The sequence below is a fragment of the Artemia franciscana genome, chromosome 10 (assembly GCF_032884065.1).
Source record: "Artemia franciscana chromosome 10, ASM3288406v1, whole genome shotgun sequence".
NCBI lineage: Eukaryota > Metazoa > Arthropoda > Branchiopoda > Anostraca > Artemiidae > Artemia > Artemia franciscana.
Genome location: NC_088872.1, coordinates 48,908,132 through 48,980,220, shown reverse-complemented (window position 1 = coordinate 48,980,220; position 72,089 = coordinate 48,908,132). Strand labels below are relative to the sequence as shown.

General features: G+C 34.7%; 3 protein-coding genes across 4 annotated transcripts; 2 read left to right on the top strand and 1 right to left on the bottom strand.

The window, feature by feature from the left end:
- Positions 1–16,568: 16,568 nt before the first annotated feature.
- On the bottom strand, positions 16,569–35,921 carry LOC136032305 (phosphopantothenate--cysteine ligase-like). 2 transcript variants are annotated; one of them, XM_065712592.1, is made up of 2 exons: positions 35,704–35,921; positions 16,569–17,586 (listed from the first exon to the last, which is right to left on the bottom strand). In XM_065712592.1, exon 2 carries the CDS (start codon positions 17,582–17,584, stop codon positions 16,661–16,663), a length of 924 nt encoding a protein of 307 aa, XP_065568664.1. In that variant the 5' UTR covers positions 17,585–17,586; positions 35,704–35,921; the 3' UTR covers positions 16,569–16,660. The 2 variants fall into 2 exon arrangements, with proteins under 2 accessions (XP_065568664.1, XP_065568665.1); XM_065712593.1 differs by having other exon boundaries at positions 16,569–17,574; positions 35,704–35,920.
- LOC136032488 (uncharacterized) lies at positions 33,611–33,997 on the top strand. The gene has a single exon (XM_065712799.1). The coding sequence runs from the start codon at positions 33,611–33,613 to the stop codon at positions 33,995–33,997; it is 387 nt and encodes a 128-aa protein (XP_065568871.1).
- A 6,437-nt stretch (positions 35,922–42,358) lies between the features above and the next one.
- Positions 42,359–58,904, top strand: LOC136032306 (mediator of RNA polymerase II transcription subunit 7-like). Its single transcript, XM_065712594.1, has 3 exons — positions 42,359–43,082; positions 49,240–49,443; positions 58,381–58,904. The coding sequence occupies exons 1-3, from the start codon at positions 42,879–42,881 to the stop codon at positions 58,648–58,650; spliced, it is 678 nt and encodes a 225-aa protein (XP_065568666.1). The 5' UTR covers positions 42,359–42,878; the 3' UTR covers positions 58,651–58,904.
- Positions 58,905–72,089: the final 13,185 nt, after the last annotated feature.

The window sequence follows — 72,089 nt, the reverse complement described above, 5'->3', positions numbered from 1 at the left end:
AACTTCTTTTCTTCAATGGTTCAAAAAATGAGCTTTCAATTAACCTCTCCGTTAAAATTGGCGACACTCTGATTAAGCCTTGTGAGCCCCTTACGTATCTTGGCCTTCCTATTTCTTCTACACTGAAGGACACACGCTCAGCACTGACAAACCACCTCTGTTCCCGTCTACGAGCGTCTTACGGATTACTTGTTGCCAATAAGTATCGTTTCAACCGTCCTCTCCTTGCCCGACTGTACAATGCTTTTACTACCCCCCATCTGCTTGCTCTGGTTCCCTTCTGGAAAATATTCAGCTACCGAAAAGAAAGCCATTTGCAGCACATTTTACAGATATGCTAAGTTTCTCCTGCGTCTCCCTTTGTGGCACAGCAATGGCGACATCTCCAGGAAATATAAGGTCACCAACCCTTCCATGGTCATAGAGAGAAGAATCTCCAAATTCAGTAACAATGTTTTAAGACCCAACCACCGCTGGACTATATATATATATATATATATATATATATATATATATATATATATATATATATATATATATATATATATATATATATGTTTTTAACTACGTAAAACATGCGAATATACAACATTCTTTGCTGTCCCATTGTCTGTGCATATAAATAGATTGTCAGGTTTACCGACTCTTGAACATGCAACATATAATGGTCCATGGGAAAACAATCCGTATGCTTGGAAAATTGTTTGACTTGATTTTCACTTTTTCTTGGCTTAATGAAGCTTTTTCCTGTTCTTTGAAAAACTTGTCTTGTAAAAAAAGTTTTCTTTTTAATTAACTTATGTTCGTTTTTGTTGGCATAGCCTTTTCCATGGGAAAAAAAAATATTGTGTATCTTTTCAGTTTTCTATATGAATTCTTAGCTTGGGTATATTGACTCCTTAGCTATATGTATGTTGGAAGAATTTTAATCCTATTTAAATTATAATTTACTAGCTGTTGGGGTGGCGCTTCGCGCCACCCCAACACCTAGTTGGTGGGGGCGCTTCGCGCCCCCCAAGCCCCCCCGCACGCGTAAGTCCTTACGCGCCATATTAGTTACGCGCCATTGTAGTTGTGTCCCTATGTCCCACCTGTGAATATAGATATATATATATATATATATATATATATATATATATATATATATATATATATATATATATATATATATATATATATATATATATATATATACACACATATATATATATATATATATATATATATATATATATATATATATATATATATATATATATATATATATATATACATATATATATATATATATATATATATATATATATATATATATATATATATATATATATATATATATATATATATATGTATATATGTATATATGTATATATATATATATATATATATATATATATATATATATATATATATATATATATATATATATATATATATATATATATATATATAAATAAGTTGTCTGTGTGTGTGGATCTGTGGATGGATCAGGTGACGTCATGTTTCGGTTGACGTCATGAAATTAGTTGCCATCATTTTTGCTTTGAAGGTGACGTCATTCAAGTTATATAAGACATATGTTCGCCGTCATGTTTCGGCTGACGTCATGAAATTAGTTGCCATCATTTTTGCTTTGAAGGCGTGACGTCATTCAAGTTATATAAGACGTATGTTCGCGTAGAATTCTATTAATGCTTAAGTTTATAATGACTGATGAAGATGCTCAAAGAGTCTATGCCAAAAAACTTGCTGCTGATAGAGAAAGTCAGAAAAGAAAGCGTGCCGAGGAACTACCAGAGCAACGCGAAAGCAGACTTGCTGCTAAAAGAGAAAGTGAAAAAAGAAGGCGTGCCGAGGAACTACTAGAGCAACGCAGAAGCAGACTTGCTGCTAAAAGAGAAAGTGAAAAAAGAAGGCGTGCCGAGGAATCAAAAGACCAGCAGGGAAACAGGCTTGAGGCTGATAGAGAAAGAAAGAACAGAAAGCATGCCGAGGAACTACCAGAGCAACGCAGAAGCAGACTTGCTGCTAAAAGAGAAAGTGAAAAAAGAAGGCGTGCCGAGGAACTACTAGAGCAACGCAGAAGCAGACTTGCTGCTAAAAGAGAAAGTGAAAAAAGAAGGCGTGCCGAGGAATCAAAAGACCAGCAGGGAAACAGGCTTGCTGCTGATAGAGAAAGTAAGAAAAGAAAGCGTGCCGAGGAATCAGAGCAATCTGAAAGTTATCGCCTGGCATTCAGGTACAACCCAGTTGATGATTATAGCTTGAGTAGATGTGTTCAAATCGGGACAATGTCTAAAATTTGTCCCTATTGCAAGGCCTTGAAATTCAATGGTGAAACAATGGGAATGTGTTGCGCCTCAGGAAAAGTTAAACTTCCTCTATTGGCTGCACCACCAGAGCCATTGAAGACTTTCCTTACTGGAACTACGTCAGAATCTAAGCGTTTTTTGTCAAAAATCAGACAATACAACTCATGTTTCCAAATGACGTCGTTTGGAGCCCAAATCGAAAATCCAGATCAATTTATGTCTACTTTCAAAGTAAAAGGGCAAATTTATCATAAAGCAGGGTCCCTTCTACCAATTTCAGGCGAGAATCATAAATTTTTACAATTGTACTTCATCAGTGATAGAAATTCTGAATTGAATGCACGTTGCGAAATTTCTCCCAACGTTGAAAGGACAATCGTTTCCCAATTGCAACATCTTTTCATAAAAATAATAAATGGCTAAGTGAAAGAGCGATTCTCGCACCCAAAAATATAGACGTCCACGAAATCAACAATATTGTTTTGACCAAGATTCAAGACCAGGCAGTCCTTTACAAGTCAGTCGACACAGTTTTGGAACCAAATGAAGCGGTTAATTATCCATCTGAATTTTTAAATTCCATAGATCTTTCAGGGTTTCTACCACACGTGCTACAACTAAAAATAGGCGTACCAATAATATTGTTACGTAACATAAACCCACCAAAGCTTTGCAATGGCACTCGACTTGCCGTAAAAAAAACAATGGAAAACCTAATAGAGGCCACAATCCTGACAGGGCCTTTTGAGGGTGAGGCTGTTCTTATTCCTCGCATTCCCATGATTCCAACAGATCTGCCTTTTCAATTTAAAAGATTGCAATTCCCAATTCGATTAGCATTTGCAATCACCATTAACAAAGCTCAAGGTCAATCATTAGAAAAATGTGGTATTGATCTTAATACTGATTGTTTTTCCCATGGACAATTGTACGTTGCATGTTCAAGGGTCGGTAAACCTGACAATCTATTTATATGCAGCGAGAATTGGACAGCGAAGAATGTTGTATATTCGCAAGTTTTACGCAGTTAATTTGTATTTCGGAACCAAATGAAGCGGTTAATTATCCATCTGAATTTTTAAATTCCATAGATCCTTCAGGGTGTCCACCACACCTGCTACAACTAAAAATAGGCGTACCAATAATACTTTTAAGAAATATCAACCCACCAAAGCTTTGCAATGGCACGCGACTTGCCGTAAATAAAAAACAATGGAAAACCTAATAGATGCCACAATCTTGACAGGGCCTTATGAGGGTGAGGCTGTTCTTATTCCTCGCATTCCCATGATTCCAACGGATCTGCTTTTTCAATTTAAAAGATTGCAATTCCCAATTCGATTAGCATTTGCAACCACCATCAACAAAGCTCAAGGGCAATCACTAGAAAAATGCGGTATAGATCTTAATACAGATTGCTTTACCAATGTACAATTGTATGTTGCATCTTTGAGGGTCGGTAAACCTGACAATCTATTTATACGCACAGACAATGGGACAGCGAAGACTGTTGTATATTCACAAGTTTTACGTAGTTAATTTGTATTGTATCTATCTATCTATCTATCTATATAAAAACGAGTTGTGTGTATGCATGTTTGTTTGTTTGTAAAAAGAGCGTTTGCATATGACGTCATTATTAGTACATACGGCTTTGTATATGGACAGACAATGGGAAAGCCAAGAATGTTGTATATTCGCAATTTTTACGTAGTTTGAAACACATATATAAATCTATCTATATTCACAGGTGGGACACAGGGACACAACTACAATGGCGCGTAACTAATATGGCGCGTAACTAATATGGCGCGTAACGACTTACGCGCGCGGGGGGGCTTGGGGGGGGCGCGAAGCGCCCTCACCAACTAGGTGTTGGGGTGGCGCGAAGCGCCACCCCAACAGCTAGTATATATATATATATATGTTCTTAACTACGTAAAACTTGCGAATATACAACATTCTTTGCTGTCCCTGTTGTAGTTGTGTCCCTGTGTCCCGGTCGTCATGTCCCGGTGTCCCGGTCGTCATTTGTGTCCCGGTCTGTATATACATTCGTTTTTGAATTGGTCTTTTTTTAGTTTTTAGTTTTTTACCTTTTTTTAGTTTTTTTTCGTTTTTTTAGTTTTGTTTTTCTTCTTTATTTTTCATTTTTTTTTTTTCTTTTTCATTTTATTTTCTTTTTTAGTTTTTTTAGCTTTTTAGCTTTTTCGGTTTTTTATTAGTTTTTAGTTTATTTTCTTTTTAGTTTTTTGTAGTTTTTACCTTTTTTTAGTTTTTGATTTTTTTTACTTATGTCCTGGTCGTCATATAATAGATATATATATATATAAATATATATATTTTTTCTTTTTAGTTTTTTTGTAGTTTTTACCTTTTTTAGTTTTTTTCTTCTTTTGTATTAATGCTAAAGCCAAGGTTCAAACCTGGAGCCTCTCGGACCTAGAACCTGAAACATAACGCTTTACCAACTCAGCTACTTCGGCTTGAATACATTCGTTTTGAGCAGCTTCCTCGGGTGTTGCCATTGTAGGTTCTTCAGTCATTTTACAATTAGAAATTTCTCTTTCAACGGTCTTCTTACAATTAAAAATTTGTCTTTGAACGATATTCTTAAATACCTGTGTTCTGGTCGTCATTTATATTCCCTGTGTCCCGGTCGTCATTTGTGTCCTGGTATCCCAGTCTGCAATTTCTCTTTGAGTGTCCCGGTCGTTATTTATATTCCCTCTGTCCCGGTCGTCATTTATGTCCCGGTCTGTAATTTCTCTTTGAGTGTTTTTTCTTTTTGAGTGTCAAAATCCCAAGCCCAATCATCATCGCTATCATTTTCAGTTTTGATATGTTTTGACTCTCGCTGTCCAGGTGGATCTTCATCTAACTGCGCGGTTTTGCGTTCTTTAGCCTCAAGCCTGTTTCCTTGCTATTCTTTTGATTCCTCGGCACGCTTTCTTTTCTAACTTTTTTTCGATCAGCAGCAAGTTTTTTGGCATAGACTCTTTGAGCATCTTCATCGGCTTTTGCCATTGTAAGTTCATCAGTCATTTTAAACTCAAACATTAATAGATTTCTACGTGAATATATATGTCTTAAATATCTTTAATGACGTCACCGTCATAGCAAAAATGACGACAACTAACTTCATGACGTCAGTCGACACAGAAACATGACGTCACCTGACAGACAGACACACAGACAGACAACTTATTTTTATATATATAGATTAATTACAAATTACTAATTATAATCTAATTATCTATCAAATTATAATCTAATCTAATTTATCTAATCTAACTTATAATCTAATTATATTTTACTAATTTATAATCCTGACACAAAGAGTGTTATTTATTTAAATTTTATAGCTTCTGAAGTTAACATGCAAAATAATTCTTAATATCATTCTCAATGGGTTTTATCTATGCTTTTTAACAACTTTTATACTCTTACAAATTTTAAAGTTTTGTTAATTTAAAAGGCAAAAGAATACTTTTATCCGTTAGTAGTTTTAAGTTCAGCCAAAAATTACCAGCTATGCTACTCTGACAATTTCCGTAGTTCATAAATGTATGACGATATTATACTGGATATTCGTATAGATTTTGGAAAGGAAAGAATTCACTTCTTTGGAAGGAAAGGAAAGAATAGAACCAGATTGCTACAAGAAGAAAACTATGGAAACTGTTAAGAAAAAAATAGCTTCTGTTAGTTCTCAGTCTGCATGTTCAGTATGTAAGATACTGATATACAATATACTCATTCTCATTTGGGGTTCCCATCTAGCCCATGTCTACTCGACTTTTTGTAGTCAATTACAGACAGTTGAAATTTTTGTTTCTCGCCCAAATCCCTTGGCTTATAAATGCAAGTTCACTTGCATAAGAGTCGAGGCAGATTGCAGGAGGCCCTTGTAGGCCTTGAATTGGACTCGTTATTTCCATTCATATTCATTTCTTTGGCGGGGTAATCAGTTGTAAATAGATTGCCAAATTTGTCAATATGCTGCTTCCCCCTTTCTGCGACCGTGAATTAACCTGAGAGAGAACCTCCAACAGGTTGAACCCAACCCACCGTGAATTAGCATGAGAGGGTTGACTCTAGTTCAGCGTTGTCGAATGATAGCCATGAGAGGAAAATTTTCAAGTAATTTAACCCGTAGTCAACCTGCGTGTGTTCCCCAGCGAGAACCTCCAACAGGTACGACTCTAGTTTAGCATTTGTGAAGGGACACACATGCACGGAAAGGTGTAGCATAAACGGCAGACAGTAACAACGGCAATCAAAGGGATAAAATTTACCCTTGACTGGGCTGCCCACTTAATTCAACAATCTGTCTTGGCTTTTTTCTACAATTGGCCATGACTTCCACTTTTCTCCACAACTATTCCCTCTTTTTTAAATTCAAATTTAAAAAATAAATAAATTCGCTAATAAATATCAGACAGTCAGACAGTCATCCCATCTAGCTTATGCCCACCGCTTAGAGTACGGATGCTTAAAGCCGTTGAATGGTTAGACTGTTTCCTTAGCGGCAATCAATTGCTAAACATATACCAACAATGTAGTTCCTTTCTTTTGCCCATGTTCACCGCTTGAGGTACGGATGCCTTCAAGCCGAGGCTAGTTAGACCCGTTGTTCTAGCGCTAGGCCATTCTAGCTATAGGCACATACCAACACCATATACCTCTTTCATAGGGTATTTCATTGAGCCTATGTTTGCCGCGCTTAAAGCACGAATCCTTAAAGCCGTCAATGGTTAGACCATTGCTCAAGTGGTAGTAACCATCCGCTTCACACATACCAACAATATACTCAGTCTCATTTGGGGTTCCCATCTAGCTCATGTCTACTCGACTTTTTGTAGTCAATTACAGACAGTTGAAATTTTTGTGAGAGGGTTGACTCTAGTTCAGCGTTGTCGAGTGATAGCCATGAGAGGAAAATTTTCAAGTAATTTAACCCGTAGTCAACCTGCGTTTGTTCCCAAGCGAGAACCTCCAACAGGTACGACTCTAGTTTGGCATTTGTGAAGGGACACACATGCACGGAAAGGTGTAGCATAAATGGCAGACAGTAACAACGGCAATCAAAGGGATAAAATTTACCCTTGACTGGGCCGCCCACTTAATTCAACAATCTGTCTTGGCTTTTTTCTACAATTGGCCCATGACTTTCACTTTTCTCCACAACTATTCCCTCTTTTTTAAATTCAAAAATCAACGGTATACCAACAATATACTCATTCTCATTTGGGGTTCCCATCTAGCCCATGTCTACTCGACTTTTTGTAGTCAATTACAGACAGTTGAAATTTTTGTGAGAGGGTTGACTCTAGTTCAGCGTTGTCGAGTGATAGCCATGAGAGGAAAATTTTCAAGTAATTTAACCCGTAGTCAACCTGCGTTTGTTCCCCAGCGAGAACCTCCAACAGGTACGACTCTAGTTTGGCATTTGTGAAGGGACACACATGCACGGAAAGGTGTGGCATAAATGGCAGACAGTAACAACGGCAATCAAAGGGATAAAATTTACCCTTGACTGGGCTGCCCACTTAATTCAACAATCTGTCTTGGCTTTTTTCTACAATTGGCCCATGACTTTCACTTTTCTCCACAACTATTCCCTCTTTTTTAAATTCAAAAATCAACGCTTCACGCTTCAAGCGGTTATCTATCAGGGTAAGAAATTTTGCCAATGGTCAAGCATATATCATATTAAGCAGAATGTGATATTTAGAAGGATTGCAAACTGAAGAATGGGACTGTGACAACCTCCAAGAAAAAATACTTTGCAACAAAGAACCAAAAATGAAATGTAAACAATCTGGAGTTACACAACTTTTCTCTCTTGTTTCACGCTCTAGTTTTCTTCATTTTTTCTTTGATTCAGTATTATTTCTGTTTCTTTACTTTTTTCAATGTTTGTTAATTGTTTTTTTTTTCAATCTGTTTTTCCTGGACGGTCATATAGCCTTACGGCCAATAGCTGCAACCTAGTAAAAAATAAACCACGGTCAATAATAACCAATAGTTAGAACATGAGTTTAAAGAACTGTCAAGTGGTAAATACTGTCATTTGTATCTGATTCAGGAATGGCTACTATTATCTTGATTGGTCATAAAAACAAAATGTTATTTTTGAAACAAATCTGTAGGAATTTCGAAAAACCCTCTGAAATTCTTCGACAATGGTGCCAGACCATCTTGAAAATTACACCATTAAGACTCTCATTACGCGCAATAGCAATTGTACAATTAATGCTTGCGAAATGTCATTACAATACTGAATTTTGAAAAATAGAACTGTGTTTAATTTAACAATAATTCTTATCTCTTAAAAACAATATCGTAATACAGAAAATATATCGCCAATAAAAATTCAACAAAACCAGTATTTGAAAGAAATTAGCTCCACTTAGCTTTTTTTTACAAGGAATTAAAAAAAGAGGCATTAGAATAAACTCTTGTTGTAGAAATAGTTAATTTTGTTAAGTAAAAATGAAATATACATGTGTAGCTCTATTATCTTCTGCGGCATCTATCACAGCCGTTTATTACTTTGAACGGAAGAAAGGCTACGCCATTCTAGATTCTATTGAAGTTCTTTGGAATAAAGTCCAAGAAGGTTTAAAGGCTGCTGGGGCTGTTTTATTACAGCCGTCACTGGATAAATGCAATTCTCCAAAAGAGGATACAGCTCTAGGAGAAAACGGAGTTGAAGAAGACTTAAACCTAGAAATTCCTGACGAAGAAAAAGGAAAAAGGAAGCAGCTGATCATAGACGAAACGACAGATGCTGAAACTTTGGTCAAAGTGGCAATTAGTGACAATAAGGGTTACAAAACTGATGAATCTTCGAAGTTTGAAAAAGTCAAAGAAAAAAGCAAGCAAGAAGTGCAAAACAACGCTAAAAAAGATTTGGACCAACAAAATATTGATCCAAGTGGTTTCAATACCAAGCAAACAAAGGAAAATGAAACTTTTAATGCTTCAAAGCTACAAAAAACGGACAAACCCTCACCATCTCTTTTAGTTACACAATCTCCTACTGGTCTTCTAATACCACCTCCTCCTCCTTTACCTGATATTAATTCAACCTCTTCTCCTGCACTCACTCTGTCATATTCTCCGTGTCCTCCTGTTCCTCCTCCCAGTACCATTAATACTCCTACTTCACCCTATTCTCGACTTTCTGCTTCTCAAGCTCCACATGAGGAGTCATACTCAAAGGCCGAAAAATTTTTTCAACGTTGGCTACAAATTATCAGAGGTAAAAAAGGTAAACGGTGGTGGAGGAAATTTATAATCAAAAATATCTTCAAAAAAAAGAAGTCAGTTCATACTCAGGATAACAAACCAGCTTGTCTACCAGATGAACCTCCAACTAAACCTCCCCGAACATATGCTCCAAAGGAACCGCCAAACGTCCCCCTTTCTGGGCGTACTCCCACTATTTCAAATACAAGGAAAATATATGATTATAATCCCAAAAAAGGCATGGATGCTGTCATTGAAGAATTGAAAAGGAGACAAAATATGAAAAAAAGAAACAGTAAAGACATGGAGATTTGGGTCCAAAATCTGGAAAAAGGTCGGAAAAAAGTCAGTTCCTAATAACTAATTGTTGAATTGTAACAGTTTTGGTTGTACTGTTCTAGTTTTGGTTGTTTCTAGTGCCTAGTTGTAATATTTGTTTTATTAGTTGTCTTAATTGTATTGTTTGTCGTCTATATTAATTGTATTGTTTGTAATATTGATGTATTGTATTATTTGTAATGTTGCTGAAATAGTGCCTAGTTGCAATATTTATTGTATTAGTTGTCTTAATTGTATTGTTTGTTGTCTTATTTGTAATGTTGTTGTATTGAGTTATTAATAATGTTGTTGTTTTTTTTTTGTAATATTGCTGTATTGTCTTATTTGTAATGTTGCTGTAATATTGCCTAGTTGCAATATTTCTTGTATTAGTTGTCTTAATTGTATTGTTTGTAGTCTTATTTGTAATGTTGTTGTATTGAGTTATTAATAATGTTGTTTTTTTGTAATATTGCTGTATTGTCTTATTTGTAATGTTGCTGTAATGGTGCTTAGTTGCACTATTTGTTTTCTTAATAGCCTTAGTTGTATTGTTTGTTGTCTTAGTTGTCTTATTTGTAATGTTTATGTATTGAGTTGTTTGTAATTTTATTTTTAATGTTGCTTTATTGTCTATATTTGTAACATTGCGATAATAGTGTTTAGTTGCATTATTTGTTTGTGTTTTTTTTTTCAAAGAGACCCAGTACCCTTACTTCAGCGAAGTTCAGCCAAGACTAATAAACAAAGTGAGATGAAACGAGGCAATTCAGCAGCCATGTGCTTGTACATCCTAGCCACTAAATACCTTTTGAAGAATCTGCCCTTGTTAGCAATACCTGGGTATAAAGTAGACAGTTCTAGAAGCAATTGAAATCAAACTAAGATTAATAATATTTCCTTAAATAGGGGCTTGGGAGAAATTTCACTAAATGTTCTTTACACAAATTCAATTAGAATTGATCTTACAAAATATTAAAAAAAACGGTAGATATTAACAAAGAACCAGTCACAAATAGACCTTTGAGACTATTGTTTGTTGTCTTATTTGTGTTGTTGTTGTATTGAGTTATTAATAATGTTGTTTTTTTTTGTAATATTGCTGTATTGTCTTATTTGTAATGTTGCTGTAATAGTGCCTAGTCGCAATATTTGTTGTATTAGTTGTCTTAATTGCATTGCTTGTTGTCTTATTTGTAATGTTGTTGTATTGAGTTATTAATAATGTTGTTTTTTTTTGTAATATTGCTGTATTGTCTTATTTTTAATGTTTCTATAATGGTGCTTAGTTGCACTATTTGTTTTCTTAATAGCCTTAGTTGTATTGTTTGTTGTCTTAGTTATCTTATTTGTAATGTTTATGTATTGAGTTGTTTGTAATTTTATTTTTAATGTTGCTTTATTGTCTATATTTGTAACATTGCGACAATAGTGTTTAGTTGCATTATTTGTTTGTGTTTTTTTTTCAAAGAGACCCAGTACCCTTACTTCAGCGAAATTCAGCCAAGACTAATAAACAAAGTGAGATGAAACGAGGCAATTCAGCAGCCATGTGCTTGTACATCCTAGCCACTAAATACCTTTTGAAGAATCTGCCCTTGTTAGCAATACCTGGGTATAAAGTAGACAGTTCTAGAAGCAATTGAAATCAGACTAAGATTAATAATATTTCCTTAAATAGGGGCTTGGGAGAAATTTCACTAAATGTTCTTTACACAAATTCAATTAGAATTGATCTTACAAAATATTAAAAAAAAAACGGTAGATATTAACAAAGAACCAGTCACAAATAGACCTTTGAGACTATTGTTTGTTGTCTTATTTGTGTTGTTGTTGTATTGAGTTATTAATAATGTTGTTTTTTTTTGTAATATTGCTGTATTGTCTTATTTGTAATGTTGCTGTAATAGTGCCTAGTCGCAATATTTGTTGTATTAGTTGTATTAATTGCATTGCTTGTTGTCTTATTTGTAATGTTGTTGTATTGAGTTATTAATAATGTTTTTTTTTTTGTAATATTGCTGTATTGTCTTATTTTTAATGTTGCTGTAATGGTGCTTAGTTGCACTATTTGTTTTCTTAATAGCCTTAGTTGTATTGTTTGTTGTCTTATTTGTCATATTTGTAATGTTTATGTATTGAGTTGTTTGTAATTTTATTTTTAATGTTGCTTTATTGTCTATATTTGTAACATTGCGATAATAGTGTTTAGTTGCATTATTTGTTTGTGCTTTTTTTTTCAAAGAGACCCAGTACCCTTACTTCAGCGAAGTTCCGCCAAGACTAATAAACAAAGTGAGATGAAACGAGGCAATTCAGCAGCCATGTGCTTGTACATCCTAGCCACTAAATACCTTTTGAAGAATCTGCCCTTGTTAGCAATACCTGGGTATAAAGTAGACAGTTTTAGAAGCAATTGAAATCAGACTAAGATTAATAATATTTCCTTAAATAGGGGCTTGAGAGAATTTTCACTAAATGTTCTATACACAAATTCAATTAAAAATGATCTTACAAAACATTAAAAAGAAACAGTAGTTATTAACAAAGAAATAGACTTTTGAGACTATTGTTTGTTGTCTTATTTGTGGTGTTGTTGTATTGAGTTACTAATAATGTTGTTTTTTTTGTAATATTGCTGTATTGTCTTATTTGTAATGTTGCTGTGGTGCTTAGTTGCACTATTTGTTTTCTTAATAGACTTAGTTGTATTGTTTGTTGTCTTAGTTGTCTTATTTGTAATGTTTATGCATTGAGTTGTTCGTAATTTTATTTTTAATTGTTGCTTTATTGTGTATATTTCTAACATTGCGATAAAAGTGTTTAGTTGCATTATTTGTTTGTGTTTTTTTTTTTCCAAAGAGACCCAGTACCCTTACTTCAGCGAAGTTCAGCCAAGACTAATAAACAAAGTGAGACGAAACGAGGCAATTCAGCAGCCATGTGCTTCTACATCCTAGCCACTAAATACCTTTTGAAGAATCTGCCCTTGTTAGCAATACCTGGGTATAAAGTAGACAGTTCTAGAAGCAATTGAAATCAGACTAAGATTAATAATATTTCCTAACTAGGGGCTTGAGAGAATTTTCACTAAATGATCTATACACAAATTCAATTAAAATTGATCTTACAAAAAATAAAAAAAAAACAAAAACGGTAGATATTAACAAAGAACCAGTCAGACCTTTTAGACTATTGTTTGTTGTCTTATTTGTGTTGTTGTTGTATTGAGTTATTAATAATTTTGTTTTTTTTGTAATATTGCTGTATTGTCTTATTTATAATGTTGCTGTAATAGTGCCTAGTTGCACTATTTGATGTATTAGTTGTCCTGGTTGTATTTTTTGTTGTATTATTTGTAATTTTTTTTCTTGAATTATTCGTAATATTAATTTTAATGTTGCTTGATTGTCTATTTTGTAACATTGCGATAATAATGTTAAGCTGCATTATTTGTTGTCTGAGTTGTCTTATTTGTAATGTTGCTGTATTGAGCCGTAATTAATAATGTTTTTAATGTTATTTGTAATATTGAGTTATTGTCTTATTTTTAATGCTGTTTTAACAGTGCTTAGTTGCACTATTTGTTTTCTTAATAGCCTTAGTTGTATTGTTTGTTGTCTTATTTGTAATGTTTATGTATTGAGTTGTTGGTAATTTTATTTTTAATGTTGCTTTATTGTCTATATTTGTAACATTGCGATAATTAGTGTTTAGTTGCATTATTTGTTTGTGTTTTTTTTTCAAAGAGACCCAGTACCCTTGCTTCAACGAGGTTCAGCCAAGACTAATAAACAAAGTGAGATGAAACGAGGCAATTCAGCAGCCATGTGTTTGTACATCCTAGCCACAAAATACTTTTTGAATAATCCGCCCTTATTAGCAATACCTGGGTATAAAGTAGACAGCTCTAGAAGCAATTGAAATCAGACTAAGATTAATAATATTTCCATGAATAGGGGCTTGGGAGAATTTTCACTAAATGTTCTATACACAAATTAAATTAAAAATGATCTAAAAAAAAAAAAACAGTAGATATTAACAAAGAACCAGTCACCAATAGATCTCTGAGATCAGCTGCCAACAAAGCAAGACTAGCACTAAAAACGTGTTTATAATCAAACAAATCAAAACTCCTTTCATTTCATTGAATTGCCTCAGTCCTGGCTGAACTTTCTGAAGCATGGCGACTGGGACTGTTTGAAAAAAAGAAATCATTTTAGTTATATTGGTTAGTAGCTGGTGGGGGTGCTTCGTGCCCCCCCAAGCCCCCCCCCCCCGCGCGTAAGTCGTTACGCGCCATGTTACACGCCATTGTAGTTGTGTCCCTGTGTCCCACCTGTGAATATAGATAGATGTGTCCTCGTCGTCATTTATATATCCCCTTTTCAAAACCAGGACATGTAGAGACCAACTGTCCAGGTTATTAAATTTTGTGATCTTTGTGAACTAGCCCTGCAGAGTGTTCGTGAAAAAAGTGATTCAAAGAATCACTAATCACGTAAAAAGGGGTATTCAAAAGGTTTTAGCGATTGATGATAGATTATTGAATCACAAAATTGTGGGAGCATTTCGAATAATCGACTAAAAACGCAAAACATGCATCTCCTCTAATGGAGAATTATGTCATCTGTAGCGTAGGCGTCATTAGCTTCTGTTCTGCCAAATTCAAAGAAGCAAAAGCTCCTTTGCTTTTGTGAAAAATGATTGGTTGAAAAGCATGATAGTATTTTCACATCTCTGGAGATTTTCCCTGCTGTTGTTGGGGTGCTGGAGAGCTTTGTTGACAACCAGTTCAATTCAGGTTTAATGGCAAATGCCAATTCCTTAGTAGCAGCCATAACTGAGTTCAGTTTCATTTCCCCTCTATTTTTTGTTGAAAATATGAAAATAATTGACAAAATGACGATTTTACAGAATATTCAATGAATGAACCATAGCCAGTTATAAATTTACTGTTGCGTTTAATTGTTTTTGTGTTTTTATCCTTTTTTTTCTTCCAAAAATCGGGTTCGACCCTTCGGAGCTTGCGATAGTACTTTTGAGAAAAAAATATCTTACTAGATTAAGCTGATACACTAAATACTTCTATTGAAACGGTTATTTCGGCTATCAAGCAACCAAAATAGCGTATCTGCAGCATTTCAAGAACAGCTTGAGGGGGTAGAGTTCAAATTCTCAAGGAGTGTTGAAGAAGCCAAATGAACCTCATATTACAACCTGGAGAGAGCTGACAATATAGACACGGTGAACTATCCAAGTAAATCGTAATACATTATGTGAACCCACATTATAAAACAATCTTATCTACAGTATCTCAGAAATAGGTTGCGGTTTCAGCAGAAACTTCAGGAAGTGTTGGGTGGAATAGAAGGAATTCAAATCTTTTGTTTGAGGAAGGGGTAAAGGGAGTTAGTTCAAAAAGTTTTATGTCTTATCTACCTCAAAGTTATTTTCTATAAGCCTCTTGAAGTTTTTTTTTTTTATGGCGGGGAGCAAAATAGACACATTACGTGCACCAAGGCTATCAAAACAGCGTATTTGCAAAATCTGGGTTTAGGGATCAATCTGAGACTTTTAGAGAATGTTGGGGGAGGGCAAAGCCAAAAGGACTTTGACAAACTCTGAACTTTATAGGATTTAGAGATGGTAGCCTAACTCTTACTTGTGGCTATATCTGTCAAATTTAGCTCGATTGTTCATGTAAATTTCTATCTGTTTAAGGTATATGTTTATTCATAGTGACTTCTGTGCATTTAAGTTGGATATTCTCCTTTGATTTGAGAAGCCTCTTCTTAGGAACATATTTTTTTAACTAATGAAAAGAAAAACCGAAATAAATTAAACCTATATATGCTAAATCTTCAGAGAAAAATTCAACAAAAATAATGAAAGGCAAGCAATGTATCTAAAATTCAAAGGAAAAAAGACAGAAGACGACACTAGATATAAGAACATAGAATAAAAAGAAGAGAACCCTTCATAAACACATTTAGAGACTGAAAAAACCTTTCTGAGGAAAAAAGACAGAAGACGACACTAGATATAAGAATATAGAATAAAATGAATAAAAAAGAGTCTATGGTAACTGTAGGTCCTCCAAAACATGCAATTCTGGGAACTGGTATCAGCTCTGTAGGGAGATAAAAATAAGAGACTAAATACAGAAGAGAACCCTTCATAAACACATTTAGAGACTGAAAAAACCTTTCTTAATAGCCGCAAGTTATCTGACAGTAGTGTAAATGTTAAATAATGAATAAATTAATAATGAATTAATGAAACAAATAAATTAAATAATTTCATCTTTAGCTTTACTTATCCTGTCAATACATTCTTGATAATTTGAAGCTTTTCTTTTTAGACAGAATTCAAGTCAGATTTTCTTCGTCCATAGTAGTATCTGTGAATTTTAAATTTTACATTATTGTTCTGGTTAATTTCTGTTCGTTTAAGGTATATGTTCATTCATAGCAATTTCTTTTCATTTTAAGTTTGACATTTTTCTTTTCTTTGAAAAACCTCTTTTTTTTAACTAATAAAAGGGACAATCAAAATAAATGAAGGTTATTTATGATGAATTTTCAAAGAAAATTTAACAAAAATGCAAAAGAAAGATGACACTTCTTCGCAAAAGAAGATGACACTAGATATACAAATATAAAGTAAAATTAATAAATATGAATCTATGGTAACATTTAATAGACTTTTAATAGACTATAAAAAAAATTAACATGAATATTATAAAAAAATCACTAAAAGAAATAAAAACATTACATGTCAATAAATTGCTGATGTTTATCACACAGCTCTTTTACTATTTTTTCTTCAATCTCTTCCTCTTCTCTGGCAGTGATTTCATTTACCGAAGAACAATCCACAAGAACAACCTTATGTCTTCTAGTCTGTAACATATTACCAATAACCATTTTATGACTATAATTTTTTATAGCAGCTTTACATTTATCAATCAGACGGCTAACGTCAGTTTCTAGTTTGAACGAAACAACATAGGCGTCTGGAGCCCACAGATTTACAAGTGGTTTCAGCATTTTAGGAACAATCTCTAGGGTTATTGTGGGAGGACCACCAGAAGATTCAATTTTGTGAACTGGCATCAGCTCTGTAGGGAGATAAAAATCAGATACAGCAGCAGCTAAATATAGAAGAGCATCTTTCCCAAACACACTTAGACACTGAGAAACCTCTCTTAACAACCACAAGTAATCTGACAGTGTTGTAAACGTTAAATAATGAAGTTTATTCTCACCTTTTGCTTTACTGTATCCTGTCAATGCATTCTTGACAACTTGAAGTTTCTCTTTTTTGACACAAATCAAGTCAGATTTCTCTTCAAGCGTATCAAGCAAAGACAGTGTAGAAAAATGCCTAGCAAATGGTTCCAATGTTTTAGGTCTGTACATAAACACAACAGCATACCCATGCTTTAAAAAATATTCAGCTGAGATTGATCCTCTAGTTCCAGCACTAAAATTATCCACAAATCTAACCGTGTTTCTTTCAAGGGGGACTATGGTCCCTCCAGACGTGACAAGAGCAATTCTTGAATTTTTGTGCTTATGTTCAGTAGTAAAGCTTTTGAGACTCTCAAGCTGTACAACAGCCTCTTTTGACGGAGTATTTTTAAGAAAGAAATCTTCCCAGAACTTGAGCATCTCATGAATTTCTAATTCCATTGCTAAACATCCAGAAAAAAGAAAACATAATTAGATATCATTGGGGACAAAGTAGTTAGTTGGCAACATGACTGAATAATTGTTTACATAATGTTCAAGAAACTGTCCACCATTTTTGTTAAATTTTAGACTCACTTTAAATAAACAGGAATTCAATAAAAAAAAATATGAATTCAAAAATAAACCTAAATTTTATTTTTAAAAAAATTCCAGTTCAAACTTAGATATTTTCCCTACCCACAATATTCTTTATACATTGGCTAAGTAGTCTTATCAAGCTGGTTTACTCAAGATGCATAAAACGGTAAATCTTGTTCTGACTGGTGGATTATTTTTAGCTGACATATCATAGATTTTGTATTCTTAAGTTATGCATCATACGCTACTATATGGCAATGGCTCAAACAGTCACTAAATGGCTGCGCAAAGAAGGCGGGCGTTGCAGAAAAATTTGCAAAAAAAAATTATAAGAAAATATAGCAAGCCATTTTTTGTTACTGTATTCAGTTGTCTTTAAGTTTTTTAATGTAAGTTATGGTTACTTTTAGCTGAACAGGTTGCTTCAAGGTTTAAAACCAGTAAAACCTTTTTTCAATTCAATTATATATAAAGTTCGAGTTTCAGAACTGTAATTTTTGTGTAAAACCATGCACAACATATTTCATTTGCTATAGAATAAAATCACAAATTTCCTAAGATCATCTAAAATTTTGATTACTTTTGGAAGATTATGAATTACAAATGTAGAATCTTAAGAAACTATAATCTTTATCAGCCTTATCTAATTGACTGGAAGAAGTCAAATTGCCTTTTAGACATGATTGTTTATCATTTCTTTTAGGTGAGTTTTCTTATGTAGGTTTTAATTCTCAGTAAAGAAACTGAGTGCCTAGTCAGAACGATTTGACAAGATGCCACTAGGCATCTAGTTTCTCCAATCCATGACAACAGAATTGGCATAACTAATCAGCTTTGTTGAGGGGCTGGGGAAAACCCCAGCCTTGGCATTAAACGATGGTTTGTTTTTTTTAGTTTTTTTTTTTTATTGCAAAAATTTATCTCGTAAGTCCAATTATCTTTTTCTTTTCTTTTTATCCAGGCACTTCTTTTCACATGATTAAATAAAAAAAACTAGTTTTTTTAACTGAAAGTAAGGAGCGACATTAAAACTTAAAACGAACAGAAATTACTCCGTATATGAAATGGGTTGTCCCCTCCGCAGTCCCACGCTCTTTACGCTAAAGTTTGACTCTTTGCCACAATTCTACTTTTTAAAACAATGAAAAACTTTAGCGTAAAGAGCGTGGGACTGCGGAGGGGACAACCCATTTCATATACGGAGTAATTTCTGTTCGTTTTAAGTTTTAATGTCGCTCCTTACTTTCAGTTAAAAAAACTAGTTTTTTTTATTTAATTTCTGAACGTTTTTGAATTAATGCATGTTTGATTTTGGCTCTCCGCACATAAATTATTGAAATGAAATTAGTATATTAATTTTCTTTGGCTAAATGGCTTTCTCTTAGTTTTGATCAGACGATTTTGAGAAATAAGGGGTGGGGAAGGAGGCCTTGCTGCCCTCCAATTTTTCGGTTACTTAAAAAGGCTACTAGAACTTTTAATATTCAACGAACGTTTTTATTAGTAAAAAATATACGTAACTTAAGAATTAACTTACGTAACAAACTTTTATATTCTTATATTTTTATTATGTGTACGAGGGGGTTTGTACCCTCGTTAATACCTCGCTCTTTACACTAAATCGTAAGTTTTGTCCCAATTCTTTAAGAATGACCCCTGAATCAAAAAGGCCGTAGAATAAATAGTTGAAATCACTAAAAATATTTTAGCATCAAGAGCGAGGTATCTATCTCCTCCTAAATACCTCGCTCTTTATTCTAAAGTATTTTTAGAACCCCTCATATGCGTAATAATCTCTGTTCGTTTTAAATTTCAATGCTATTCCTTACTTTCATTTGAAAAAACGTTTTCATGTTTATTTTTTCACTGTTTTTTTTATAGTAATGCTAGAAAATCCTGCGCCCTTTTCATTGAATTTTTCTTCCCCCGTGACATATTCCTCAAAGGAAAGATCCTCCCACAAAGCCCTCTCCCATCAACCCCACCCCCCAAACCAAAAAATCCCCATGAAAACGTCTGTACACTTCCCAATAACCATTACTACATGTAAACACTGGTCAAAGTTTGTAACTTGCAGCCCCTCCCTCAGGGATTGTGGGGGAGTAAGTCATTCCCAAAGACATAGTTATTATGGTTTTCGACTATGCTGAACAAAATGGCTATCTTAAAATTTTAATCTGTTGACTTTTGGAAAAAAATGAGCATGGGAGGGGGCCTATTTGCCCTCCAATTTTTTGGTCACTTAAAAAGGGCACTAGAACTTTTCCTTTCCGTTAGAATGAGCCCTCTCGCGACATCCTAGGACCACTTGGTCGATAAGATGACCCCTGGGAAAAAACAAAAAAAAAACAAACAAATAAATAAACACGCACCCGTGATTTGTCTTCTGGCAAAAAATACAAAATTCCACATTTTTTAGATAGGAGCTTGAAATTTTTGCTATAGAGTTCTCTGATATACCGAATGCGATAGTGTGATTTTCGTTAAGATTCTATGACTTTTAATGGATGTTTCCCCCTTTTTTCCAAAAGAGGGCAAATTTTCTCAGGCTCGTAACTTTTGATGACAAAGACTAAATTAATTGAAACTTAATATTTAGAATCAGCGTAAAAATTCGAATCTTTTGATGTATCTTTTAGTATCAAAATTCCGTTTTTTAGAGTTTCGTTTACTATTGAGCCGGGTCGCCCCTTACAACAGTTCCTTACCACGAACTGTTTGAAAAGAAAATAATTCGGTATTTCGGGGCTTCTGACATTATTACTCCTTTGCGGAAGTTAGGCTCAAAATTGAAAAAGGATTATAGTTTTTCTCTGGGCCCCTTCCACCTCTTAGTTCGTTTATTTTCCCGTTAGTTTTCACCTGTTTTCGCTTTATAGTCGTGTTATCTCTTAGCAGTAGTTATGGTTGTGGTATATATGTTTTATCGCTCGTATAGTTGTGTTATTTTCAAATTATACTCCATAATAGAGAGGCTCCGAACACCCAGCATTGTATATTAAGCTCTTAATTTGACGTTTTTTCTAACGTGACCAGATTCGTCCTGCGCCCTTTTCATTGAATTTTTCCCCCATGGCATATTTCTCCAAGGAAAGATCCTCCCACATAGCCCCCTCCCTCAACCCTACCCCCAAAACCAAAAAAATCCCCCTGAAAACGTCTGTACACTTTCCAATAACCATTATTATATGTAAAGACTGGTTGAAGTTTGTAACTTGCAACCCCTCCCCCAGGGACTGTGGGGGAGTAAGTCATCCCCAAAAACATAGTTATTATGATTTTCGACTATGCTAAACAAAATGGCTATCTCAAAATTTTGATCCGTTGACTTTGGGAAAAAATGAGCGTGGGAGGGGGCCTAGATGCCCTCCAATTTTTTTGGTCACTTAAAAAGGGCACTAGAACTTTTCATTTCCGTTAGAATGAGCCCTCTTGCGACATTCTAGGACCACTTGGTCGATACGATGACCCCTGGGGAAAAAAAAAAAAAACAAAAAAAAAACAAACAAATAAACACGCACCCGTGATTTGTCTTCGGGCAAAAAATGCAAAATTCCACATTTTTGTAGATAGGAGCTTGAAACTTCTACAGTAGGGTTCTCTGATACGCTGAATCTGATGGTTTCATTTTCGTCAAGATCCTATGACTTTTAGGGGGTGTTTCCCCCTATTTTCCTAAATAAAGCAAATTTTCTCAGGCTCGTAACTTTTGATGGCTAAGACTAAACTTGATGAAACTTATATATTTAAAATCAGCATTAAAATGCGATTCTTTTGATGTAGCTATTGATATCAAAATTCAATTTTTTAGAGTTTTGGTTACTATTGAGCCGGATCGCTCCTTACTACAGTTCGTTACCACGAACTGTTTGATTAGTGGACTTAATAATCCTAAAAACACATAAAGTTGACGATTTTAAGAAGCTTTTGGAGTCAAACTAAAAGCAACATAGTAAAAAAAACAGGGTTCAAGTACCCACCCCTAGTAAAAATCATTCAGTTATAATTTAATTAAAATTTATGGAAACTCAAGGATACTTCAGAGGAGCAGCATTGCTTGTTTAAGAAAATGTAAAACATAAGCCGTGATTCATTTTTTGGACAGAAAAATTACTTGGAATTGAAGGTGATAAGATTGGGACATGTCTTAAAATATTAATATTATAAACATTTTAGAAACATGCCATTTTTACATGCCTTTTCAGAAATACCCTTCAGTATCTCAAGTGCGCCAATTTTAGTGTTCCTTGTACTAAGATCATGGGTAGTGGAATGGTCAATTAAGTATCATTTTCGGTAATACCATTAGCCTATATACAGAAAAGTAAGGCCTGGGGGACTTCATTATAGCATAGATGTCTTTTTTATTGTAATTTAAATAGGTCAAATGCTTTTACTCTTTTTTAAGAAATTTAGAAGTAAGATTCTGGAAATTTAGAAATATCTGTTCTAAAAGAGGGTGCATTTGAACGGAAATTAAAAGTTCTTCTAGCTTTCCACTATCACAGAAAATGGTTGGGTGAGATAATGGAACTTTCAGGATTGGATTTACCAGCCCAAATTTGAGCTCGAAAATTTTTCCATGTGAGCTGGAAAGGAAAAATTCCATACAATTAAACAAGCATTATTCAATCCAATATTTAGGTAAAAAAAAAAAGGCCGCAATGGTTGTCCAATTAGTAAGCTATAGAAAAGAAATAGGAAAGATTTCAATACCCCTTACTACTAAAGGCCAAAATTTCTACTTAACAGGGTTCAAATTTAATCTCCAACATTTTCAAAAAATGTAACCATTAAGGTTTAATTTAACAGTACTTTACAAATAATTTTGTTCCTAGTGTGCACTGCATAACCAAACCGATGAAAATAATAATTCTATAGAAGATTTACAGATTTAGAATAGATTTGACAATTCTGTACTGGCTAAATAGACTTGAGGCATATTTCATTAATAAAGTGTATGTCCAAGTTGTTCCTTGCTTTCTATGTTTTATCAAGGAATAATGCTAACTTCAGTTAACTAGAGAGGAATAAGCAAACTTGTCTTGCTTTATTAAGGAATGTATCCTCTACTGCCCAGTCAAATCAAGGAATGATAAGCACTTGCTAGAGTAAAAGTCCTTATCACTCCTTGACTTTGTCAAATATTTCATGGTAAAAAATTGTAAGTAAGGAGCAACTCCGTTCAACAGCGACCAAAACTCTAGAGACATCAAAAGAATCAGCTTATTATGTTGATTCCAAATATATATGGTTCATCAAGTTTAGTGTTACTCATCAAAAGTTACAAGCCTGGGAAAACTTTCTTGATTTTTGAAATAGGGGAACCTTAATGAGAATTCAATGAATCTTCATGAAAATCATACCATCAGCTTCAGCCTACCAGAGAACCCTACTTTAGAAATTTAAAGTTCCTATGTACGAAAATGTGAAATTCTGTTATTTTTCCCTGAAGAAAGATCATAGATGCATGCTTATTTGTTTGTTTTTTCTTTCCCATGGGTGATAGAATCAAAATATTTGTTCTAAAAGAGGGTGTACTTGAATGGAAAATAAAAGTTCTGGTGCCCTTTTTAAGCGACCAAAAAAGATTGGAGAGCAACTGGCCCGCTACCAAACCCCTCTTCTCCCCAAAGTTACCTGATCAAAATTTCGAGATAGCTGTTTCATTCAGTATAGTTGAAAGACCAAATAACTATTTCTTTAGGGGTAAAATGACCCCCACAATCTGTTGGGAGAGGCCTGTAAGTTATGAAATTTGTTTGTTGTTCATGTATAGCATTTGTTATTGGGAAGTATACAAACATTTTTTGGAGGGGTGATTTTCGCTTGGAGTGAAATTCCATAGGGAGAATCTTCCTTAGGGAGGGCAATTTCCAGGGGGGAAATATTACACACTGGGGGGGGACAGAATTATTATACAAAATTCTTTTGAATTACATTCTGTTTTCAAACTAAATTTTGCATGTAAAGATGTTGTGGGGGAATTATCTTGGGGCTATATTCCACATGATTTGATTTCCGGGAAAAGATTTCCATGGAAGGGGGCATTTTGCATTTTTGGAGTGGCCAAAGTAAAACAGTTCAAAATAGGGATGATACCTTTTTATTGACAGTGAAATATAAAATTATTTAACTGGATATTTCGAACACATATACAGTGTTCATCATCAGCAGTAAAATCAGAAGTTTTACTGCTGATGATGAACACTGTATATGTGTTCGAAATATCCAGTTAAATAATTTTATATTTCACTGTCAATAAAAAGGTATCATCCCTATTTTGAACTGTTTTACTTTCGTCATGGAAAGGCAGTGTGGTCTTCGAAGTTATCTATTTGGAGTGGCCAAGAAACCAATTAGAAATTAAGGTCTTTTTCAAATGAAAGTATGCTAAGGAGAACTTTTCTGGTTGAATTATCTTCAAGAAATTTTACAGGGGGGGGGGGATTTCAGCAAGGATGGAGCAGTCCAGAGGGAATTAGAAGGGGTGCACTGTATGTTGGATGAAATTTCGTGGAGGAATTTCCTGTGAGAGGAGGGGGGGTATACTTCATGGAGGGTGAGTCAGATTTACCAGCATTATTTGAAAAACGATCCGAAATTAAACAAAAAGAAACAAGTTTTTTTTAGCTGAAAAAAGGAGCACCATTAAAACTCAAAACGAACAGAAATTATTTCACATATGAAGGGGAGTTGTCCCCTCCTCAATACCTTGCTCTTTACACTAAAGTTTGACTGTTTGTCTCACTTTTTTTTAAGAATGGCTATTGAAACAAAGGGGCCGTTTAATTAGAATAAAAAAAACTTTTTTTTTTAAGCGCTAACAGTTTTAGCATAAAGAGCAAGGTATTGAGGAGGGGGGCAACCCTTCATATATGGAATAATTTATGTTCATTTTGAATTTTGAAGTTGCTCCTTCCTTTCAGTTAAACAAAATTTTTTTTAATTTAATTAGACAGGGAAGGAATCTTTTCTTAATAAAACGAGAAAAGTTTGCTTGACCCTCTAAATTAACAAAATATCCATTACAAGTTATCCATTATAAAATATAGAAAGTGGCGCATGATGAGGAATGAATTAGAATGACATATTATCAATAAAACAGGCCTTTTACATGCCCTTGAAGCTTCTCAAGAACAAACAAGTTCTAGTGAAAAGCTCTAAAAAACTTTTTCATCCCTTATCATTTTCTTGATCCTGCTTGTATTTTTTTTTTCTAAGAAATTCAAAAAATTCAGTTTGATCCTAAACTGCATTTAACAGTTTAAACTGCATTTAAATAATTATGCTTATCCATTAAGTTATTGCAATTAATTGCAATAAGCACTGTTGAGAGTTCAGCTCTGTTCAATTATCATTAACTCTGAGTTTAATAAGCGTATTATAAATAATGTTTGGCATTCAAATTTAATTGAAAATAATGAATTATTTCAAAAAGTACTCATTGAAACCTATTGGAATTAATAACTGGCGTACTGTGCTTCATAGCTACAATTACAAGCTGCAGTTTGTCCTTTGGTTAATATGTTGTGGTAGACCACATCTAAAGGAAACATTCTATTTAAAACAAGAGCTAAGAGCTCATATGGCACTTGTGACAAGGCATGAAGAGCTAAGAGCCAAGAGATCATATGGCATGAGCTCTAACAAAATTCTATGAATCGATAGATTGATTTAAAAGGAAAATAAGAGGCTTAATGCCGGTCAGGATTTAAAATAATAGCTCTGAGTCACGATGTCCTTCTAAATATCAAAATTCATTAAGATCCGATCACCCACTCGTATGATATAAATACCTATTTTGTCTAATTTTTCCTCTCCCTTTAGCCCCTTAGATGGTCGAATCTGGGAAAACGACTTTATCAAGTCAATTTGTGCAGCTCCCTGACACGCCTACCAATTTTCATCGTCCTAGCACGTCCAGAAGCACCAAACTCGCCAAATCACTGAACCCCTCCCCCGACTCCCCCAAAAAGAGCGAATCCAGTACGGTTCCGTCAATCACGTATCAAGGACATTTGCATATTCTATCCACCAAGCTTCATCCCGATTCCTCCACTCAAAGTGTTTTCCAAGATATCCCCCTCCAACTCCCCCAATGTCAAAAGATCTGATCGGGATTTAAAATGAGAGCTCTCAGACATGAATTCCTTCTAAATATCAACTTTCATTAAGATCCGATCACCTATTCATAGGATAAAAATACCCCAATTTTCACGTTTTCCAAGAATTCCGGTTTCCCCCTCCAATCCCCCCAATGTCAAAGGATCTGGTCGGAATTTAAAATTAGAGCTTTAAAGCACAAGATCCTTCTAAATATCAAATTTCATTAAGATCTGGTCACCCTTTCGCAAGTTACAAATACCTCAATTTTCAAAATTACCCCCCCCCCCCAAATCCACCAAATAGAGCAGATCCGGTCCGGTTATGTCAGTCACATATCTTAGACAGGTTTTTATTCTTCCCATCCAGTTTCATCCCGATCTCACCACTTTAAGTATTTTCAAAGATTTCTGGTACCCCCCATCTGCCCCCCCCAAATTACGCTGGATCCGGTTGAGATTTAAAATAACATATCTGAGTTACAAGGTCCTTCTAAATATGAAATTACCTCAAAATACCTCATTTTTTAGTTTTCAGAATTACCCCCCCCCCCCAACTACCCCAAAGAGAGAAGATCCGGTCCTGTTATTTCAGTTACCTATCTTAGACAGGTTTTTATTCTTCCCATCCAGTTTCATCCTGATCTCACTGCTTTAAGTATTTTCTAAGATTTCCGGTTCCCCAACTGCCCCCCCCCCCAATTACGCTGGATCCAGTTGAGATTTAAAATAAGAGATCTGAGTTCATCCCGATTCCTCCAATCTAAGCGTTTTCCATCATTTTAGGTTCCCCCACCCCAAACTTCCCCCAATGTCACGAGATCCGGTCGGGACTTAAAAAAAGAGCGTTGAGACACGATATCCTTCTAAATATCAAATTTCATTGAGATCCGATCACCCGTTCATAAGTTAAAAATACCTGATTTTTTTAGTTTTTCAAAATTAACCCCCTCCCCCAACTACCCCAAAGAGAGCAGATCCGGTACGGTTATGTCAGTCACGTATCTTAGACAGGCTTTTATTCTTCCCATCCAGTTTCATCCTGATCTCACCGCTTTAAGGATTTTCTAAGATTTCCGGTTCTCCCCCAACTGCCCCCCTAATTACGCTGGATCCGGTTGAGATTTAAAATAAGAGATCTGAGTTACGAGTTCCTTCTAAATATGAAGTTTCGTGAAGATCCAATCACTTCTTCGTAAGTTAAAAATACGTCACTTTTTCTAATTTTTCAGAATTAACGCCCCCCCCCCCCCCCCAATAGAGCGAATCCATTTCAATGATGTAAATCACGTATCTAAGACTTCTGCTTATTTTCCCCAACAAGTTTCATACCGATCCCTCCACTCTAAGTGTTTGCCAAGTTTTAGGTTTCCCCCTCCCAACTCCCCCCCCCCCAATGTCACCAGATCTGGTCGGAATTTAAAATAACAGCTCTAAGACACGATATCCTTCTAAATATCAAATTTCATTGAGATCCAATCACCCGTTCGTAAGTTAAAAATACCTCATTTTTTTTACTTTTCAGAATTACCCCCCCCCCCCCAATTACCCCAAGGAGAGCGAATCCGTTCCGGTTATGTCAATCATGTATCTAGGACTTTTTCTAATTTTTCTCACCAAGTTTCATCCTGATCCCTCCACTCTAAGTGTTTTCCAAGATTTTAGGTTTCCCCCTCCCAACTCCCCCCCAGTATCACCAGATCCGGTCGGATTTAAAATAACAGCTCTGAGACACGATATCCTTCCAAACATCAAATTTCATTAAGATCTAATCAACCGTTTGTAAGTTAAAAATACTTCATTTTTTCTATTTTTTCCGAATTAACAGGCCCCCCACTCCCCCCCCCCAGATGGCCAAATCGGGAAAATGACTATTTCTAATTTAATCTGGTTCGGTCCCTGATACACCTGCCAAATTTCATTGTCCCAGCTTACCTGGAAGTGCCTAAAGTAGCAAAACCAGGACTGACAGACCAATAGACCAACAGAATTTGCGATTGCTATATGTCACTTGGTTAATACCAAGTGCCATAAAAAGTAATACCATTAGATTCCTTATTTTATGCTTTTCTGAATATCATGGTTGATTTTCTGAATACACAAAACTGCCCCTGCCCCTTGATAGTCCCAGACATAACCCAAATAGTATATTTCTCTACTGTCCTACATCTCATGATAAGTCAAATCTTCTGTGTTAACCAGTTTTCTTGCATTCTTGACCTGGTGAAAAAATTTGTTAACCAGTTTTCTTGCATTCTTGACCTGGTGAAAAAAATTTTTCCAAGAGATCTCAATTCAGATTTTGGTAAAAACATTATTTAAATAATTTAAAAATGTGGCTAGTAATGGAAGAAAACATGATAATCTGATAGACATAAACATGCTGCATATTATAAAACAAAAAATTTATTGTTTTATTGCATTCTTTTAATTTTTTTTTTAATATGTCTTAGGGCTATACCTGGCGCCATGAAAGGGGAGAGACAGATTAAATTATCAGAAAAGCAACCATGATGTTTGGAAAGAGCACAAAACAAGGATTCCAATGGTACTACTAGCGTTTTATTGGTATATTTCCTTCAGATGCAATCTAACATAAGAGTAAAATTGGGAAACACAGCAATCTGATTAATGGAAACATTCCTTATAATATAAAGAAAGAATGTCATTGTTTTTTTTTTATGTTTTCATTTAGTTTCTATACTCCTAAGGCTAGAGCTCAGACCATCAGGGAGAGGGGGATACAATGTCGAAAAAGCAACCATAATATTTGGAAATAGCATAAAATAAAAAAACAAATGGTATTAATTTCATTTTTGTAGTTAACAGTGCATTGTTACTACTTTTTGAGGAAACATATAAATAAAATAAAAGTAATAACCTACTATTGGATTCCTAATTGTCTGCTATTTCTAAACATCATGGTTACTTTTCTGACACTGCACCCTAAGCCTATCCCCCTTGTGGCCCCATATATAGCCCTATGAGTGTCAATACAAACAAAACATTAGCTCCAAAATAATGAAATTCTTACTTGATATAATGTAACATTTTTTGAATAGATTATCACAGTTTATTCCATTTTTGTCTGCTTTTTGAAATCACTCTAAATAACACTTAGATGGACATTGCAAACAATCCCTGACAAGACTAGATTGTACAAATTCAAAATAACACTCAGCTCAGAAACAACCATATTACAGGAGCAGGTCTAGGGAGGACCAGCCCCCCCTGAAATGGACAAAAAATTATATTATCAGATTTCTGTGATTTGGTTGCAAGACCAATGCATATTTGAAAAGGATTTGATGGCACTTGATCTGCCTGCTGTAGATAATTCTCCAGGATGTTTGGTGCCTTTCATCTTGAAAATTGTCAAAGCTACAAAAACCTATTTCTTCTCCAGTTGTAAGCAAATTTCTTGAAATGACTGTAATAACAGACACTCTCTAGAGTTATTTCCGGTTCTAGAAGGTTTTGAACAGTATAAAATTTTTGGATAATCTTAACTAATATTGACATCAAAACAAAGATAACAATCAACGTTTTAGGTTAGAAAGTTTTAAATAACGTTTTAGGTTAGAAAGCAAGGAAAGTACATGTTCAAAAGCTAGTTCTATCTCACATTTGAGAAACACACTGGACCAAAATGCATGAGTCCTTAATTCAGTTTATGGCAGAGCTCCTTAAAATCATAGAAGCTCTTGAGATCATTACCAGATGGGTGTAATACTTAACTGCAGCACAAGCAAAATCCTTATTGACTGCTGTAATATCCTCCAATCTGATAGTAACCATTTACACTCTTAGTAACATATCAGGACAGATTTTACCACTCAATCAACATTCAAAAGAAGAGTTTAGAGTTTGTGTCTGCAACAAGCCAAGTTAAGAACCTTCTTACCCAGCTGGATGTCATGCAATAGGGGAGTGAAAGCAAGATGAAAAAAAAACTGGCAAGGTAACTAAAGTAGCAGCAGAACCAGGTTTAGTCACTTACTTACAATTCAATGTTTTAATTTGTTAGTCTTTTTTTTGTTTCATTTTATAAAGGCAGTGAGCCAAGCGCCTGCCTTAACTCTTAAGGCAGGGATTGAAAATTGCTGGATTTTGAGGATTTTAGAGGAGATTTTTAGGTAGTAGTCTAATAATCTAGCACTAGGCAGTAGCCTAACACATACCCTGGATCTGTTTAGGCTCATTTCCTGATTTTGTTGAATAAATTAAGTCCAGCAAGGCTAAGTGAAAACACATAAACCCAATTAAAGGCCATGATAGGTGTGCTATCTGTTCTATAGAATTGGATGAGGGGTCCTCTGCCATAGAGTGTGGCATTTGTGAAAAGTGGGTTTGTGGTGATTGTCTGGACCAGTTCCCAGGAGAATATAAATTATTAAGCAAGATGATGCAATCACTTACTTCTTCCTGGTCATGTCCAGCCTGCAAAGTTAACCCTCCCCCTTTTGTGAGCAGGCTATGATAGCAAAACTAACTTCTCTTACAGATAATCCCTTGAAATCTTTCAGGGAAGATCTCAAGATGGTGTTGACCCAAACATTTTTCTAACTCAGAACTGACACCAAGTATGACATTTCTGCTCTGATTAGTGATATTGCCAATAGGGCTCAGCAAATTGAAAATTCACAACAATCAGTGTGCTCTATTTTAACTGTTTAGGACCTAGTGGCTTCTACACTGTTTCTCAATTGTCTCAGCTTCCTGTAGCCCAATTAACAGAAACTGATGTTCATCAGACAGCATGTTCAGAGCACCAGCGTTTTGAAAGCCATTTAAATACTGTTACATATTGAGTCCCCACCCAGACTCACAATGCAGTTTTCCTGTATAGTTATCTGCTACACACTTATGGAGTTGACATTGGAGCCCCCCCCCCCCTATCAAAAGTAAAAAGATTTTCAAATAGCCATCAGCCCCCTGGTAGCTGCCCCCCTCTTCTGCTTTTCTTTGTGACATCAACTGAATTTAGAAAGCAAATAATACAAAAATCCTTTGAAACAAAAGGATTAATCAGTTTCTATAGTGATAGTCCAAAGGAAGATCAAATAAAGCACAGAGCTCTAGTTGAGGAGTTGAAATGCAGAAAAGCTAATGGAGAGGCAGATTTGATAATTTATAAGGGTGCCATCATTAAAAAAAACTTGCCAGTTGGAGGCAATCCCCCAACCACTCCAATGCCCATGCCTCCTTCTACCTCTGTTAATTGCTTAAATGTTTATTAACTCCATCACCGAATTTTGTCTCTCAACTGTCTAGTAGTGATCATAATAATATTTCCCTGGCTGATACTGACATTTCTTTTGTTTCTTCTGCAACAACTTGCTCACCTGTTGTTTCTTCTTTCTTTCGTTGTGCTTTATCCATAAACTTTACCAGTCCTTTGTTTCTTGCTTTTCTAGTCCTGCATCCTCTCATATTCCTACCTTACAAGGAATGAGGTTCCTTAGCTCCAATGTTGACAGCCTCCCTAATAAGCTTTCTGAGATTTCCTTTCATATGATATTCAGAAGCAGCGGATGTTGCAGCCAAAAAAGTGGAAGTTTCACCAAAAAACAACTTGTCAGTCTTATTTCCTGATGAAATCAATGCTTACTAACTCTTTTCTAATCTGAATTCCCCACTTTGCCACAGAGGAGTGTGCTTATATAGAAGGGATGAACTAAAGGTTAGTCTCATTCAATTTATTTCTCTGACTATTGATAGAATGGAGTCTGTGTGGATAAAATTACACAATCATACAATCTCAATTGTAGTGGGTATTGTTTACAGAAGCCCTAGTGCCTCCCTGTGCTTTGGACAGGATTAAGCAAGATGACGCAATCACTTACTTGTTCCTGGTCATGTCCAGCCGGCAAAGTTCACCCTCCCACTTTAGTGAGCAGGCCATTATAGCAAAACTAGCTACTGTTACAGATAATTCCTTGAAATCTTTCAGGGAAGATCTAAAGATAGAGTTAGCCCAAACATTTTTCTAGCTCAGAACTGACACCAAATATGATGATTTCTGCTCAGGTTAGTGATATTGCCAATAGGGCTTGGCACATTGAAAATTCAATACAATCAGTGTGCTCTGTTTTAACTGAAACAGATTAAACTCTGTTTAATCTAACTTGGCTGCCATATTATCTCAAGTGGTGTCCAATGTTGCAAGCTATGATCTAGTCCTTTTGGGGGACTTAAACCTTCCTGCAATGCAGTAGATGGATCCAAATATGATGATTTCTGCTCAGGTTAGTGATATTGCCAATAGGGCTTGGCACATTGAAAATTCAATACAATCAGTGTGCTCTGTTTTAACTGAAACAGATTAAACTCTGTTTAATCTAACTTGGCTGCCATATTATCTCAAGTGGTGTCCAATGTTGCAAGCTATGATCTAGTCCTTTTGGGGGACTTAAACCTTCCTGCAATGCAGTAGATGGATAGATCTCGTTTTTGTAAAAGAGATTTTCCTTTTTTGTCTGTCCTCTCTGATAATTCCCACTGTTAAACAATATCACAACCAACATGTTTGAGAGAAGGTCAAGTCTCCAATGCTCTTCATCTGGTTATTTTCAGTAACCCTGACCTTCTTACTAAGAATGTAATAACTACACCTGTTGGTGATAGTGACCATGTAGTAATTATTTTGAAAAAATGTCTCCCTACCAAACAATTTTCTTCTAAGCAACAAAAATATGAAAACTACAAACTAGTCTATGAAAAACTTGCCAATGTCAACTGGAAAAAGCTTATTATTGATGATACTGATGAGAGTTAGTCAAATACAAAAACAGAAATTCTGCATGTTGAAAAGTCTTGCACCAGAATTTTTCAGGCAAAAAGTTTACCTTTTTTAACTACTAAAGTAAACAAGCTAATCAACAGAAAACATCAACAATGGAATTGCTATAGACAAAACAAGACCACAGTGAATTATCAAGTCTTCAAATCTTTTTGTAATCAAACAACCAGCCAAATAAAGGAGTTGAAGAGAAGGTTTGAGAAAAATTGGCTAAGGAAGTTAATGATAACCCTAAATCTTTCTGGCATTGTGCCACTCAAAAATGTAGCAGCAGATGCACAGATGCAATTTAACAGTCCCAGGTCTCCTGCATAATAGTTAATCAGCTGCTGATCCTGAGCTGAAATTTTCAACCAATATTTCTCTTCTGTGTTTTCTTCTAATTCCAGTGTTGTTTATCCCACATCTCCTTAATATGACGTATCACATAAGGTGGGACCAATCCTGATTACTGATATTTTGATTCTAAAGGAAATTATATCCCTCAAACTAAATAAATCTGCTGGTCCAGATGGCATTCACCCATGTATCCTACATGAATGTCATACAGTTTTGTGTCAAAAAGTGTTGGATTCAAAAAGTGTACACATCATTCCTATACTTAAAAAAGGTAAAAAGGGTCTTGCTGAACATTATTGACCCATTAGCTACTGTTAAGGTTCTTGAAAGAATAATCAATTCTGCAGTTGGTAAACACCTTGAAGCAAATAATGTTTTATACAGTTCACAACATGGCTTTTGTTCAGGAAGATCTATTGACACCAATCTCCTTGAATTGTATGATCACATCACCAAGTTACTTGATATGTGAGTGCCTAATGACATGATTCTGCTTGACTTACTTAAAGCTTTTGACAAAGTGTGTCACAAGCAACTTGTCATTAAATTAGAGAGATCCCTGCTCTGGATCCTAGACTTTCTTTATTTCTGATATCAGTGTGTCCAGTTATTTGATGACTCTTATCATATTCTTTTTCCTGAATGCATGTTCTGTGTGGAGCTCCTCAGGGAAGCGTTTTGGGTCTTACAATATTTATTATCTTCATCAATGATGCTCCTTCAATTATCAGCAGTAAATCAACTCTTTATGCAGAAAACCTGAAGCTTCTTGGACCAGCTTTGTCCTGTGAAGATCATGCCATGCTACCAAAAAATCTTCAACTGCTAGGTCAATGGGCTGAGGCCTGGTTTCTTGAGTTCAATGTTGCCAAGTGCCATATCATTTACTTTGGCAAACTGAATCCTTGCTGCTCCTATTTTTTCTTAGGCCACCTACTCTCCTTTATAAATAGTAAGCAGGATCTTGGTGTCAATATTGACAATGAACCGAAATTAGGCACTTATGCTGAAATCTGCTGCTGGGGCTAGTTCAACCATGGGACTGATTAAGCATACTATTTTCACTTGTTCCTGTAAAGTCATCAGTCTTCTATATAAGGGATTTGTGTATCCTGAGCTTGAAGTTGGAATGTCTCTTGCCTCCCCATATTTTAAAAAAGACATAAAAGTTCTTGAAGATGTGCAGAGACATGCCACTAAAGTGGTATCTGGCATGCAGGAGCTCTCCTACCCTGTAAGACTATCAAAGCTGAATCTCCCTACACTTGTAGAAATAGAGGGGGTATTATTTTAGCCTTAAAGTTATTGAAAGCTAATACTCTCCCAGTATTATTCCCTACTGTTGGTACCAACTCAAGAACTAGAGGTCATCACCTGAAACTTGGTAAGCAGTCTACAATATCTAGAGTCTGTACTCAATTCTTTTTGCCATGCATTGTCAAGAGTTAGAACAAATCACCTAATAAAACAGTTACTGCTGAATCTGTTGATTTTTTCAAACAAGGGTTAGATACTGAGAGGTCCTCTAGAGAGTTTCAACTTAAATGGGATGCTACTGAACATGGAACAGAACCTGGTCACTAATGAACTTTGTATACAACTCAAGTAATCATTCTGGAGCTCTACAAGAAGAAACCCTTAGATTTCTCCTAGCTGAAATTAAGGCAATAACTGTCCCAAGGATAACAAAAAATTATACAAAATGAAAAATGTGCTATTCAGTCCAGACAAGAAATTTATAGATGGTCAGTTTTTATTTCTTTGTTGGGCTTGATCATTTCAGACTTAGAACACTGTTTTTCTATAGAAACTTTAAAACTCAGTATTTTCTTGCCAATAAATTGTATGGAAATAAACAAACAACAATTTATAGATAATATTCATGATTTGTCATCATAATCCTGGTCAGGAATTGGTTTCCTTTACTAATCAGGTTGTGAATCTCAGCCCTGAGAAGAGAAGTGACAATATGAAACCTTGTAGGCTTTGTCTGAGAGAAAGCAATGCAGGCAAAGGTAGAACCCCTGAAATACTAGGAGAACTTTACAGAAACACAATTGAAATGCTGATATTTTCTGAATATATTGAGGCTCTAGTATATCATCATGACCTTAACTGTCAGTGTGGCATCTGCAGAATGAAGTTTTTTTGCTGCATGAAGAATGAAAATGTCTAAGAAATAAAATTACAGAGGAAAGATTTGCCAAAATTGTCTTTCTTCATGCTCATTGTGATGATGTCATAGGTGTTGAGGGTCTTATTGATAAATTTTTTTGAATTTATCAATAAATGTGGTTTCCTGGATAGCTTTACAGAACTCACATGCTAAATGTTGGATAGACAATATCACAATGACCATGAAGAAAGGCAATTCTGGCAAATCTTTGAATGTAGAGGCATACAACTTTCAGTATCAGTAAGGTATGTTGGGCTTAATTAGGGTAAAAATGAGAATTTTTGCAATGATCAACCGATCACCCCTTCCTGTAATCCTGGATCTGCTACTGCCATATGACAACACACAAGTATCAATTATTCTCAGAGCTATATATGGGACTGTCAATGAGAAGGGAGTGGATTGTCAAAAGTCAACCATGACACTTGGAAGTGATTAAGAATAGAACAAGCCCAAGCAAACAAATTTTACTTTATTAAGATGCTTTCTTTGGAAAATTGGTAACTTTTATTAGGCCTATTTCCCTCAGACGTCACCAACTAATATATAGCCTACTTACCTCAGCATAGGCTAACAGTAGTTTGGTTAGTTTCAAAGTTTTAATGCACCAAATTCGTTTTGGTGTTAAAACACAATTTATAGAGCACTAAAAATTCAGCAAGTCATTGTAAATAATTTACAATGAGCTCTGTTGGACAAAGATGCACAGAAATAGAACTTTATTCACGAAGTTGATCTTTAAGAATTTTGCTTGTTCGTGGTCAATCATTGAAAACAGACGATGTTGGCTGAAAGCCGATTCCGCTATCGGTCATTCTAGCCTGCAGTGTTTTCCCACGTGTTTATGTGTATTGAAACCTCAACAGTTTAATTAAGGAGAATATCTATAGGCTATAAATATCTAGAAATTACAAGCTAAAAGAAAAATAGTTACAAGCTAGTCCCCAAAGCCACGCCGAATCAAAATTTGGCGGCGGCGGAGAGAATTTATGTCAGCGGCGGCGCGCCGAAAAACAATCGGTGGCGCACCATCTATTTTTGGTGTTTTCGCAATTTTTAAGGCATTTTTCAGTATTTTTTTTAATTTTCTATGGAATTTTTAATACTGTCTTTATAGAAATTCTTAACGTTTTTCACAATATTTAAAAGCCCTGAAATCTCTTTCTTTCATCGTTACCTAGTTATATAATATCTTGTCCGAGTGTTTAGGCGGTGTTTATGCATAGGCTACTTAGATCTACAATATTCGCCTTACTACATGACTTTGCAAAAACTAGCGGAGGTTTCTAGATTGTGAGATTTACGCTTAACTCAGCAAGTGTTAGACTAGAAAATATGAGTGTAGGACTATTCATAAGATTGAGAGTTTGGAATCTTTGTTCAAATACCAATATACCCTTTAATACTGAATGTATATAATAAGAACAAAGAAAAGAAAAAAAGATCCGTTGTAGCTGAGTGCAAAAGCTTAAATTATTCCTTTGAAAGCTTTGACTACCTTGTAATTATCACGTATAAAAATGAGCTTGTTCACGCGATATGGAGCGAACATCGAACGTTTGGCAGTGACTAATCGCTAAATTCAACGTAAAATTGCAAAAATCGCCCAGAGATGGCAAAGACAATAGAACTTTCGTAGTTACAGCTGTACTCACTTGGATAAGCTATATAGGACTAAAAAAAATCGGCAACAGTTATTCATCGGTGGACCGCCGCCGCCACCGAGCCTCACGGCGGTGCGCCGGCACAGAGCCTCGCGCCGGCACGCCGACATTTTTTTGGCGGCGGCCCGTTGAGTTATTTTCGGTGGCGGGCCGCCGACATTCGGCGCGGCTTCGGGGTCTATTACAAGCCAGAATTTTTTTTTGTCATGATGGTAAGTGTATGAGAGCCGAAAAACAAATCTGGCAAAAGAAGCAAGTCAAAGAAGCTGAAGTAATTTCAGAAAATACAATTGTATGGTATCAGATTAACGACGCTTCTTGACTACAAAGGTCCCTGCGTCGGCCCTGCAGTGCATTGCTGCAGCATGATTCGATCTCTGGGTCCCGTATTACCAACCTAAGGTCAAATTCACTGCGCCACCATAGGGCAGCTGAAGTAATGATCAGGCCAAAATTACTGGCTCCAAAGAATTGAGGCCACTATTTTCAATGTGCCAAAGACACAATATCGTCAATGACAAGAGCCAAAGGGCACAGACAAATACTTGAGGCCCAAGCAAGAATAAGAGCTAACAAAAAGCTTCTAATGCCAAGTTGTCGCTGCGTAATGATCTAGCTGTTTTCTATTTATACATGAAATTTATATTTATATATGTGTATGATTAAGACCTTTAAAAGCTGTGTATGTTGTGTTATAGCATAAAAATTTATTTTCTTTTTCTTTACAATCAAATATTCAAATCCATTGAAAATAAAACTTAAACAGATGTTAAGCTACAGCGCAAAGGAAAAAGAAGCCAAGTCGGGCTTAGAAATATTGATTTGATAGTTATTTAAGATTTATTTAAGAATTAACGACGCTTCTTGACTACTATGGTCCCTGCGTCGGCCCTGCAGTGCATTCCTGCAGCGTGATTCGATCTCTGGGTCCCGTATTACCAAGCTAAGGTCAAATCCACTGCGCCACCACAGGACATTTGATGTAAATAAAATTTAAATACAATTCCCACAGTTTCAGCCCTTAAGCCAAAAAAACTAAAAAACGAACATTTTAATTCATTTTACAACTAACAGACCATAAAAAAATATTGAGTTGGAAGTAAAATCTAATTCAAACTGAATATTTTAGTTCCTCAACCAAGTTTAAAACACGCATTCTGTAATGTTTGTTTTATTGGAATTTGTTTTATACAATACTTATATAAGATTTGGGGGTGATTTGTACAAGCAAATTGTGGTAATTCCCATGGGGGGGGAATGCCAGCCCATTTATAGCTGACTTGTTTTTAAGTCAACTAGAATATAAACATACGATGGATAAGAATAATCCAATTAATTTAAAACATGCTTTGTCAAATAATAAAAGATATTTAGATGATATTTTGGTCTTAAATTTTAAGGATTTCATTGATATTTCTAAAAATATATATCCATCAAACATTATTCTTGAGCCTAGTCATGGCGCTGGCCATGAAGATCATTTCTTAGATTTAAATATTAATATTTGTGATAATAATAAATTAAGTTTTAAAATGTATAATAAAACGGATGATTTTGATTTTGAAGTGATTAGTTTCCCATTTCCTGAAAGTAATATACACTCAAATATCACATATTCAGCGTTTTTCTCACAGTTACTTCGTTATGCAAGGATTTGTAGTAATTATATTGATTTTAAAAATATATGTAAAATCTGAAGCCAAAAATTGATATCAAGAGGTTTTTCTGCAAATAAATTAACTTGGCAATTTAAAAAATTTAGTTTTCATTATAACGAACTTTTAAATAAATATCAAAAGAATTATCCAGAAATACTTAAAGAAATTTTCAACTAATTTCGGAGGTTCGAAAAATGTTGTCGCAGCGCCATTTATTTTGAATTGTGTTTCTAATTGAGCGGATTTTCTTAAAAATTAGCCACATGGTAAAGATGAATTCTATAATTGTTTAGTTCATTCAGGTTTTTTGCAATGTGTTAATATTTGTGATTTGGTAAAATTTATAATATTTAGTTTACCTATTGTTGCTAAAGGGAGGGATATATTAAAAGGATAAGCTTGTTTTGGTTTTACTTGGTTGTTTTACATTTGCTGTTTTTTTTCTTTCATATGCATATATTTTGGGGGTGATACCTGACGCGGCGATGCCATGGATATTCTGTGGTAGCCACAACACTGTGCTGGGTAGAGAATTTAGAGTGGCGAAACCCTATATAGGCCAGTGTATTCTCCTGATGAGCCCTCATGTTGGGTGTTGCCTCTGAATTATTTGTCTATATTATTTTTTCTATAGTTTGGTAAATGACGACTTATACTTATTGACGACAGGACTGCCTGTCCATGGATTATTCTTTATGGTTGATTGTGTGTGGCTATGCTGTTTGACCTATGTGATTGTATGGATGAGTAGGGTTAAGGCCTCATTCAAGTGTTGGTCTATGTTAATCACTAATTTAGGAATACAGTCTTCCTTTTCTCCTTCTGTCTCTCTTTTTTTTGTGTGTGTGTGTTAATGCTGTTGCATTGGTGATTTCTCTTTTCATGATTTAAGGATAATAAAACTATATCAGTTAATACCTGGCCAAGGAATTATTTATTGAAAAATTTAAATGCTACATTAGCTCTAAATATCAAGGTTAGCACAATAGGTGCTGCTTAAGTGAAAATTGATAAGGCTCTGATTCAAGACTGCTCACCATCTGACGACGTAGCTTCTTGAGTGGCCTAGTCAGGTTCAGATCCCTCTCTTGATGGGAACTTGGACACACAAAATATCGAGTTTCACCCCCTGTAGCCTTTCCCTCAAACTACATCCAGGATTCCACCATGACAATAGGTCTCTTTGTGGCTTGCACCCAATGCAGTTATTTGTACTTCAGCAATACTCCTTGTTCATCTCTTCACTGGCACAAGTAAGGTCGAAAAAATCCCAGATCTTGGGGGACAGCTTAGCTTATGGTACCTAGTCTTCATGTAAAGGCACAAAGGTGGATTCAACCAGATGGACTAGACCTACTCAAAAAACACACAAGCATTTGGTTTAGATTACTGGGTATCTTTGCCTTTTGCCCTCAGGTTTATCTTCACTTTTCCTCCGCCACTGCTAGCTCAAGACTTAAGAGTTCATCAAGAACTCACTTGGTTATCAACTCCCCGTCGTTCTCCTTACTAATTCTGGCTTTGGATTTAGGAGCTCACCAAGGGCTTCTAGATTCTTCACCAGAAAGGCCATGGGATTCAACATCAACATCTCACCCCAGTATACATTCCAAAGTAGCCCCACTAACTAATAAGAATCCGGTACACCCAGGGGCTAAGGGTAAAGATGACCACATACTGAAGGCTTTGTATCAACCAAGACTCTGATTATGTCAGTAGAAACAAACCAAATATATTTTAGACGTTTCAAAAAGACTCAAAAGCATGATTTTGTTTCAGTTTTTGGTACTGGACTGTTGCCGAACTTTTCTTTTCTTTTTTTTTGCTTTTTATATGAGGGTGATGTAAAATCTAATGCCGAAATTTTTTCTGACTTTCTTTGAATTGCAATTTCTTTTGACACAAGGGTGAAGCGCGACAAAAAAACAATTTGAAAATTGATAAGGCTCCATTGTATTTTTTTCCAGGAAATTTCTTGCAGAAGGAATTGTCGTAAAACCTCTATTACCATTTTTAAGAAAAAAGTAATTAAAGAGAAACCAGTCCCTTTTCCACACCCCTTTTAGCTGCCGTCCCCCAAGGCACATCCAATTAAATTTAGAAACAGCTTTTTGTTGAAAATAATGTGAAGGTCCGATAGCTATACCTTTGGGAAAATATGGTACCCACATCCACTGGGGCAAGGGCTGTAAGTTATATAAGTTGTCCATTATTGACATAGAGGTGTTGATATAGAGGACAAGGGACACCTTTGATCTTGGGATTTCAAAACAATAAGACGGTTAAGGTAAACCTTCCCAGAAATGACCAGAGAGATGTGAACTAAATAAAGAAAAAACTATATACTTCAAAGTTTCTGAAAGGGTATATCACCAATGTCACAGGAACGGCTAGAGTTACCAAGTTTAAGCCTTCATGATGTGCTGAGGAGGATATTGGACTAAAAAAAACTCTATTTGAACTTTACTTCTGCAACTACTATTACAACTACTATCACTACTACTACAACTGCTATTATTATACTAATACCACCAATTATTGTCCATTGAGTTCCTCTCTCATTTGGAGTTTTAAAAGCCCTTACCCTTGTTGACTCCTGGAGAGAAAATCTTTCTTCTATAACCGTTTCCAAGGATTTAGTGCAACTTCGCAGTCACGCCTTCTCTTTGACGCTCGTTGCCTCTTTGGATAGGGATCTAATATTTCCACTCGTCATAAACCTTGGTTTCTGATCACTTTCTCTGGACCTCTGCATGCGACAAATTTACTTCCAAATTTGGACTAGGGCGTGGCCTTGAAGAAACCTTCCATTTACATCTTCAGTTATCCCTACTGATTTGCCATCCAGCGCTTATTTGGTGTATTCAAGACTGCTCACCATCTGACGACGTAGCTTCTTGAGTGGCCTAGTCAGGTTCAGATCCCTCTCTTGATGGGAACTTGGACACACAAAATATCGAGTTTCACCCCCTGTAGCCTTTCCCTCAAACTACATCCAGGATTCCACCATGACAATAGGTCTCTTTGCGGCTTGCACCCAATGCAGTTATTTGTACTTCAGCAATACTCCTTGTTCATCTCTTCACTGGCACAAGTAAGGTCGAAAAAATCCCAGATCTTGGGGGACAGCTTAGCTTATGGTACCTAGTCTTCATGTAAAGGCACAAAGGTGGATTCAACCAGATGGACTAGACCTACTCAAAAAACACACAAGCATTTGGTTTAGATTACTGGGTATCTTTGCCTTTCGCCCTCAGGCTTATCTTCACTTTTCCTCCGCCACTGCTAGCTCAAGACTTAAGAGTTCATCAAGAACTCACTTGGTTATCAACTCCCCGTCGTTCTCCTTACTAATTCTGGCTTTGGATTTAGGAGCTCACCAAGGGCTTCTAGATTCTTCACCAGAAAGGCCATGGGATTCAACATCAACATCTCACCCCAGTATACATTCCAAAGTAGCCCCACTAACTAATAAGAATCCGGTACACCCAGGGGCTAAGGGTAAAGATGACCACATACTGAAGGCTTTGTATCAACCAAGACTCTGATTATGTCAGTAGAAACAAACCAAATATATTTTAGACGTTTCAAAAAGACTCAAAAGCATGATTTTGTTTCAGTTTTTGGTACTGGACTGTTGCCGAACTTTTCTTTTCTTTTTTTTGCTTTTTATATGAGGGTGATGTAAAATCTAATGCCGAAATTTTTTCTGACTTTCTTTGAATTGCAATTTCTTTTGACACAAGGGTGAAGCGCGACAAAAAAACAATTTGGTCGAAAACTAGTACTCCATACTTTCAGGAGTGAAATAGCCTATCGTAATTGTAGTGACACTGAATTTTTTAGAGGATACATTTGTCTGTGGTGGTCCGGATAGACAAAACTTTCGCAAAAGAAATAGTTTTTGTAATGGTTATCTAGTTTTATATTTGATTTATGTGCACTGTTGCACTCAAGTGCAGATGATGAGCAAAATATTGTTGAGCTCAACACTAAAACACCGAGGTCGGAATCAGACTAATGGCTAAAATAGAACATAGCTTAGCTTTCAATAAGCAACACATTATGTGGACTAGTAGCTATAAACTTTAGCAAAGTATGGCCAGAAAGCTCTTCTTATATATGAATTGAAAATAAATTCCCAAAAAAGACAAAGGAGAAAATACAAAAGAGGGGGGAGTGGAATTTTCTTTTGTAGACAAACATTTCGTTTCAGGTCAGCAAAAAGAAAATAAATTAGTTACTTTTCTGACTTTTTTCGTTCCAGTTTTTACAAAATTAACCTCTAAAGGAGAGGAAAATCACTCTATTTGGGTTTCAACTTTCTCTCACTAAAAAATCGAAAGCTGGCGATATTGTTTGGTACATTGAAGTCATTTAAAAGTTGAACACGGCGGATATTGGGATCAAAGATGACTGAACAACAACAAATAACTACTCCTCAGAACGAGAGTGCTCTGCCCTTACCACCGATTCAGTACATTAGTCTTTACAGTGATGAAAACATAAGGAGAGGCAGATCATTACCTCCACCAGCTATACCTAGAGATGGGTATCAAATGTTTGGCTTTCCTATGAACATGGATGATGCTGTTATTAGGCCCTTGGAAAGCCAGGTAAAGTAAACATAGAAAATATTACTATATTTTTAAGTAGCTTATCATGATATTTATAAAATCTAGAGGAATAGATTTACTAACCATTTAAGACATGGAAAGGGATTTTCAAACCCTATCCAGTGTCTAACCCATTCTTAAAATTTTTTGAGTCTCTAACCTCCTCTTTATTAATACCAACTTCTCTAGAGATTTCTCAATTCCCATATTTTTCAAATGAATAGGCTAGTAGGTCTAGTGTAGCCTAATTCTAAAGGTTTGTTATGTTGCTGTTAATAGCAATTGAGAGTAATAGCCACACTCAGGCTCAGGTTGCAAAAGCTAATCAAGCTCTTGAACTCATTAAGTGCTCTTTTGTAACCAGAAAGTCATGTGTGGTTACAAAATTTTTTAAATCCCTTGTCTGTCCCCACCTTGAGTTTGGCTTGACTTTGGCCTTTCCCCAAAATAAAATGGACACAAGAGCCCTTGAAAGTGTCCAAAGAAGAGCAACCAAACTTGTCCATGGCTTAAATAATGCCCCTTACCAGGATTGCCTAAGGTCTCTGAGACTTCCAACCCTCATGTATTGAAGATATAGAGGAGATGTGATCATGGCACACAAAATTTTCAAATCCAGTCACCTGAACCAGATCTTCACCCCTCCATGGCTAACAATTCAAGAGGTGACAGACTGAAGCTTCACCTGCCTGGATGTTAGAGAAGAGAATGACATGGCTTCTTTTCCATTTGGGTGGTCCCCCTCTGGAATAGCCTATCCAAGTCAACCATCCAAGCTGAGATTCCCAACTCCTTCAAGGCTGGAGTCAACAGGGACTGGAAGAGGGCTGAGTGGAGACTGGACTGGGAAGCTAAGCCAACATAATTACATCAATCACCACCAGCAAGAACCTACAGGAGGATCTACCACCTTATCTTGCTGGCAAATGCAATTTAAGGTAATATTTAGAGAGAAGTAAAATAGATTTTTGGCTTAGATGTAATGATGTTTCAAGCAGAAGTTTGTGCCTTGGGTATGATATTTGCATGCAGTATGCAGTATTGAAGATTTACAGTATGTTTTGCCATACTAGATAGGTCTGGTTATGTTGTAAACCAGAAAAATTTGGTAAATTTTTTGCAGTTCATATAATTGGCTTACCAATAAAGTGAACATGCCACTCAATACCTTTTTTATGTTTGTTATAAATATAATAATTGCTTCTGCTGCAAATTCAAATTTAAGCACTTTTTGACCTAACCTTATTATAAATAATTTTAGCACTGAGAAAATGTAGTATTATTTTGTCAAAAATGACCAAGAAAACAGCACTGAGAAAACATAGTATTATTTGGTCAAAAATGAGTGATAACTAATACTTTAATTGAAAATTTGTTGTTTTTAATTGCTCAAAAAGTGCTTCAATTGGAATTTGCAGTAGAAGCATTGTTACATTTGTAAAGAACATAAAAAAGGCATCAAGTGGTATGTTCACCTTATTGGTAGTCAATTATATGAACTACAAAATTTTACTGAAAATTTTTTAGTATTTTTCATCTCAGTTGCCAAGGACTAAATTCAAGTTATAGCTTTATGGAAGATTTAGCTAATAGGTTATTTCTGTTTTTCAGGTCATAGATTTAACTAGCACATGGCTTAATATCCATAATTTAAAGTTGCTTGCTTTAGAGGGATATAATTTTTACATGAAAAATTTTACATAAATTTTTACATGTAATTTTACATGAAAAGGCAATGGTATCAACATGGTGGCCTTACTGTATATATTAGGTCAGATATTTGAGTGACTAATTGGACCAATTCAACAGTAAGTAGAGGAGATGGTGTTTGAGTCACTTGTACTTTATCTATCCTTTTTGTAGACCCAGGATCAGACATTCCCTCTTTTCCCAATAATAAGTCCTATATATACAAATGGGCAACTTCAATAACTTACAGATCTTTCCCCAGGAGCTGTAGGGAGATGTCAACCTTGGAGGTAGTTATTTGACCCTTTGACTATTTTAAACAAGATGTCCATCTAAAAATTTCGATCAGATATCTTTGGGGAAATGCAGCTAAAAAGGGCATAGGAGGCAAGTTCAGTTGCCCTCTAATCTTTTAAATTTTGAAAAAAAAAACAGTAGAATTTTCAATTTTTCAATCAACTGAGTACCATTCAAAGTTCACTCCTTCCATATGAAGTAGCCCTGGAAAAAAAATAATGCACTGAAGCCTTATTACTCTTAACTGCAGGAAATCTTATCTCACTGCTGATGTAGAAACATGGCCTGTTGATTCTATCAGAGATCATTATATTAATTTTTTAATGACATAAAGTTTGATTAACAAATGTCAACTGTGGTACATAAAGCATTCTACAGACTGATCTATATCAAAAGAATTAACTTATTTTATTGAAGGCTGCTCATCTCTGTGGTATACACAAACAAAAAATCAGAGTCAGAGATCATTGAGTAATTGCAAAGCATTTAAATTTGTCCCATTTTGGAATGTTTACCTTATGAGCAAAGGTTAAGTAGTCTTTGCAATTCAGGAGGGATAGATCAGATTTGCTTAACACTTTTTTAGTTATTGAAGGCTGTTAGAATTTATCTTATAGTGACTTCTCTCAGTTCAGTCATTAAATTCATTAAATTTGCACCAATCATGATTTTTAAGGAAAGTTGGACTTTGTAAAATTTCTCATTAATTCTTGGAACTTGTTGTCTGATCATGTTGTTTCACTAAATAATGTTTTCACAGGTTTAGTTGGAACCTCTTTATTAAAGGTAGAATGTGAAGCTGTAATATTTATGGTCATAGTGGGGTATATTGTGTTCTTGTTCAGTATGAATGATTTGTTTTGTTATGTTATATGCTTATGGGATATACTGTTTATGGAATTAAGAAATACTTCGAAAACCAAATGCTGTTTATTGTGTCAAGATTGTGTCTCTCTCTGTTTTCCTTGTTTATTTTGTTGTCCTCTGCTTGGATTTTAGAAATGTGCTTATAACTTCAAGAAGAAAAGTAATAATTAAAAATTATACAATTGTAACTGGAAAGTGAATTGATAAGATAAAATAACTATGCTGACCAAATTGGCAAATGCTACCCTGGGTAGATCATGTATCCAGTGTCAATACAATAACATTCATGGGCAAAACCATATGATAAGCTACATTACTTCCTAAAGCATTATCAGTAAAATGAGGGAATAATTTGCAATATGTCTTAGTACTAGAAGCTGGACAAAGCTTTATTGTAGACAATTCTCTTTGATTTGTTGAAGTCTAGTGTTTGATCCTTTAGTTGGATGGCTCTCAAGGTTAGGTAATTAACTATGATGAGCTAGAGAGTTTGAACATTTTAGTTGAAATTGATATTTGAAATTGCGTAGTCATGTCTATGATGATTGAGGGGAGTCTAGTTCTGTTATTTCGGTTTAACATCACATGTTGAGTTGCTTCATATCTGTAGCATAGTTGTCACAGCTCTTTTTTTTTTCTTTCATCTCAAGCCTGTCTCATTGGTCCTTTTTCAGCCCAGGATGCTAAGCTGGACATATATATATTCAAGAGAAGATCTGCAGTATTTGTAACTGTTATACAAACTTTAAACCCTCAGTTGACATACCAAAAATATTGCAACCTTTGATTGTATGAGAGCTTCATCACCACGTGGTAGTAACCATTCAGACTCTCGAATCTGGTGCTTATTTTTCCCAATAAAGACAGAATATTAAAACTTTTGTGATCAGGAATTTAATTTTGTCTAGTCATTATTGTTGTTATGACTGTAACAACTAAGCTATAAGTGACTTCTAAGAATTGAAATTTCTTGAGAGTTTGGAGGAACAACTTGTAGAATAGTAGATAAAATTTGGTTTTTAGTCTTAGAGCTAGGAAAGATCTACCTATTGGGTAGATATGACTCTCTAGGTGCAACAAAGTTATGCTTTTAAGTCTAAATTACTCCTAATTCCTTGGTGGTGGTATTAGTTTACTTGGAAACAAAGAAATCCTGATAATTAGATCAAAACAAGAAAAAGGTTGCCTAGATTTAAAATTTAAATGTGATGTTATTTTTGGGGTTCTGTCCTTGTACGTTTTAGTGCTGCTTATCTCCTCAGGGGTCTCTTTGTCCAACCTTTGGGGTTGAGTGAGTCAATTTTGTTTTCAAAATAATGGGGGCTGTTATGCACTAGACAAACATTTTCAGTCATAGTTTCATTTAACATGTTGATTGAATATAGTTGCTCTCCTTTTACTTGGATACTTGAAACATGCAGCTTTATTAAGCAAATGCAAAAGTAAGGCACAATGTAAAAACCTTTGGCCATTAGTCATGGCCCCTCCCCCTTCCCATGTTCCAGTTTTATTTTTGATATAGCACCTGTTGAGTTCTACATTTATGTGCAGTATCATAATTTTTAAAAATGTACTAATAAAATCCTTATCCAAGTCAAGGCAACAAGGGTGACACATTGCAACTTTATTTATACTTAGAATCTTCTTTGGCTAACCTATAGGTGGAAATATTTGTACAGTAGCTTTGTCTGATTAACGTTTGGAATATGGTCTGATGTGCCAGCAGAGATAGTTCCCGAAAGCACATTATTAAAATTTCTCAAAAGGAGTTCTGATCACCTTTCAAAGTTCACAATTGTCAAGATTAGCAGTATATTATTATTATTGATGGCATTTTGACTCTTCCTGCAAAACAAAAATGTTTTGGAACATAGTGAATCACAGTATAATTGTTTTAAGTTTTAAAAACAAAACACTTTTTTATATTTTGTAGCAAAATAATTTTTGTGTTTTATAACACTGAATTTTAATCATCACTTTAAAAACTATTATTAATTTTGTGGCTTGACATTTTGTCCTATATCAACATCTATTTTTGTGCCCTGCTATATTACATTTATGTAATATATATATATATATATATATATATATATATAAAATTAATGAATGATTCAGCAAATATATATATATATATTATGAGGTGAAAATATTGATGTACAGTTACCATAACTACTAGGATAGCCTACAGGACGTCCTTGACAGAATTTAGCATTTTACTATCAGGTTAGGTGCCATGATGTGCTGAGCAGTAGGATTTACAAATGTTTGATAAAGTATTATGTTTCATCTTGTGTCATTTGTTTTTAAGTCTTTTAGTGTATAATTTTCAAGATATTAATGACTCGTTTATGCTACATATAGTCGTTGAAATGTGAAACAGTAATTTGTTGAAACACTGATTATTTCTAGAATGGCTCTTGAAATTGTATATGCTTGGTATAAAAATAGCTTTTTTTAATTTGCCATATGACATAATAAAGGTGTGTTTAAAGTCTGACTCTTTTGGAGGGATGAATGGGGTCTGAAGTAAAAGCAGAAGCTTGGAAACATTTTTCTGGGCCTGATTTAGATCTATTCCTGGAAATTTCATCAACCTAGCACAACTACTATTCAAAATTACAAAAATCCCCTAAACTAGGTTTTCTTCTGTGCTACTGCTGCTTTTTGACCTGGCTCAGCCCATAGGTAAGTTTATAATGTAAAATTGCATATTATATTATATTACATACCATTCTAACAAAAGCTTAAAAAAAATAACCATCCTTGGTCCACCTCTATTGAATATATATTGTTTAACTATTTGGCATTGAATATCAATTGTTGCTGGTTTGGCTACCACACAAGAAAATTTGTAGGTCTAAAACTGAATTTTCATATCCTGTATGCTGAAAATAATGAATACAAAGGCGTTCATCAGTGTTCCTTTGAGGGATTGGGAAGTGCTGGCTAATGTTTCTGTTGTTAATACTTCAGAAAAGTAGAAAGTACTTTTTAATTATCTATTCAAGCCGAATGTATAGTTTTTTTTCTAAGAGGATTCTTTAGAGCAAAATTGGGGATTTTCTATCCCATCCTGGTTTTTAAGTTTGTTATTAAGGTAATTAATTTGGATGTAATTGGATACTTTTTTGCCATAGATTTTTAAAATCAAAACCATGGAGCCTCCACAAATGTTACACACTTCCCTTATTATGTGTCTTTTATTTTTCTCATGAAATGATTTATTGTGGATATCTTAGAGCTTATGATTGGTTGTATTTTGATAAAGAAAAAAATCCTATGTTAATACTATTGCTTATTGCAGAAAATTAGGCGTTTGCACCCTTGTAATTATGATCACAGAAGAGAGTTGAAAAAGTTGAATCACTCAATCTTGGCAAGCTTCCTAGACCTTCTTGACATTCTCATAAAATGCCCAGAGTCACCTAGGAGACAGGAAAAACTTGAAGATATCACATTGCTGTTTATTCATATGCACCATCTAGTGAATGAATTCAGACCTCATCAGGTTTGTTTTTTTTTTTCCTTTTTTAATATACATAACCATCCTTTAGGTGGTTACAGGAAGTACATAATGCTTGCTTTTTCATAATATGTTCAGAGTGTTGTACAATTAATACTATACTCTGGAGATCTTACTCCCATCCAAAGAAAGGTAGACTGTTACTGTAACCTATTCCCTTTTATCCTATTACTGTTTCCAAAATGTTCTCCAAGCTTTTGAATTAGTATTGAGTTATGAGCCAGAGGGATAACCCCTCCTGACCATTTAGACCCAATGCAGTGTTTGGTGCATAGATGATAAATAAAAGTTTGAATAGGGATAAATCCTTTTATTAGACAATGATAATAACATTCACAAAATATACTAGATATTTCAATCATATGTACAGTGAGCATAATCAGCAGAAATTCTAAGATTAGACCAATAAATGTCAGTTCAGTTCACTTGGGTTTATTAAAAAAAAATATATAACAGTCATAACATGCATAATCTCTCATCTCTATGCAAAAAATGCATGCTGTGTCCCTTATCACCTCAAAACTAAATACGCACAATGGCTCTCCCTCCACTTCTTGATATAACCGTGACCCCTACCAGCAAAAACATCCTTAGAAGTCCCCACACTTTCATCAAGGAGCAAACCACTCCAACTCCCACACACAAAAAAATACTGAATAATGGCTAAAAATATCTTATCTATTTAAAATCTTTATTCAGTTTAAACTATTTCAAAACAAGATGATTTTTTATTCTCTTTTTGAAAGAACCAAGGGAGCTCCTACCTCTCAGTTCAAGCGGTAGGGTATTGTAAGCCTTAGTGCAGACGATGTCAGGCGAAAAATCTGACCTCACTGTTGACATATGTCGAATATGGATATGTGGATATAGTCTTGTAATTGGAAGATGCTGTTTGGCTACCAAACGGAATAGATTCCTAAAAGGTGGTAAAAAAATGTGATATCAAGTATATTTTGTGAATGTTATTATCACTATCTAATAAAATGATTTATCTGTATTCGAACATTTATTTATCATCATGGAAAGGCAGTGTGATATTCCAAAGTCACTAAATTACTTTGGTGCATAGATACTTTATCAAAGCGGCAAATACGCTCATTGATCCCAGTGCATCTGGTTCTCAATTTGTCCTGAGAGCTCTGTTCAAAAGCATATAAAAGCTGTTCTCTTTTTCAAAAGGTGTCTTTCTGTTCAAAAGACAGTGTTTGCTGTGTTTTCTGTTCAAAAGCATACTCTTCCTGTCTTTATACCCACACTGCTGTGTTGCTCCAAACTGGAAAAGGGAAGCCAGCCCTACAATCAGTAGACTGCTATGCAATATGTTCTTGAGTCATAATATTCAGATCAGATCCCGAATTCCAGAAATAGTCGTCCTGTTGCCCATAAAAGACCAATTCCTGTTTGTAAAGAAGCCAGGCTGAAACTGTTGCTTCGCCTACTCTGTTTCCCCAATAGCTTTTTGGATGCATGGGGAAAACAACCTAAATCTGGTATTTCTGATCAGCATATTTTTTGTGTAATGGTGTTGGTAGTGACCTCTAGACTGCTGAGTATATTTCAGTAATCCACCTAATCTAATGAATACAGTAATCTCAGCCAACCATTGAATTCAGAAGAATCAGAATTAATTCTTCTTAATTACCATAACAGTTATTCATCACAGGCTGACCGCATCTATAAGTGTTAAGGCAGTTGACTGCATCTCATACGTAGTCCTTCTTATCAGCACCTTTATGTGCCATATTTGCAGTTTTTCACATTTATCACCAAACATTTACCTCCCATGCTTCAGTTGTTACCAAAAAACCCCGTTTCAGCTTGCCAGTCTTTATAATGCTGTTGTGCTGCCTCATAGCATGTATATGCCTTTCTGGAGAATATTTCCTAAAACTGATAGAGGGAAAATCTGTTTTGCCAAGTACTTTTGAAATATTGGATGCACAGCTAAAGACTGATTAATAAATAGTCATTGATCAGTTAATAAAATATAAATATATTAATAAGTATATTATTAATATTATGATATTCTTTTGATAAAAATGATTCATTAAATAAAAAATTAATAAACAAATATAACATAAAAAATTCAAGAAAAAGAACAATATAAGAATTAATTAAAAAAAGTAAATTGTAAAAAGTGTTAATAAATGACTGATGAATAAATACAGCCTAGCAGACCCAGAAATCACAGTTTCAAAACTTTGTAAAACCTTACAGAAGCACATAGCAGGTTGTCCAAGGTCTAGTGTTCTGATCTGATGAGTTATTGAGTTTTCAGTTTATTTGTTTGAATATTTGTTTACTCTTCCATGCTGTATTTATTCCTGTTTGTGTCCGTTTTATTTTCTTCATTTGTTATCTGTCTTTTTTTTGTTCTTGTAGATGGGTTGTCAGATAAATTAAAATGAAACAGAACTTTTCTATAAGCTATTACAGTCAATTTTGTTATTTCTATGAATCTTGAAAGTCTTGCAAAAACGGAGCAGCAAAAATGCTAGGGCCTAAAAGCGTAAAAGCTCTAAATCCAGCCCTGGGTGAAACAAAATCTTGAGCTGGTGAGCTTTCAGCAATTAATATCATAGTACATCAGATATTAGGTTTAATTTTATTAGTTCTTGCCCAAACTGTTGGTTTATTTTGAAATGAAAAATTATTTGAAAATAGGGAATTTTGAAAAACTTGAAACTTTGGCAAACAAAAACGAACAAAATTAATTAAAAAAAAAACTGTCCGAAAAGTTTTTTCTAAAGGAAAGTAAAAGTCATATTAAACTTAAGATGAGAATAAGTAGAAACCTACAATAAGTCAAACCCAAAATGACCAGAAACCACTATTAAAAAATAAATGAAATCCAAAACAAACAGAAATGAAATAAACAATTCCAGAAAAAAACATACAACAGGTACTAATATAAATGAATAAGTAAATCTTAAAACAAGTAAAGCTTAAGTTGAATATGCAAATCAAGCTGTTTTGCTTGATGTAACTGTACCAATTATGTTTATGATTAGGCTGAGTCACGAGGTACTTCTAAATATCAAAATTCATTAAGATCCGATCACCCACTCGTAAGTTATAAATGCCTCATTTTTTCTAATTTTTCCTCTCCCTTCAGCCCCCAGATGGTCTAATCGGGGAAAACGACTTTATCAAGTCAATTTGTGCAGCTCCCTGACACGCCTACCAATTTTCATCGTCCTAGCACTTCCAGAAGCACCAAACTTGCCAAAGCACTTAACCCCACCCCCTAACTCCCCCAAAAAGAGTGGATCCAGTACGGTTACGTCAATCACGTATCTACGACATTTGTTTATTCTACCCACCAAGTTTCATCCCGATTTCTCCACTCTAAGCGTTTTCCAAGATTTCCGGTTTCCCACTCCAACTCCCCCTAATGTTTACAGATCGGGTCGAGATTTGAAAAAAAGAGCTCTAAGACATGAGTTCCTTCTAAATATCAAATTTCATTAAGATCCTGTTCTTAAGTCAAAAATACCTCAATTTTTCTAATTTTTCCAAATCAACACCCCCCCCCCCAGCTCCTCCAAAGAGAACAGATCCGTTCCAATTATGTCAATCACGTATCTATAACTTGTGCTTTTTCTTCCCATCAAGTTTCATCCCGATCTCCCCTGTCCTGTTATGTCAGTCATCCTGTCCGGTTATGTCAGTCATGTATCTTGGACATATTTTTATTCTTCCCACCAAGTTTCATCGTGATCTCCCCGCTTTAAGTGTTTTCCGAGATTTCCGGTACCCCCCCCCCCCCCCAATGACGCTGGATACGGTCGGGATTTAAAATAAGAGATCTGAGTTACGATGTCCTTCTAAATATGAAATTTCATTAAGATCCAATCACTCCTTTGCAAGTTAAAAATACCTCATTTTTTTCTAATTCTCAGAATTAACCCCCTCCCCTCAAACTCCCCCAAATAGAGCGGATCCGCTCCGGTTATGACAATCACGTATCTAGGACTTCAGATTATTTTTCCCACCAAGTTTCATCCCGATCCCTCCACTCTAAGAGTTTTTCAAGATTTTAGGTTCCCCTCCCTCCAACTGCCCCAATGTCACCGGATCCGGAGGGTATCCGGTCCAGTTATGTCAGTCATGTATCTTGGACTTTTTATTCTTCCCACCAAGTTTCATCCTGATCTCTCCGCTTTAAGTGTTTTCCAAGATTTCCGGTTCCCCCCCAACTTCACCTCCCCCTCCCAATGACTCTGGATCCGGTCGGGATTTAAAATAAGAGATCTGAGTTACGAGGTCCTTCTAAATACGAGATTTCATTAAGATCTGATCACTCCTTCATAAGTTAAAAATACCTCATTTTTTCTAATTTTTCAGAATTAACCCCCCCCCCAAATCCCTCAAATAGAGCGGGTCCGTTCCGATTATATCAATCACGTATCTAGGACTTCTTCTTATTTTTTCCACCAAGTTTCATCCCGATCCCTCCACTTTAAGCGTTTTCCAAGATTTTAGGTTCCCCCACCCAACTCCCCCCAATGTAGCCAGATCCAGTCGAAATTTAAAATAAGAGCTCCGAGACACGATATCCTGTTCGTAAGTTTAAAATACCTCATTTTTCTATTTTTTTCTAATTTAACCGTCCCAACACTCCCCCCCCCCCAAGATGATCGAATCGGGGAAACGACAATTTCTAATTTAATCTGGTGTTGTTTCTGATACGCCTGTCAAATTTCATCGTCCTAGCTTACCTGGAAGTGCCTAAACTAGCAAAACCGGAACCGACAGACCAACAGAATTTGCGATCGCTACATGTCACTTGGTAGATACCAAGTAATAATATTGAAACTTACTGTTGAAGTATACAGTTACGATTTACTTCTTTTTTATATATTATTTTTTCTTTATTTTCTTTCTTATCTTTTTCTTTTCTTTTTTTTTTTTTTAGTTGCAACATATGCAAACATATATATAACATGTGATTTACCTGATACTAAGGGGCTATTATTGCACCAGCACCATCTCACCAGTTTTCATCAGTTATTAGCAGTCTTTTTTTTATGGCACTTGATATTAACCAAGTGACATATAGCAATCGCAAATTCTGTCGGTCTGTTGGTCCCGGTTTTGCTACTTTGGGCACTTCCAGGTAAGCTAGGACGATGAAATTTGGCAGGCGTACCAGGGACCGGAGCAGATTAAATTAGAAATAGTCGTTTTCCCAATTTTACCATCTGGGGGGGGGGGGGTGGGGGGCCCGTTAATTCGGAAAAAATAGAAAAATTGAAGTATTTTTAACTTACGAACGGTTGATCAGATCTTAATGAAATTTGATGTTTGGAAGGATATCGTGTCTCGGAGCTGTTGTTTTAAATCCCGACCGGATCTGGTGATATTGGGGGGGAGTTGGGAGGGGGAAACCTAAAATCTTGGAAAACACTTAGAGTGGAGGGACCAGGATGAGACTTGGTGGGAAAAATAATCACAAGTCCTAGATACATGATTGACATAACCGGAACAGATCCGCTCTCTTTGGGGTAGTTGGGGGGGGGGGTAATTCTGAAAAATTAAAAAAATGAGGTATTTTAACTTAGGAACGGGTGATCGGATCTCAATGAAATTTGATATTTAGAAGGATATCGTGTCTCAGAGCTCTTATTTTAAATCCCGACCAGATCTGGTGACATTGGGGGTAGGAGTTGGGAGGGGAAAATCTAAAACTTGGAAAACACTTAGAGTGGAGGGATCGGGATGAGACTTGGTGGGAAAAATAATAACAAGTCTTAGATACATGATTGACGTAACCGGAACGGATCCGCTCTCTTTGGGGTAAATTTGGTCTTTAGAAAAACGAGGTATTTTTAACTTACGAACGGGTGATCGGATCTCAATGAAATTTGATATTTAGAAGGACATCGTGTCTCAAATCTCTTATTTTAAGTTGCGACCGGATCTGGTGACATTGGGGGAGTTTGGGATGGGGGAACCTAAAATGATGGAAAACGCTTAGATTGCAGGGATCGGGATGAAACCTGGTGAGGAAAATAAGCAGAAGTCTTAGATACGTGATTTACATAATTGGAATGGATCTGCTCGATTGGAGGGGGGGGGGGGGGTAATTCTGAAAAATTAGAAAAAATGACGTATTTTCAACTTACAAAGGAGTGATCGGATCTTAATGAAATTTCATATTTAGAAGGACCTCATAACTCAGATCTCTTATTTTAAATCTCAACCGGATCCAGCGTAATTGGGGGGGGGGCAGTTGGGGGTACCGGAAATCTTTGAAAATACTTAAAGCGGTGAGATCAGGATGAAACTGGATGGGAAGAATAAAAACCTGTCTAAGATACGTGACTGACATAACCGGACCGGATCTGCCCTCTTTGGTGGATTTGGGGGGGGGGGGTGATTTTGAAAATTGAGGTATTTGTAACTTACGAAAGGGTGACCAGATCTTAATGAAATTTGATATTTAGAAGGATCTTGTGCTTTAAAGCTCTAATTTTAAATTCCGACCAGATCCTGTGACATTGGGAGGATTGGAGTGGGAAACCGGAATTCTTGGAAAACGTGAAAACTGGGGTATTTTTATCTTACGAATTGGTGATCGGATCTTAATGAAATTTGATATTTAGAAGGAATTCATGTCTCAGAGCTCTTATTTCAAGTTCCGACCAGATCTTTTGACATTGGGGGGAGTTGAAGGGGGAAATATTGGAAAACACTTTGAGTGGAGGAATCGGGATGAAGCTTGGTGGATAGAATAAGCAAATGTCCTTGATATGTGATTGACGGAACCGTACTGGATTCACTCTCTTTGGGGGAGTTGGGGGGAGTGGTTCAGTGATTTGGCGAGTTTGGTGCTTCTGGACGTGCTAGGACGATGAAAATTGGTAGGCCTGTCAGGGAGCTGCACAAATTGACTTGATAAAGTCGTTTTCCCGGATTTGACCATCTGGGGGGCTAAAGGGGGAGGAAAAAGTAGAAAAAATCAGGTACTTATAACATATGAGTGGGTGATCAGATCTTAATGAATTTTGATATTTAGAAGGACATCGTGACTCAGAGCTCTTATTTTGAATCCTGACCGGCATTAAACCTCTTATTTTCCTTTTAAATCAATCTATATTCATAGAATTGTGTTAGAGCTCATACCATATGATCTCTTGGCTCTTAGCTCTTCATGCCTCGTCACAAGTGCCATATGAGCTCTTAGCTCTTGTTTACTTTTTAGATTCCTGGTAGTTGATTAACCAACAGTATCTACTTTGGGGCAATTAACAATTAAGTAATAATATTGTTTACATAGAAATTAAATTTTCGAAATCTTAAGTGCTATCCATCTTACACTGATATACATTCTTAAATTTTTAGTACATCACAAGTCAGACTCTCTTTATCTAAAGTCAAAATCATGTTTTAGGTGCCAGGGACTGGTAAATTGGCATATAAAGAATATATTAAAAACTATAAAGTTTGTTATATGAAGTACTTGTACATAAAGTTAAAGACGTGTTTTTAATTGCTGGTGTTGGGTACATCACCTTATTTTATTTTTCTTGATTTCATTTACCAGTAGGGTTCTTTGTTCTTTTCTTCTTTTTTTATTCTGTGTTTGTTCTGACTGGTCGCTTTAGCTTGTTGTTGAGTCATTCATAGATTAATTGTTTGTCTGAAGGATCAGGGAATTAAGGGGGTGGTATCCCCTTCGCACAGAGGGTCATTTCTATTTGTCCTTGGATTTAAAACCCCTCTTTTTAATTTCAACCGAAAAAGTATTTGATTTTTGTTTAGTTCTAATATGTTAAATATGTAAACGTTGTATCAATAAGCTTTTTCTTTGTTCTTTTACTCCATTTTTGACATAACTGGTGATTTCAGCAAGTCACAGTATGAAATTGTTAATAACTTACGAGAAAGAAATCTATGATGATCGGTCAAGGAGTTTCTGATCTTTCAACTGATGAGAAAATTTACTTGCCTTTTACTGCTGGACTATTTTTTGCTTTTGATATAAAAACTGACAATCTTGATTTGTATATCTTAAAAATAAAGGAAACCCATTTTTCTTCGTCAGTCGACGGTATTATATATTATACGATATTATATATTATACGATATTAACTGAACTTAAACTTACAGTTTTTTTTTTACTTTGCTATGGTTCTTTGATGAACTGTGCTAACGTATTGTAAATTGAAAAAAGTTACAGTTGGGAGAAATGAATTGCAAATCTGATTTGAACATAATTAGAAAATCTATTAACTTAACAATTTTTAACAAAAAATTGACTTTAAATTATGCTATTTTGGTTTAAAATAATGCACAATATAGGTCATGTGTCACATGGCGTAATGTTTGCTATCTCTAACAGCATCAAAGTAGGTGTGTATTCATTGCTTCTTTCAGTTTTGTTCTTTGATTTTTAGGACTGAATGTGAACATTTTTTTGAAAAAAAATAAGTTGGCGAATCTACTTCATACAAACGAAAATTATGACAAAAATATGGAAGTTGATGGGTCCCTCCTTCACTGTCATTTGGCTGTTAGCCCTCTTTTGGAAAATGAAAAATAATCTACTGTTTTTATGTTTCCACCCCCTCCCCCCAAGAAAAGAAAAAAACTGGTCACCCTTCCCCTCCCCTTAAGAGCTGAGGGTAATGGCCAATTAGTCTTTGTGAATACTGAGTTGAAGCGACAGACTCAATAAGTTCTACATCTTTTTGCTTTGATCTTTGGAACCCCTATGCCTCCCCAAGAAAGAGATTTCTAACACGTTCGATTGGAAGTTAAACAGACTGCAACTAAAGTGGAATTTTGGTTTCATTCAAATATATGAAATCTTGCCGTCACATTTATGAAAAGGGTAGCATTTTTGAAAAAAATTAGTTGTTGCTTTAAAATTTTTCAATCGATCGATTACTATTTCAATTTATATTTATCCTGTAGGCCCGTGAAACGCTTCGAGTTATGCTAGAGATGCAAAAAAGACAGCGGATTGAAACAGCAGAGCGTTTTCAACGCCATCTAGATCAAGCCTTAGATGTACTCCAACAAGCAGCTCAAACCCTGCCAGATGAATCTCAGTTAGAGTTAATGAACAAACTCTTGATTCCCCAACAAGATACGCTTCGCGGTGAGGAGATTCCCAAGGATACTGATATCAGTGGTTGTAGTATTAAAGATAAACTTATGTGTGATATAATTGATGCTATGTAACTAAAGATGTTTATCATTTATGCTTTTACCTTGGTGTCGTTATTTCCCCTTAGTCTATTAATCTGAGACGATATTAGTGCCTCTAGCTCCCCGCGCTATTTCTTCACTGTCGTCATTACCTGCTAAGTTTGTACTTTAGGTAGGCAATGAAAAGAAATTTCAATCTTAGTTTAGGGGTTATCAATTACTAAGATTTACGTGTATATTTTTTTCGTTTTGGCTCTATTGTTGAATTATAAACGTTAATTCCATAAGAGTCGGGAGACAAACATGGGCTAATTAAGATACGCCGGTGGTACTCCAATTACCATCTGTTGTTTCAACTAAAATTTATAAACTCATTCGGCTTGGTGTTGGTACTTCTGTATACGTTCCTGCGGGAAAAATAAACACAGATATCCCAAGATCCCAAGAGTATCAATAACTGGCAAAACTAGGTTTTTTAGTATTTTAGCATTGGAAGAAGAAGGGGTGCTGAGGAAAAAAAGCAACAACACTAATTTTAATGCAGTTATTCATGACTTTATTAAGCAAGCTGGAAATTTCAAAGCAAATTAGTTAACTCGAGATGAGTAATCTATTGCGAAATTTCTCTGTAAGTAATAGTTATTCAAAATTCTTTTGTTATCTGGAACTATGTTTTGTAAAAATCAAATCTCCAAAGTAGGCCTAGATTATTCTTGAGAAAAAATAACAGTGCAAATCAGGAATAAATCCTTTTATTAGACAGTAAAAAAAAACAATTATATAAATTCTGGATATTTCGATCACATACACAGCGACCGTCATCAGCACATAAAAATACCTATTTTGGAAAAATATTCTCAGGTTAAGCAGATTTAGCTGAACTAAAGCTGGTACTTCTGCTACTACTAAGACCCCACTGTAGCACCAAGCCGCCTGAGGTGAACAAAGCTACTCACACTTCCCCTTCATCCTAATCTGTTCAGTCTTCCTCTTTACACCCTCCCGAGAAGTTCTAATTCCCCTCTCATCCTTCCTTATGACATCCTCCCACCGTTTTTGGGGACGACGTGCTTTTCTTTTTGTCACAGATGTTTGGCTGAAAAGGACGATCTGTAGCCACCTGTCATCTTTCTTTCGCAGAACGTGACCTAGCCATCTCAACCTTTCTCTCAGGTCCGTGTTTACCAATAGGCCTAGGAGTGCACAATACCAGGAGGTAAAATGAACTATCACTGAGTGATTTTTTCTTAACAAAACCTTGACTAATGTGAATAATCGTCAAAGTGCCAGGTGCACTCAGCCGCCGTTTTGCCTATTCATAGAAAAGTGATTTTAAAACAACACAGGAACTCTATGGCCACTTATAAACTGTCAGATATCTCCCAAGAATGGCAGCCGAGAGTTCGCAATCACCTCTCTCTTTCACAGTGCTTCCACTATCCCCGAATTATCGGGGATTTTACTGAAAATCTTTGAGTCCCCCCAAAAGGAGCGGCAAAAACTTTGGGCCTAGAAGCGTCAAAGCTTTAAATTTGGCCCATTTTTTCTCTCATTACAACCCTAGAAAGCGGAATAGAACCACATTTTCATACAGCTTACTGTTTTAAAATACTGTCGGATAGACGGGTACCCAAAACAATCCGTAGACAAATCCGCCTTGAGCACTCGAAACATTTTAAAAATGCTTCTTTTTGCTAACATTTTCATCTAGGACGTTCGAATCATCAGGATAATCTAAGTATTGTAGAGTTTTGATGACAGAGTTAGGGAATGATTACCCCCTCCTACATTTTAAAGTGCCCGAAAAGAAAAATTTGAATTTGGAGCATGTTTCAAAGTATTTTAGGGCAAAATTGCAGATTAAGAACTTTTCACATTCTTGACAACTAGTTAGATTAGCCAAAATTATGTCCTGGGACGGTATTTTGAAGCTCAAAATAACTACCTACAACGCTCTTAAAAACGCCAAACTTAAGAAGGCAGTAGTAATTTTCTTTTTTATCTTCTATGATTTGCGAATGAAGGATGACAGTAATCGTATATTTCCACATTGTCAACATGATACATATTCTGTGCATGACAGATCGTCCTTATTGGTCAACCGTAAAGGGCTAAACGAAAAGCGGGTCGTCCCCGAATGGGATATGAAGATGTAAGGAAAGATTTAAGTTAAATGGGGACACCTTGAGAGGGTTTAAAAAGGGTGGCTTGAATAGATTGGAATGGAGGAGGAGCGTATCTAGCTGTGTTGGGCTCAGGTGGTTTGGTGCTGCAATGAGTTGTTAGTAGTAGTAGTATTTTCTATGCTTACTGCATTCCTATATTCGGTGAATTCTCACAATCGACATGCCCTAGTTATTTATTTTTATGGAATCATAATAATCGTATACTCCCGCATTTAATTTGTTTCTTATTTGCCTCTGATTATCAACATGATACACACCTAACCCAATACAGAAACATGTGTATGTTATGGATATTTTTTTTTGTCGTTTTTTTTTTCAAAAATGTTTATTTGGGCAATATAGAAAATGGGAGAAGTATCGTATTTTATTAGTTTGTAGCAGATGGCAATTCCTAAAAACATGAAAATATGCTCCACCCTCTTATGAAGCTAATTTAGATAGCTTGACAAGTGACGTCCCAGTCCACTATGAGGATGGATTCATTCTCCCGTTGAGTCGAGTCCAGGAAAAAAATAGGACATTCAGTTGGAGGTAGTTTATACTGCTTTAACATTGCCATAACAGAAATTTTAAAATACTAGCGCCAATTTCACTACAGCATTATTCAGTAAAGCTAAACAAACTTTAAAACCAGCTTTTCAATTAAGTTTCAGCTTTATTTATCAAAATTAGGATGATAATTGAAATGCAAAGGTAAAAGTTCAAAAATAAAATAAAAGTTAATAAAAGATGAAATCTATAACTAAAATAAATATAAATTATATCTTTTGGGTTTGTATGCTTCGCTTTAGGATTTTAATTGGTGTTGTGATCCCTTTTTTGATTATTATTATATTTTTTTAGATAAACTTGTTTCCTCTCTTATCAGTTTCCCGTACTCTTTAAGAGTAGCTTGTGTGCACCTATTATGCTAAAGTCGAGTTAACCGTGGTAACTAGAGTGGAACACAAAAAGTACACTGTTTGGAACGCTAGTTCACTATAATGCTAAACCAATAATTTGAGAAACAAATTTGAACTATAATAACTATCACAGTCCAGCCATCAATTTTTTGCGTATTAAGTACTTAAACTGTATAAAACAATAATTTTAAGAAAGGAAAACTGTATGTACACTTCAGCACTAGTACTTTATAATGGAACACAAATAGCATGAGAAACATAGTTGAAATCAGTACTGCAACAAGTACTCCAAATTTTTACTTAAGTATGAAGTATTAAGTACTCATTGTTTTTTTACTTAAATATCAAGTGATAAGTACTTTCCAAATTCTTACTTAAGTATCAAATATCAAGTACTTGCCAAAATTGTACTTAAGTAATACTTCAAGTATTTATTTTATATATATATATATATATGTATATATATATATATATATATATATATATATATATATATATATATATATATATATATATATATATATATATATATATATATATATATCATGAAAAGAGAAATCACCAATGCAACAGCACAAACACAAAAAAAAAGAAAAAAAAAGAAAGAAAGAAAAAAAAAGAAAAAAAAGAAGAAAAAAAGAGAGACAGAAAGAGAAAAGGAAGACTGTTTTCCTAAATTAGTGATTAATATAGACCAGCACTTGAATGAGGCCTTAACCCTACTCATCCATACAATCACATGGGTCAAACAGCATAGCCATACACAATCAACCATAAAAATAATCCATGGACAGGCAGTCATGTCGTCAATAAGTATAAGTCGTCATTTACCAAACAATAGAAAAAAAAATATAAAAAAGACAAATAATTCAGAGGCAACAACCCAACACAAGGGCTCATCAGGAGAATACACTGGCCTATATAGGGTTTTGCCACTTTAAATTCTCTACCCAGCACAGTGTTGTGGCTACCACAGAAAATCCATGGCATCCCCGTGTCAGGTATCACCCCCAAAATACATGCCTATGAAAGAAAAAAAAACAGCAAATGTAAAACAACCAAGTAACACCAAAACAAGCTTATCCTGTTAATATATCCCTCTTTTTAGCAACAATAGGTAAACTAAATATAATAAATTTTATCAAATCACAAATATTAACACATTGCAAAAAACCTGAATGAACTAAACAATTATAGAATTCAGATGGCAATTCCTAAAAACATGAAAATATGCTCCACCCTCTTATGAAGCTAATTTAGATAGCTTGACAAGTGACGTCCCAGTCCACTATGAGGATGGATTCATTCTCCCGTTGAGTCGAGTCCAGGAAAAAAATAGGACATTCAGTTGGAGGTAGTTTATACTGCTTTAACATTGCCATAACAGAAATTTTAAAATACTAGCGCCAATTTCACTACAGCATTATTCAGTAAAGCTAAACAAACTTTAAAACCAGCTTTTCAATTAAGTTTCAGCTTTATTTATCAAAATTAGGATGATAATTGAAATGCAAAGGTAAAAGTTCAAAAATAAAATAAAAGTTAATAAAAGATGAAATCTATAACTAAAATAAATATAAATTATATCTTTTGGGTTTGTATGCTTCGCTTTAGGATTTTAATTGGTGTTGTGATCCCTTTTTTGAGTATCGAACTCCCCAAAGCACTGGACCCCCCTAACTACCCTAAAGAGAGTGAATCCAGTCCGGTTTCGTCAATCACATATCTACAACATTTGCTTATTCCACCCATCAAGTTTCATCCCGATCTCTCCACTCTAAACGTTTTCCAAGATTACCGGTTCCCCCCTCCAACTCTCACCCAATGTCACCAGAACTGGTCTGGGTTTAAAATAAGAGATCTGAGACATGAGTTCCTTCTTAATATCAAATTCAAAATACCTCACGAACGTTCATCCGCTCTTAAGTTAAAAATACCTCAATTTTTGTAATTTTTCCGAATTAACACCCCCCTACAACTCCCCCAAAGAGAGCGAATCCATATCGGCTATGTCAATCACGTATCTAGGACTTGTGCTTATTCTTCCCACCAAGTTTCATCCTGATCACTCCACTCTAAGCGTTTTCCAAGATTTCCAGTCCCCCCCCCCAATGACACTGGATCCAGTCGGGATTTAAAACATGAGATCTGAGTTACGAGTTCCTTCTAATATGAAATTTTATCCGATGAATTCAAGATCCGATCTCTCCTTCGTAAGTTAAAAATACCTCATTTTTTCTAATTTTTCAGAATTAACCCTCCCCCCAACCCCCCAAAAGAGAGTGAATTCGTTCTGTTTATGTCAATCATGTATCTAGGACTTGTGCTTATTTTTCCCACTAAGTTTCATCCTGATCCCTCCACTCTAAGCATTTTCCAAAATTTTAGGTTTCCCCCTCCAATGTCTCCTGATCCGGTCGGAATTTAATGTAAGAGCTCTGAGACATGATATCCTCCTAAATATCAAATTTAATTAAGATCCGATCTAATTTTTCCAAATTAACCGTCTTCCCCCCCCCCCCCCCCAGATGGTCGGAGTCGCGGAAACAACTATTTCAAATTTAATCTGGTCTGGTCCCTGATACGCCTGCCAAATTTCATTGTCCTAGCTTATCCAGAAGTGCCTAAACTAGCAAGACCGGGACTGACAGACCGACAGACCTACAGAATTTGCGATCACTGTATGTCACTTGGTAAATATCAAGTGCCATACAAATTAATTTTTCACTGGGAATGAACTATTTGGTTGAAGGTTGGCTTCAGTATGACTTATTTTGGAAAAGGGTTATTTCCAGGCTTTGGGCAAGCCATGGGTGGAAGTAGTTATAGGCCCTACTAAACTGAAGGAAAACTCGACTTTCTTAAAACTTGAAACCCCCCTCCCCCTAGCCCTATTTTTAATATGGCTTTTGATATTAGAGATCGATATGAGCCCTGATCCTTGTCATCCTTGGTCTAGCTTTCATTTGGATCCATTGCTCCATTCGCAAGTTATACTAAACTAAACCAAAAACTTCACTGATATCCATCAATCTCTCGCAAGCTACACTGAATTAAACGAAAAACTCAACTTTTAATTAAGCTTGGGTCTCCATCCCAGAACTCAATGCATACCATACTCCTAGGCATCTTTATTCAATTTTCATCGAAATTCATCTCCATATGCAAGTTACAGTGAATTAAATAAAAAACTTGATTTTTTTTAACACTTAAAGCCCCATCGCCCTAATTAAGCTCAATTTTAAATCCAAATAGTTTAAATTCAATACAAATCTGACTGGCGGTTCTCCCACTATACTCGATTGCACAGACGGGAGGACAGACAGACAGATCTCAAAAACCTATCTTGATGGATATTTTCCACTATCCAAATAGGTGATGATACCTGGATGATGATATGCCATTTTTTCCTTTTTTGGATCCAATTAGCCAACATGGCTACCTAAGACGTTGCAAAATCCGTCCGTCCGTCTGTCTGTCTGTCCGTCCGTCTGTGTAATCACGTATAGGGGGAGAAACGCTGGTTGGATTTGGATGGAAATTTTGATGGCCAGATTTGGTACCAAGGATCATGAGACACATCAAGTTGAAAGATGAAGATCCTAGCTCAAATAAAACAGGGGGGAGAAGGCTTTACCTGCTAAAAACAGTTTTTTGTTTAATCCAGAGTAAATTGCGACTGGAGTGATAGATCTGAATGAAAATTGAACCAAAGAGGCCTAAGACCATGTTATATATCAAGTTTTGAGATAAAGACCCTAGCTCAAATTTAACAAGGAAGAATGGGTTTTAATTCTTGAAAAATTTAAGTGTTCTGTTTAATTTAGTATAACTTGCAAATGGAGTAATGGATCATAATGAAAACTAGATCAAAGATGCCTAAGATCAGGGCTCATATCAAGTTCTGGTATCACAAACCCTATCTCAAATAGGGCGAGGGGGAGAGGGTTTCAAGTCTTAAGAAAGTTGAGTTTTCCTTTAGTTCAGTAGGGCCTATAACTTATGAATGGAGTGACAAATCTGAAGTCAGATTCGTCTGAATACCTGAATTTGCTGGAACGAATTTGACAAAATACCATTGCATTGAATCCAGCTAGAATTGCCTAGACTTGTTTATTAAAGACAACATTTAGATGGGCAAAGATTCATAGCTTCATTAGTTTTACCAATAATATGGTCCTGAAGATGATGAAATAGTAGAAATCTGGTTCAGTTGACGAGATGACAAAACTTAAACACTAATGTCAGAAATATAAGCCCAAATTGACTACAGTATGCAACATTTAGCACAAAACAAGGGATTTTAGCTCATTGTCGACCAGTGGACTGTGAAATAATTTCAATTTTCTTTGTTCTATAACTTTTAAACAAAAAATTAAACCAAATGTTAATCATACCATAATTTTTTTTTCGTCAAAAACAAATACCTTATTTCATATCCAAAAATAGGGCATGGAGCTATATCTGAGTTTACTCTAAATCTAAAAGTGATGTTTTCTTGTACATTGCCAAAGCACACACACACAAAATTTTCGTGTCAAAGGTAAAGTATTTGAAAAACAAGTACATTAAAAGTATCTTAAGTAATAAGTATTTCGTAATCTTACTTAAGTATCAAGTAATAAGTACACCCTAAAGTTTTTACTTAAGTATAAGTACAAGTAATGGAAAATTTTACTTAAGTAGTACTTCAAGTAAAAGTACTTCAAGTAAGTGACAGCACTGGTTGAAATGTAATAACTATCACAGTTTCACATCGATTCTTTGCGTATTTACTACTTGAGCTGGATAAAAAACAAATTTTAAGAGGGGTAAACCCTGTAATCTACACTAGTACACTACAAAATTCGTACACTGTAATGGAACAATAATAGTATGAGAAACATGGTTAAACTGTAATAATTATCACGGTTTAGCCATCAATTTTTTGCATATTAACTACTTGAACTGTATAAAATTTTAAGAGGGTAAAACTCAATAATACACTCTATACTCTAGTACAGAGCTTCTTAAACTGTGGGTCACGACCCCCAGGGGGGTCGCGAGACTACTGAAAGGGGGTCGCAAAGATCTGATACTTTTCAATCATTATAAATAAAATTTTAAAATTAGTATACACACTACGTACAAATATAAATACAAATAAAAATCATACAAAATACTATTGTAGTTTTATTATAACTTCTTTTTTTTTCAAGTGGCAATGCAAAACTGTTATGTAGGGCCTATAAATGAAAAAATGGAAGTAGCATTTAAAATAATGAATACAACGCGCACCTCGATTTTCAACTGAACCTTCGACATTGATGTCTGGCCGCCGGCGTCAGTGTTTGCAAGATAACTTAGTGATTAATAAGTACCCAGAAGCCGCGTCGCCTTACAGCTTACACATACTGTTTGTACTTCAGTTTGGACTCAGCTTTGTCTTCGTAGTGACATGTGTGTATTTACTGTGTAATTTTCAGTTGGTGTTTTTAATTATTACGTTAAAGTTCAACTACATTTTGTTTAATTATTTATTATTATTTAACCATCATGGATAAATGTCTAATTAAAATTCTAACTAATAAGTCTGCCACGCCGTCACAACCAAGTTGCAGTGCTTCAAATCCGACTTCTAGCAAAAAAAAAAATAAAATATGACGAATCATATTTGCAGTATGGCTTCACATGCTCTTCTCACAACAATGAAGAACAACCAGTAAGCTTAATTTGCAAAGAAGTTTTGGCTGCAGAAAGCATGAAACCGTCAAAACTGCAACGACATTTGAATACTTAACATGCAACGTTATCAAAAAAGCCAATAGAATATTTTGAGCGTCTTTTCCAACCATCAAATAAAGAAAAGAACATGTTACTTTGAATGATAAATATCTATTGGCATCGTATGAAGTTTCGTATTTGATAGCAAAAACGAAAAAGTCTTTTACTATTGGAGAGCAACTTTTACTACCAGCAGCTATAAGAATGTCTGAAATTGTTCATGGAAAACAGTATACTGCTGAAATTAGTAAAATTCCATTATCAAATGACACTCTGTCCAAAAGAGTTTCAGACATTAGCAATTATCAATTTCAACAGCTTCTTATGAGGCTTAAAGACAGCTCAAAGTTTGCAATACAACTGGACGAGTCGACAGACATTTCAAAAATGGCACAGTTGTTACTTTTTGTAAGATATATTTATGAGGGAAGCATTCATGAAAATATACTGTTTTGTCGTCCTCTGGAAGGTCATACTCTTGGAAAAGATATATATATATATATATATATATAAAAGTAAATGAGTTTTTTGAAAAAGTAGGATTAAATTGGAAAAATTGTGTTGGTGTGTGCACGGACGGTGCTGCAGCAATGACTGGACAAGATCTTGGTTTTGCAGCGTTTGTTAAAGCTGGAAATGATCATATTACATTTACACATAGTATGATTCACCGAGAGGCACTTGTTGTTAAAAAAATTGCACCAGAATTAAACACTGTGTTTTTGATGCAGTCAAAATCATTAACTTTATTAAAAGTCTAGCACTTAATATTCGATTGTTTAAAAATTTGTGCATTGATATGGATTCGGATTATACAAGTTTATTGCTACATGCTGAAGTTAGGTGGCTATCAAGAGGTCGAAGTTTGAAACGATTATTAACTTTAAAAGATGACGTTCTTATATTTCTAACAGAGCAAAATACTAATTTGGCCGATTATTTTCACGATAATTAATGGCTTCTCAAGCTATGCTATTTGTCAGATATTTTTGATAAAATCAATGATATGAATTTATCAATGCAGGGAGTGTGCGTTAATATGTTTATGTTAAAAAATAAACTTGAGGCCTTTGTTAAAAAAATTCTTATATGGAAGAACAGAGTGGAAAGTGGATCGCTCGAAATGTTTCCATTTACTGACGAGTATATAATTAGTAACAATATTTCAAAAAAAGATACTCCTATAACAAAAATTATAGTTAATCATTTGAAGGATATGGAAGTTTATATGCATAGGTATTTTCCCAATGATATCGATACACAACAATGGATTTGCAATCCATTTTCAATTGAAATGGAAGAAATTAGTTTTTTAAACTTAAAAGCACAAGAAGAATTTGCCGAATTAACAAGTGATCCTACCTTGCGACTCAGATTTTCTCAAGTGCCTGTGCATGAATTTTGGATAGAAATCAAAGCAGAATATCCCCTGCTATCGGAAATGACAATGAACAAATTACTGCCATTTGTACAACATATTTATGTGAATCAGCCTTTTCCACATTAACTTACATAAAATCAAAATACCATTCAACTTTAATAAACGTTGAAAATTTATTACGATTTGCACTAACTCAAATTGAGCCTAGATTTAATTATTTGTGTAAAAATAAACAATCACATCCGTCACATTAATATTGTTTGATGTTAATAATATGTTTTATTAAAAAAATTGTTACAAAAGTTTATTTTTTCTATTGAATATATAGATATAGTTTTATGTTTTTTTATAAAAAAATGTTACAAAAGTTTATTTTTTCTATTGAATAAATATATATATAGTTTTATTTCATTCTATTTATTGTGTTTTATTAAGACCGATATCCCGTCAACGTTTCCAATTGTATATATATATATATATATATATATATATATATATATATATATATATATATATATATATATATATATATATATATATATATATATATATATATATATATATATATATATATATATATATATATATATATATATATATATATATATATATATATATATATATATATATATATATATATATATATATATATATATATATATATATATATATATATATATATATATATATATATATATATATATATATATATATATATATATATATATATATATATATATATATATATATATATATATATATATATATATATATATATATATATATATATATATATATATATATATATATATATATATATATATATATATATATATATATATATATATATATATATATATATATATATATATATATATATATATATATATATATATATATATATATATATATATATATATATATATATATATATATATATATATATATATATATATATATATATATATATATATATATATATATATATATATATATATATATATATATATATATATATATATATATATATATATATATATATATATATATATATATATATATATATATATATATATATATATATATATATATATATATATATATATATATATATATATATATATATATATATATATATATATATATATATATATATATATATATATATATATATATATATATATATATATATATATATATATATATATATATATATATATATATATATATGTGAAATGAATGGGTGCGTATTCTTTAATCCTTATTTTATTTACGTTGTAAAATAGTGCGATATTACATCTACATCTACGGTTAATATATATTTCATTATATGGAGGAGGGGGTCGTTTAAAATTTCCTAAGCTTGAAGTGGGTCGCTATATAAAAAAGTTTAAGAAGCCCTGCTCTAGTACACAATAATGGAACCCAAATAGTATGAGAAACATAGTTAAACTGTAATAACTATAACAGTTTAGCCATCAATTTTTGCGCGAAACTCTTTAAATACGTAATAAAAATATACGAATATAGAAGTTCGTTACGTAAGTTAATTTTTAAGTTACGTGTAATTACTATTAATAAAAACGTTCGTAAATAAAATTAAAAGTTCTAGTGGCCTTTTTAAGTAACCAAATAAAATTAATATGCAAATTTCGTTTCAATTATTCACGTACGGTGAGCTAAAATCAAAACCTGCGTTAATTCAAAAACATTCAGAAATTAAAAAAAAAACTTTTTTTTACTGAAAGTAAGGATCGACATTAAAAATTAAAAGGAACATAAATTATTCCGTATATGAAAGGGGCTGTCCCCTCCTCAATGTTCCGCTCTTTACAATAAAGTTTGACTCTTTCTCATAACTCTACTTTTTAAAATACTAAAAAAAACCTGTGTTGATTCAGAAATAAGAACACTTACAGAAAGTAAATTACTAATATGTTGACTCTTTTCATGTGCAGAAATAGCTGTTAGTCTATATGGTTTTATTTGGTTTGTTTTTATTTGGTTTTTATTATGGTTTTATTTTGTTTGCCATCTTTTTTGATGAATTTTCACCCACCTTTCTTCTTCTTTTTTTACTTTGGCACCCACAACTACTACTAAAACACTAAGAATATATATGTAAAACCTTTTCGCTTAAATTGGATTCCCAAGTTTTCCTGCTTTTTTTTCAGATGTATGTTAGTTGCTTAAGCTTCCAATTAACTAGCCAAAACCTTAATATTTCACTTTTATTTTTCTTGGTACATGGAACAGGGACGAATGGCAAAAACGAGACGTCTTGTTGTTTTAGCCAACGGCGCTGGACACAACTGAAGTGTATTAAAATTTATTTTAATAGGCAACGGAAAAAGCAGTGTCAATTTTCAAGTTTGTTGTATTCCGATCTTAGATAGTCGATGCATCGTCAATTCCCAAAAAATCCATGACGTTAGCATTTTTAAAACCCCTATACAGAGAAAAATTTCATACTGTAAGGTTACAGGGTTAAAATAAAGATAATTACATTATGCTCCCGCTTAAAAGTGAGGATGACAATATAAAGAAACAGAAAAAAAGAAGAGAGAACTCTTGCTCTGTCATCTACGATAAAAGAGGGGAAAAGATCATCTTATACTAGGAAAACGCCAAAGCAAAACCAGAATAACAAAAAAAAGTCCCAGTTTCCCAGTGATTTGTTAAGATTTAGTTTTTCGTTAATTTTGCAGAAAACAAAGAAAAATCCAAACAAAACCTGAGTTGACATAATATGGCATGAATATAGGCATAGAAAACTTTAATTTTAACATCAATAATTGTATGTCACTGGATCTGCCCCCCTCCCCTTTATTATTTCAGGCTTTTCAAGTTAAAACATTTTGTCATAGCATATTTTTTCTTACTATTTACAACACTATCTTGTCCAGGTATTTTGCTAGAGGCCACTTTGGGGTCAATTTGCCCCTTAAAACTGCATATGTATCTGCATTTTTCCTGTAAGTTAATTTTCAAGGGGGAGGGATTTTGCACTCAAATTTCTGAACATGTGCTTGTTTTTGTTGACCAATAACTATTTTGTACCTCAACCTCGTAAATGACTAAACTGACCGCTCTTTAGACCCTAGGAGATTTGGTCGTCAGCACGTTCTCGGGATGGAAAACTGTTAGCGAGTCACTAATATACCTTTTTTTCTTATGGCAGCCTTAAATTCTGCCCGAGTTACACTTTGCACAGCCTTAGATTCAGTCTTAGCATCAGAA

Bases quoted from the DNA above. Each gene is read 5' to 3' on its own strand.
- LOC136032305 (XM_065712592.1), bottom strand. From the start codon at position 17,584: ATGGAATTAGAAATTCATGAGATGCTCAAGTTCTGGGAAGATTTCTTT.
- LOC136032488 (XM_065712799.1), top strand. From the start codon at position 33,611: ATGCATGTTCTGTGTGGAGCTCCTCAGGGAAGCGTTTTGGGTCTTACA.
- LOC136032306 (XM_065712594.1), top strand. From the start codon at position 42,879: ATGACTGAACAACAACAAATAACTACTCCTCAGAACGAGAGTGCTCTG. The intron at 43,083-49,239 runs GTAAAGTAAACA...TGCTTATTGCAG, and splicing joins TTAGGCCCTTGGAAAGCCAG to AAAATTAGGCGTTTGCACCC. The intron at 49,444-58,380 runs GTTTGTTTTTTT...TTTATCCTGTAG, and splicing joins ATGAATTCAGACCTCATCAG to GCCCGTGAAACGCTTCGAGT.